This window comes from Phyllostomus hastatus, unplaced genomic scaffold (assembly GCF_019186645.2).
Source record: "Phyllostomus hastatus isolate PE091 unplaced genomic scaffold, TTU_PhHast_1.1 phas_scaffold_78, whole genome shotgun sequence".
Classification (NCBI taxonomy): domain Eukaryota; kingdom Metazoa; phylum Chordata; class Mammalia; order Chiroptera; family Phyllostomidae; genus Phyllostomus; species Phyllostomus hastatus.
This window is the reverse complement of record NW_025334041.1, coordinates 94,168,417-94,240,505: the sequence shown is the minus strand read 5'-3', so window position 1 is coordinate 94,240,505 and position 72,089 is coordinate 94,168,417. Positions and strand designations below refer to the sequence as shown.

The window sequence follows — 72,089 nt, the reverse complement described above, 5'->3', positions numbered from 1 at the left end:
ACCAGGTAAAATGGCATGTGTAGAGCACTCTAGGCAGAAAGAGTCCTTTGGGAACTGAACACTGTAATTTTTTCTTGAAACTCTGTCTGCTCCTTAGTCAGCATTTATTTTCAATTTGACCTATTTTATAGGTGCAGCTGATTACAGCCCAACCTGCTGACTAAATATAGAGGCTTTTTATGTGGTATCCATCAACTCATTACCTAAGTTTAGGATGTGAACGACATGATGCACAGAACTTCTGAGTGGCTGACTGAGTCTTGGCATCACTGAGTAAGTGCACATGCAGAAATAATACAGAAGTACACATACAGAGTAAGTGGCATGCAGACACCTTACACCCCAGGTCAGTTCAGCCATAACATATCCCAGGAATAACTGTGGGCATGAGCTGATGAGTAACAGACTGCACATTGTTAGTAGTCAGTGACAAAATGCAAACTTTATTTTTGGTATTAATCATGTTCTTTATGAAAAACAATAAAATAATCTTGTAGATATTAACAGAGTAGTTATATTTCACCACTCATCACATCTTGATTATATATAAAAATGCATACTTGAGCATTAAAAATCATGTGGCAGTACTCACAAAGATATAATAGAGAGGATTCAGATACTCCAAGCTATGCTTATGCTAATTTTTATTGCAACTTATGATTTAACTTGCAATAAAAATACTTAATCTTGTTAAATTTGAAGATCCTAGTTAACTATTGCTCCCACTCCCTATAGGCAGGGAAAGTATTTTGAAGGGTAGTGGCAGTAGACAACCCTTATGTTCTTTTCCTTGTGCCACACCACCTCTAATGACACAGTCAATCCACTTATGCCCCTTTTCTCCCTCTTTACTCCCTCCTTCTAGCCAAGTGCATTCTTAAAGTTGCCTATTTTGGACCAGGGTATAGTATTGTAGTATTGCAGTATTGTAGTATTATAGTATAGTATTGTATTTTCTGACTGGAAAACTAATGCGCACATATGTTGCATTATCTCATGAAGTGAGGTTTACCATCATCCTGCTAGACTGTTATTACCCTAGTGCTCAGGGTGCTGATGTACAGGTAGGCAAGGTTAGACTCTCCTTGGTCTAACATAGCAAAGCACAGTGGGCTCACTGACTATATACAAGCTGTCTTCCAACCATAGTCACACCGAACATTTTCCTTTTATAAACTTTAAAGCATTGCTTTTGTGTAGCATTCATCTTCCTCATTTCTCACAATGCTTCTTCTAGAGTAAGAAATATTTAGAATAAAATGACTATTCTGCATTGAGCTTTAAATTTGAAACTCGTTTCTGAAACTTTTTGACAAAGTGTAAGTGATGTTAAGTTTTTCACATTTTCACACTGCAGAAAAACAAGTACATTTTAGGGCTTCACCAATTCTGGTTAAGCCTTCTTTTTGGATGAGGCAGGTCAAATATGGAAGTCATATTCCTGAAAAGAGGGAGCTTTCTCTAATTTCTCCCCAGGAGGAAGACAATCCTTGAATGTGAAGTTCACTTCCTTCAAGAGAACAATATCCCATGTAAGTGAAACTGTTTTTCAACAAAGAACCTATTGTTCCAATTCAATATCCTGTTTTAATTCCCTACCAAATGCCCATAGAAAAAGAATGTTTAGTGCCAAGAAAATCTATGCTCTGATAAGCCAACAGATCAAATCAGTTATTATGAAATCAAATTCTCATTTTAAAATATTTCTTCCATTTACTTAGAAGCAAAGTATAGGTATAAATAATTTCACCGAAACTAATTTTTAAAGTAACTGCAAGTTGTTGAGAGAGAATGAAAGTTGTCATTAGTGAACTTCCCATGGCTTTTGAGGTCACCTGCAGCCTGCCAGGGCTAGTGTGACAAGCCCCTGACATTTCCTTCACCACCACTCACACTTTATGCCACTTGCTAATTTTGCTCTAGTTGTGTCAGTCTTCTGTTAGCGACTACAGCAGGCCAAAATCTTTCCCATAACCAGGCTTTCTCACTTGTTGTTTTCCCTGCTCAGAATATTTCTCTGCCTCTTCCTATCTTAACTATCACATCTTCAAATTATCTTCCCTGACCACCCTATCCCTTTGGATAGGGATAGTTCATCCTCCTTAGTCTCTGTCACAACACTCTGTTTATCTCCTGCATAGTTTTAATTAAAGGCCACGACTTCCTTATTTTTTGATTATTCATGGTCTGTTTCCCTACACTAGAATATAAGCCCCATGAGAGCAGGAATCTAATTTGTCTTATGCTCCACCCAAGACCTTATGTGCGTGGCACAGAGGTCTACTACCCAATAGTGTCTTTCTAATGCAGTCACTTCAGACTTAGAAATATAATCAATGTAATTTAAACAATAAATGTCCATATGCCTATATGGATGTCATGTATAATTTACTGTAAAATGGAATTTAGATACTCTGAATGTCACAAACCCTAGCTTTAGGGGTATGAGATTTTTTATTCATTTTTGTTAATTCTGTATAATGACCACTAGAGGGAGACATAGCCAAATACTATACTCCCACATTCTAAGATTTTTCTGTTAGAATTTTAGAAGCCTGGCAGCTCAATCCTCCCCTCAGTTTCCCTGAGAAAATGTCATCCAATTTATTTTTAAACAAATAAAAAATTACAATGGAAAATTCACTACCCAATGGGACAGACTATTCTATGGCTGGGTACCACTCTTCTTGAGAAAGTTCTCTTTCTTATTGATGTATATGTAATTGTCTCTCCTTGTCCTCCCCCTTGCCTAAATTATTAAGAGACTGACTGTCTCAGGCCCCAGTCTGAGCTTCATTATGTAGAATGTTATTTGGATATTTACAGCTAGCCAATCCCAGCATGCCTCACACCCTTCTCATCCTTGGCCATTGCTGCAGATGGAAAGTCCCTGTGTTTTCCTCTCCTTTGACTCACTGGTCCATTGTTCCCTCCCTCCACCTTTACACAAATAATACAGTTTTATTGCACTGCCTGGACTCATACAAGGACACCAGGAGTTTTACCTGTCGTCACTACAAATAGCAACACAGTAAAAAGGCAAATAATGTCCCATTGTCATTATGAAAATAGTTTCAACTTCAGAGATCTCCTAAAAAGCCCTTGAGAATCCCCAGGGACCTGAAGACCACAATTTTTGAGAACTGCAAACTAGGCTATAAAGCAAGTCTCAACAAATTCAAAAGAATAGGTAGCAATAATGCAGACCACACTCTCTGCCCATAGTGTAGTTAAATTAAATCTCAACTACAAAAAAAAAAAACATGTTTCCAAACATTTGAGAATTTTAGAACATTTGTAAACAACCCATTGGTCAAAGGAGAAATTATAACAGAAATGAAAAACATACTTAGAAGTGGAATGCTAATAAAACTACAGCATAACAAAATTGAGATGCAGCAAAAGTGACACTTATAGGAAATTTGTAGTCTTAAATGCTTATATTGGAAAATAAGACTAAAAATGAATTACCTCAATACTCAACAAGTTGAAAAGAGCAACAGACCTAGCCCAAAGAGCATAGACAATATGGGTAAAAAAAAGAAATTGAAGAAATACAGGGGAAGAAATGACATGAAGAATCAATAAACCCAGAAGTTGATTCTTTGAAAAGAAGCTGAGCAACCCCCAAATAGGATAAACCCAAGACAATCCCTGCTTAGACACGTCATAATTAAAGTTCTGAAAATTAATGGCAAAAATATCTTGGAGCAGCCAGAGAAAAAAGACACTTACCAATAGAGGGAAAACAACCAGAATGACAGTGGACTTATCATCAGTACCAACGGAAGACAGAAGACAATGATGTGGTATTTTTCAAGTGCTGAAAAAAGAGTATTGGCAACCCAAAATCCTATACCCAGTGAAAATATCCTTCAGAAATGATGGGGAAATCAAGACATTCTCAGAGAAAGGAAAACTAACAGATTTGTTGGCAGCAGACTAAAAGAATGGGTAAATGAAGTTTCCAAGCAGAAAGGAAATGATAAAAATGAAAGCATGGAATATCCACAAGGAAGAAAGAACACAGTGCACAAATATGTGGATAAATACAATTGGACTTCCTTCTTTTGAGTTTTCTAAATTATGGTTTATGGTTGAAGCAAAAATTAAAACGGTGATGTGATTTTAAAAGTACGTAGAGAAAATATTTAAGACAATTATATTATGCATGGAGGAGGGTAACACAACATAAGGATAGGCACTGTTTCTGTACTTTACCAAAACTGGTAAAATAACATCAGTATACTGTGATATGTGTATATTATATAATGCCTAGGACAACCATTTTAAAAAACTATACAAAGAGATATACTAAAAAATACTATATATAAGTCAGAATGGAATCTTAAAAATATGTTCGAGTAACCCATGGAAGGCAGGGGAAAATAAACAGAGAAACAAACACAAAGAACAAACATAAAATAAAATGGCATATCAACAGTAGATAGAACAACTAGACAGAAAATAAGGATATAGAAAATTCAACATCATCATCAACCAACCAAGGATCTAATCAATATGCATAGAACACTTCACCCAACAACAGAACACACATTCTATTCAAATGCCCACAAACACAAAGATCATCCATATCCTAAGCCATAAAACAAACCTCAACAATCATAAAATAACTGAAATCACACTGAGTGTCTTATCTGACCACAAAGGAATCAAACTAAAAATCAATAACAGAAAGATAACAGAAAAATCTCCAAACACATGGGAAGTAAATAACACAATTCTAAATTAATCCAGGGGTCAAAGAGAAAGTCTCAAGGGAAATAAATGCATTGACCTGGATGGTGTCTGCCTCCTGGCCTGTGATGGGGGTTTGGGGGACCTCAGAAAAGGAACAATGGCCTCTGCCAGCACTTTTGTCTGGCAGAAAGCTATCCCCCCAACCCCGGCTCTCACCCTGACATCAGACAATATAGTTCCTCCCTATATGTCCCTGGTGCCTTTCAAGCTGCTGCCCCAGGCACTGGAACTCAGAGGAAGTGAGTCTGAGGAATACAGAGTAAGCACAATTTATCCTGTCTCTCCCACTGCATATAGTCATAACATCTATGCAGACAGAATGTATGCAATAGCTATTTGAAGATTCTGGAAAATAATTGGCAGCACTAAGATCAGAGAAGACATTGAAATACTACTGAACTGTTGAGACTTTGGCAAAACTACCTCAGAAAGTAGAGATTTACCATGTGGACACAAGACAATAGGATATTTTCTGTTTTCATAGAAGAATGCGTAGGTAGCTAGATAATAAAAAATATGAACAGAAGACTTCCTTGGTTCTCAAGCCTTTAGACTAGGACTGAATTACACCACCATCTTTCCTGGTTCTCCAGATTGCAGAAAGCAGATCATGGGTTTCTCAGCCTTCATAATGAATAAGCTAATTCCAACACACAAACTCTCTATCATCTATCATCTTCTATATCTATGTATCTCCTATTGTTTCTGTTTCTCTAGAGAACCCTGACTAATACACCTACCAACTGAGATCTAGGGATGATAAGGAATTATTTTATTTATCTATAAAAGTTGCCTTCAAGAAATTCTTGCTGTTTTATAAGGCAATCTTATCTTCTGTAGAGGAAAGAACACAGACTTCGGAGTCCAACAGACCTGGATTTAACTTCCAGCTCAGCTATTTTCATAAGTTTATATCCAGGAAAAAAAATTTAAATACACTGAACTGAGTGAAAATGAAAATACAACATATCAAAGTTTGTGGGACACAGTTATAACAGTGCTGAAAGGGAACTTTGTAGCACTAAATACATATATTAGAAAAGAGAAAAATGTCACATCAATGATCTAAGCTCCCATCTCAAGAACCTGGAAAAACAAAAGCAAAATAAACCCAGAAGAAGAAATGAAAGGCAAGCAGAAGAAATGAAACAATATGGATAAGAGCAGAAATCAGTGAATTCGAAAACAGAAAAACAATAGAGAAAACCAATGAAACAAAGAGTTGGTTCTTTGAAAATATCAATAAAAATCATATTCTAGCAAGAATGACAAAAATAAGAAAGAAGACACATATTACAAATATCAAGAATGAAACTGATTAAATGCAAAACTTGAATCTATAAAATTCCTACAAGAACACATAGGGAAAAAGCTTCTTGATGTTGATCTTGAAAATGATTTCTCGGATATGATACCAAAAACTTAGACAACAAAAGTAAAAATAGACAAGTGGAACTACCTCAAAGTTAAGAGCTTCTTCACAGGAAAGGATGCAGTCAAGAGAATGAAAAGGCAAACTATGGAATGATGGAAATTATTTTTAAGCCATGTATCTCTGATAAAAGATTAATATCCAAAATGCATAAGAAATTCCTACAACTTGATACCCAAAGGACTCAATTCAAAAATTAGGCAAAGGACTTGAAGAGATGTTTTCTCCAAAGTTACACAAATGGCCAACAGGCCCATGAAAATGTGCTCAACATCACCAATCATCGGGGAAATGCAAATGAAAGGCTCAATGAAATATCACCTCATATCCATTTGGATGGCCATCATTAAAAATGAAAAATAAAAAGTTTTGGCAAGGATATAAAGAAATTGGAACACTTGTACACTGTTGGTGGGAGTATAAAATGGTACAGCTGCTATGGAAAACAGTATGGAGATTCCTGGAAAAAAGAAAAATAGAACTACCATATGATCTAGCAATAACACTTCTGGGTATATATCCAAAAGAACTGAAATCAGAATCTTGAAGGGCTACCTGCGTTTCCATGTTCCTGCAGCACTTTTTACAATAGCCAAAGAATGGAAACAACCTGTCTATTGAAAGATGAACAGATAAAGAAAATGTTGTGTATACATATAATGGAATATTATTCAGCTTTAAAAAAGGAAACTTTGCCATATGCAACAGCATGGATGAATCTGGAGGACACTGTGCTAAGTAAAATAAACCAGTTACAGAAGGACAGATACGAATACTGCACTAATCCACTAATACAAGGTATTTGAAATAGTCAAACTCATAGAAGCAGAGGGTGTAACATTGGTTGCCAGGGGCTAAGTGGAAAGGAAAATGAGGAATTGTTTAGTGGGTAAAAAGTTTGTTATGCAAGATGAATAAGCTCTAGAGATCTGCTGTATAACATAGCACTCATAGTTAACAATACCATATTGTACACTTTAAAAATTGGTTAAGAGGGTATCTCATATGTAGTGTTCTTATCACCAAAAAAGAGGGGTGAGGGCATGGATAAACTTTTAAAAGTGATAGGTATGTTTATATTTCATGATTGCACAAATCTAAACTCATCAGATTATATATATTAAATATGTGCAGTTTTGTATATAAATTACACCTCAATAAAGCTGTTAATTAAAAAATAAACAATGAAATAAAATATCACTACAGACCCTTACAGACATCTAAAGGATAATTATTTTAAACTCTATACACCTAAATATATATAAAAAGAATGAAGTCTTGAAAAAACACAAGCTACCACAACCCACTCAATATGAAATAGATCATTTGAATAGCCTTATAATGATGGAGAGAATTGAATTCATAATCTTATAACTCACAAAAAAGAAATCTCCAGGCCCAGATGGTTTTACCAAAGAATTCTGCCAAACAAAGAAGAGTTAACATCAACTCTGCACAGTCTCTTCCAGAAAATGGACGAGAACATTTCCTAATTCACTTTATGGGGTTAGTGTGACCCTGATACCAAAACCAAAGCTAGTACAGAAAACAAAACCACAGACCAATATCTCTCATGAACTTAGAAGCAAAAATCCTTAACAAAATATAAACAAATACAAGCCAGCAATGTACAAAAAGAACTGTACACCATGACCAAGCAGAATTTATTCCAGGTATGCAAGGCTTATTCATTTTTTAAACACTCATTGGAATCTATTATTATCAACAAGCTGGAAAATAAAAATTACATGATCATATTAACTGATGCAGAAAACCATTTGACAAAATTCAACACCCATTTATAATAAAAATAGGGATGGAAGGGAGTTTCCTCAACTTTATGAAGAATATCTACAAAAACCGTACAGCTAACATTACTGTTCATGATGGAAAAAATGAATGTTTTCCCACAGGAAAGAAGGCAAGATATCCTTTCTTACCACTCTTATTCAGCATAGTGTTAGAAGTCTTCAAATAATGTTTTGTCTTATGTCAACGTATCTTGAACACGATCAAATATCCATTCTTCAGCTTGAACACTTGTAAATTGTCCAATACAGAGATGCTGGCAGATGGTGTGTTAAGGAAACCAAGGAGGGAAAACTTTCCACAAAACTCATCTGTACCCACTGTTTATTCCAATGGTATATGCCTAGAATGCAGGGTGCGCACTTAGCACCAGGAAACCTACAGGCCCCAAGACACGGAGGCAAGTGTCCAGACAAGTGAGGGGAAGGCTGTCATGATTTCCTGCCCGAGCAGGTTACTGCAGCCATGATTGCGGTCACTCAAAATACCACCCTTGTGAAGGTAAACTTTATTTTTTCCCCAGATTTTCCATTTCCTTAAGGTTATAATTTATATTTCAAAGGTTAAAATGTCCCAGACACCTCAAAAAATCATTTTTTAAACCAAGTTAGACTCAAATTAATTTTCCAAAAAATTAACTAAAGAATCCCCTAGGCTCTCACCAGCAACATAGTCCTGCCTGCAATGCATGGCTAAATAGAAGTAGCAAGTCTCAGCCTGCTTCCTCACCTTCAAAGTAGTGAGCATAACAATGCCTTATCTTGTAGGGACTTGGAAAGGATTAAAGGTAGTAATTCAAGTGGAGCACTTAGAAGAGTGTTTGCACAGAGTAGGCCTCCAGAAGTGCTCCATCCTTCTGCCCATGGTTATTGGGGGGATCAGTCTTTCTGAAAGACATGGAAAAGACTGCTTTCTATAAATGCCACTCTGTATCCAGAAATGAGTAGCCCACACTGTGGTTGCTCATCACTATTAACTAAAGGCTGATGCAAACGAAAGTCATTTGGAGAGTGAGCCAGAGATCACCCACTTACTGCCTGCAACTGCATCCATTGGTGGTTTGTAGAGGGGGGGGGCTTTTTTTGGTTTGATTTTCAGCACCTGCCTGGCCCCCTGAGGCAACTGATATTTTACTAATCTTCTACATTATAGAATCCCCCATCACTTTAACCAAATAGCCATGGTTGATTGGCTGAGAAAGAGTATCAGAGAAAAAGAAATAAAAGAAAGATTTTAGCATTTGCCATCACCTTATGATAAGCCATTTATTTAAAAGTCTCACATGTGCAACCTCAAAACTAAGTGGAGACAGGGTGGAGGCGGGTTTTAGGGAATTTCAAAGATACTTTGGGTTATTCTGCTGTGCTGGATGTCTTCTGTTCTCCCTTCTTATCTTTTCTCCACTCTCCCCACCATGTGCTGTGCCAGAGACTACATTGACACGCTGCTTTGCTTGCTGGCTTCCAGCTGGGTTCAGCCAAGGGGCAGGAGAGAAAAGTCAGGGTGTTTATTTCCCAGTGGAGTCAGCTCAAAGGTCTCTGCTTTGGTCAGTGACCTAGTCTGTACAGCTTTTTCTGTCCCTGGATTCCTGTAACCACTCCCTCCCATGGCTGCTGCAAGCCCAGAAGTAGAAACAGAACCTGCTATTACAAGCCCTGGGTACTGCACAGTCCCTCATGGTTTACCTACACACAGTAGACACCTTTGTAAGTCATCTCTGTAAAATAATAAAAAAATATATGTATTGGTCTCTGTCCTCACTTCCTGACATAGACCTCTTAAATCCCTTATAAATAGGGCTGCTAGGAAAATCTTTTGTTCTAATATTTAGTCTGACCTGCCCCCCACCCACCCACCACCCGTTCCAGAACTCCTAAGACCTTTCTAATTCTCTGCATGGTGAGTGTCTAACACAGAGCTCCTAAACTCCTTGGAATTTCCTAGAGGATCAGAATGTTTTTTGCTCTAAGGAAGCAACTCTGGGTGGACTCCTAGATGGAGGCTGGTCACCAGAAGGACCAAGCCTTGATTAGAAGCTTGGAAATTTCAGCCCCACTCCCATTCTCTGGAGAAACGAAAGGGGTGGAGGTGGAGTTAATAATCCACTGTGGCTATGTGATGAAGCCTCCATAAAAATCCCTGAAGTATGGGGTTCTGGGCTGGTGAACACAGCCACATGGCAGGAGGCGATGCCTCCCAGCTCCTTAGGGGCAGAAGTTCCTGTGCCCAGGACCGTTCCAGACCTCGTGCTGGGTATCACTTCAACTGGCTGTTCACTTGTAGCCTTTAATATATCCTTTGTAATTAATCTTCAAGAGCAAGTAAACTGCTTTCCTGGGTTCTAGGAGCTGCTCTAGCAAACTATTCATCCTGAGTATGGGGATGTGGGAACATCCAATTTGTAACCAAGTCACACAAAAGTTGTGGGTATCCTAGGAACTACCATATTTTTCAGACCATAAGATGCACCTAGGTTTTAGAGGAGGAAAATAGGAAAAAAAATTTTGAAGCAAAAAATGTGGTAAAATATTTAATAACATAAATAACATACTATTTCACCAATGTAAATGTAAACAGAACTCGACTGCAGCATTAACAACCATTATTCCTCCCAAATTTGGGGGGGCTGGGGGGGTGTGCATCTTATAGTCTGAAAAATACGGTAACTCCTTTTGACTGGCATCTGAAGTGGGTGTCTTGTGGATCTGAGTCCTTAACCTGTGGTGCCTGTGCTAACTCCAGTTAGTTTCAAAACTGGACTGGACTGTAGGACATCCAGCTGGTGTCAGAGAATTTGGTCAGAGTGGAGAAGCAGCCCACAAACTGGTTATGTGTGAGAGTGAAGGAAAACACAGTGAGTTTTTCCTAGACATTCCCTTAGTAAAAGCTCTTGAAATATGTTCATTGAACAGTGCCTTCAATTTCTTAGCACTGTATCTATCTGACAAATTTATGTTTTTTACCTTTGAACCTAACCCCTTGGTAAAGTAAAATTCCTTATACCAAGGGCCAGGGTCAGTAAGGGTAGTAAGTTCAAACGTCAGTCTGAAAATTCTCAAGTGTACAGAAAATACAACTTCTTCTACTTTTCTATATCCCAACTTAATTTCTGTTTCAGCCCCAATCCTCCAAGGTGGCAGAAACATAAGCTAAATCAGTTCAAGGTCACCCCTGACAATTAATAAGTATAAGAATAGAACTACACATTAGGAATTTGGCAGCCAGGAAGAGGATACCTAACAGCCTCAAAGGAGGAAAAAAGGACTTTCAGAAACAGCCTGGAGAATGTGATGTGTGAGATGAAACAAAAGGATGAATGCAGGTAGCCAAGCAAAGAAAGAAAAGAGCATGCCAGGCAGCTGGTACAGTCTCAGCAAAGGGAAGAAATAGCAGGACGTGTAGGAGACTACAAGCCATTCAATGCTGCTGGAGCACAAAGTTGAAGACAGGGAGAGCAAACAGGTAAAACAGTGACCAGAGGTACCGTTGTGAGAGTCACCATCTGCCACAACAAAGATGAAAGCTTGACCAAGGAGCCTGAAAGCCAGGATGTCTACCTAAGGCTGTCGGTCATGCTGTACAGGTTTCTGACCAGAAGAACCAACCTTCAAACAAGTGGTGCTGAAGAGGTTTTTCATGAGTTCCAACAACCGGTCGCCTCTGTCCCTGTCCCAGATGACCCAGCAGATGAAGCTTCCTGCCCAAGAGGGTTAAACCACTGTGGCTATAGGGACTACAGCTGATGACATGCGTGTGCAGGAAGTGTCCAAACTGAAGGTGTGTGCACTTCGAGTGAGGCGCCCCACTGGGAGCCACATCCTCAAGGTCCAGGGTAAGATCCCCGCCTTTGACCAGCTGGCCCTGGACCTCCAAAGGCTGTGGCACCATCTTGCTTTCCAATCCTCGAAAGGCTGAGAGGTGAACAGGCATGTGGACAGGCCTCGGGAACCCCTCACAGCCACATCAAACCCCATGTACAATTCAAGGGCAGAAGTTCCAGCACGCAAGAAACCAAGAGGCCACTCATGGCTACAAAAACTATCCTCAGATCCTGCCTTTTGGATGCTGAAAAACAAAACAAAACAAAATCAGGGACCAGCTCTTGAAGAGCTCTATTACATCACATTCTAGGTCAGTGGTCCCCACCAGGGAGGTCCACACATCCCAAGATGTGCAGGAGAACATTCACTAGAATACAGGAAGAAAATGTTAGAACTTTTATCTTATTTAATTATTTTATTTGTGTGTGTGGTTTATAATGTACACACTATATTGGTGTCATAGGACATGTTATATAATAAACAAAAGTATTATGCATACCCTGAAATTTCAGTTCAACCTCAGAATTCAATCAGAATCTGCCAATTAACTTTGGCTGTAACCAAGTGCCCACTTTCATATCATTGATGACGTCCCTGAACCCATGTAATCAGTGATCTCATAAAAGCATAAATCACCATCCTATCTAGTCACTGTAACAGCAACAATTATATAAACAAGTCACAGATTTGGTTTCACTGTTAGTATCCGAATATAATGTCTAAAATGAGTGAGCATTCTCTTCCCATAAGCAGTCAGAGGTTACCTCTGACAATGGTTTGCTAATCACTTGACCCAGAAAACCCCACAAATCAAGAGGTTCAAATCTTTGAGTTTACTTAAGAACACTTGTGAAACTGCCCAGGCCATCAACAGTATGCATATCCAAAAAGCCACCAAGTACATATAGGATGTCACTTTATAGAAACAATGTGTGCCATTCTGTTATCACAAAGGTGGCATTAGCAGGCATACCCAGGCAAGTGGGGCTGGACACAGGGTTGATGGCCCAAAAAGAGTGCTGAATTTTTGCTGCACGTGCTTAAAAATGCAGAGAGTAATGTAGAACTTATGAGTTTAGATGTAGATTGTCTGGTCATTGAGCACACCCAGGTGAACAAAGCTCCTAAGATGTGGCACAGAACTTACGGAGCTCATGGGTGCAGTAACCCATACCATGAGCTCTGCCTGACACATGGAGAGGATCCAACAGGAAAAGAGCAGACTGTTTGTAAAACAGAAGAGGAGGTTGCACAGAAGAAAAAGATATTCCAGGGAAAAAAACTGAACAAAAAGTTATTAGCATAAAATAAATGCTAATAAAAGTAAAAATAATAAAATAAAATGAGTGAACATCCTAGATGTAATTTTAAATTTTCCTTATGTGTCTTATTACTGAAAATTCTACCCATTGGATGAAAGATGTATAAATGTATATTCATTATTGCAAGAGTAGAATGCTATAATAATCAATAACTGTGAAGCTAACAATTTTATATGTAAAATCATTTTAAAACTTTTAAATTGTTAAATAAACAGAAAAATAAATTTGTACTAATATGAAGATTTAGAAAGAGTGCAGATCTGCATAAATTTATGAAGAATTTTATATTCTTTTTGAGCCAACATTTATAACATTTATAAAATTTATTGAATAATATAATGCAAAATAAAAAGCATTCTATTATATAATAATTCTCATATTTGCAGAAGTATTTGGTGTATTGTCCTGTATTTATAACACATGGTAATTGATAAGAACTGTATTTAAGTTTGTTTTATTTTATTGTTTATGCCATTACAGTTGTCCCACTTTTTCCCCCTTTGCCACCCACTTCCCTAATCAGTCCCTTCACCATTGTCCATATCCATGGGCCCTTCACATATGTTCTTTGACTAATTCCTTCACCTTCTTTCAATCAGTCCCCACCTCACCACCCCCTTACAGCTGTCAATCTGTTCCATGTTTCTGTGCCTCTGATTCTATTTTTCTCATTAGTTTATTTTGTTCATTAGATTCCTCTTATAAGTTAGATCATATGATATTTGTCTTTCTCTGACTGGCTTATTTCACTTAGCTTAATAGTCTCCATTTCCATCCATGCTGTCACAAAAGGTAGGAATTCCTTCTTTCTGCCGTGTATTTCATTGTGTAGATGTACCACAGTTTTTTTCTCCACTGATCTACTGATGGATACTTAGGCTGTTTCCAAATCTTGGCTATTGTAAATAGCACTGCTATGAACATGTGGGTGCATATATTCTTTTGAACTTATGTTTCGGGATTCTTAGGGCATATTCCCAGCAGTGGAATTGCTGGGTCAAAAGGCAGATTCATTTTTAGTTTTCTGAGGAAATTCCATACTGTTTTCCACAGTGGTTGCACCAGTCTGCATTCCCACCAACAGTGCACTAGGGTTCGCTTTTCTCCACATTCTTGTCAGCACTTGTTGTTTGCTGACTTATTGATGATAGCTGTTTTGACAGGTATGAGGTGATATCTCATTGTGATTTTAATTTACATCTTTCTGATGACTAGTGACACTGAGCATTTTTTCATAAGTCTATGGGCCATCTATATGTTCTCCTTGAAGAAGTATCTGTTCAGGTCCTTTACCCATTTTTAATTGGGTTATTTGTCTTCCTGATGTTGAGTTATATGAGTTCTTTATATATTTAAAGATTAAACCCTTGTCCAATCTATCATTGGCAAATATGTTCTCCCATGTGCTAAAGTTTTAATTATTTAATTCCATTTTGGCCATGAGACTTTCAAGAAAACATACTTACTTGGTTATTCGTTATATCTTGCAAACAATAAATCACAGCATAATGTCAACTTTGTCACTTCAAATTTTTACTCCTATATCAAGGACCACAATATCCAGGTAAGGTTTCATAGCCTTCTTACAGTATCCTTCTTAAGTATGATGTCATAAACTTAATGTGAAAGAGGACTGTATAGATTAAAGATTTCCTTTTATTATTACACATTAATTTACTAAGGTTATCTTGACAACTCTTTATTCTTGGCTACATTCTAAAAGTTGCATGTGGTCAAATGGTTTGGTACAAAAATAAAAACTGGAAATCCTGAGTCTCATTCCTAGGTCTAATTTTACACAGAGCACTTAATTTCTTCAATGCTTGCTTTTTCATTTTCAAAGTGGGACTAATAATTCTAGTCTGCAAAGTACTTTCCTCAAGAGAGTCATAATTTGAATGCAATTAACTGCTTCTAATTTTTCAAACATAAAATTCTACTGATGTTCACCTAATAGTACAAACACAGTGTCTCAAACTAATTGTTTCCTAAGTGATTATTTTTTAAAGCCATCAATTCATTTTGAGGTAGCTTTATGAAATGGAGATTAAATTAACTAACTTAGCTAAAAACATGATTCTTTAACATTAGCCATAATAACAGCTCGGCATTATCTCAATAGGAACATTGTACAACATGAGGAGGGTGGAGGAGGAGGTAAAACAACAAAAAGTGAATTCCTACATAACACTCCATGGTTTCAATAATTATTGGTATCCACTTCTCCTATAAATTTTCTCAGAAAGCAGCAGGCAGAAATATACATAGCCCCAGAATGAAATTAATGAACTTATAACAGTAATACCCTGGACATAATAAAAGATTCTACAATGGGGTACTAGTGTCAGACTTTAATGTTGAAGACCAGCCTTGGGGCCATACCTTACTTTATTTTTTTTTAAGATTTTATTTATTTATTTTTAGAGAGGGAAGAGAGGGAGAAAGAGAGAGAGAGAGAGAAATATCAATGTGTGGTTGCTGGGAGCCGTGGCCTGCAACCCAGGCATGTGTCCTGACTGGGAATCGAACCTGCGACACTTTGGTTCACAGGCCGCGCTCAATCCACTGAACTATGCCAGCCAGGGGTGATACCTTATTTTAAATGGGGGCTAACAGGGAGGTAGAGCATTCAGGTAGACACTACTTACAAATAACATGCTTTTGTTTCCTCATTGTTAAACCCCCCTTACCCCATCACTTCAGAATGTCTTTTTTTTTTGTTTTAATTTCTTTTTAGATTTTATGATTTATTTTTAAAGAGAGGAGAAGGGAAGGAAAGAAACATCAGTGTGTGGTTGCCTCCCACGCAGCCCCAGTGGGGACCTGGCCTGCAACCCAGGCACATGCCCTGACTGGGAATTGAACCAGCGACCCTTCAGTTCATATGCTGCCACTCAATCCACTGAGCTATACCAGCTAGGGCCAGAGTGTCTTTTACATTGTTCTTTAGGGAAACTGAAGGAGAAAAAAATAGATCATGTATTATTCATCACCTCCCCTCACAGAGAAACAATTACTTTTATAGTACGGTAATTTTTAAATTGTATTCCCCCTTTCTATTTTAATGTGAGTCTTTAGTTTAAACAGACTCATAAAATAATATCTATAAAATCATGAACTATGCCTATAGTATCAGATATGGAAGAAGTTAATGCTTAGAACCTGCCTGAGAAAAATTCTACAGTCCCTGGGTAGGGTTTCAGGAGCCATAGGTCATAGAATCATTTTATTAAAAAAAAAAATATTGAAGTATAACATACAGAAAAGTACACAAGCCCTAAGTGTGCAGATGGATAAAAAGTGACTGCAGCCATGTAGCCAACAATCAGGTCAAGAAATAATAATCCATGAAAAAAAACTAATTCAGGGTAAAAATAGGTGAGAGTAATGGTTAACATTGGGAGTTATCATCTGGGATGGGACACATCTGCTGGGGTATTCAAAATGTTCCACATCTTGATCTCAATGATGGTTTATCATGATAATTTACATATTTAAATATCATCTTGTATTTTTAATATCTGTGCATTTTCTCTACTTGTTATAATTCAGTAAAAAACAAAATTTCTTAAAGGATTGTTTTTACCTGTTTTTGAACTGTATATAAGTGGAATTATATCACATGTTCTTTTGTATGTTGCTCAACGCTGTGTTTGAGAAATTCATTCATGTGGTTGAATATACCGTAGTTGCAGTTCACTCATTTTTATCGCCAATAGTGTTCAGTTGTATGAATATGCCACAGCTGATTTATCCATTCTACTTTTGGGTTATATCTAGTTTGGGGCTAATATAAATAATATTTCTGCACATGTCTTTTGGTATATATGTGTATACATTTCTGCAGGGCATATTTTTTTTCAATGTAGTCATAACAGTTTACATCCCTACCATCAATGTATGAGAATTCACACTAGCTCCATATCCTCCCCAGTAATTGGTATTGTCAGTCTTGGTAATTTTAGTCATTCTGGTAGGAGTACACAGTGAATTTTATTGTTGTTTTCATTTCAATTTCCTTGATTACTAATGAGTTTGAATATTTTTTCATATGTTAGTAGTCATAAAATTTCTTCATATCTTTTGCCCATTTTTAAATAGCTTGCATTTAGTATATAGTCTGTATTCCTTGGTTTAAGTTTGTCTGATATTTCTTCATGATTATATTAGGTTATGCATTTTGAACAGAAAAAACCATGAAAGTGACATTGTCTCTTTCTTGGTGCACTATATCGAGGCATATAATGTCCGTTGTTTCCTTTGCTGTTAATGTTAACTTTGCTCACTTGGTTAAGGCAGTATCTGCCAGGTTTATCAACTATAAAGTTACCTATTTTTCCCATTTGATATGTTTGGGGTTTTTTTGATGCTATTTTAATAGTATTTTTAAAATGTCATTTTCTGACTGTTGATGGTACATAGAAATTCAGTTGATTATAAACAAGTATATTGTTACCTTGTATCCAGAAATCTTGTTAGATTCTAACTTTATAATTTTTAATGCTTTAACACTTTAAAAATTCTTTTCATTCCAATAAATTATCAGCAGATTATTTATGAGTTTTTATATATACAAATATGTCAGTTGCATATAATGACCATTTTTTTCATTTTGTCCTAAGCCTTACACATTTTATTTTGTCTTTTGCCCTTGGTACTGGCTAGAACAATATTAAATAAAAAATGGTGATAGTGGGGCTCTTTGTCTTGTTCCCAACTTCAGGGGAAAGGTTTTTATATTTTATTATTTAACATATTTGCTATAGCTCAGGTTAGGAAAGATCCTTTCTGGCTATTGGAACCAGAATTTTTTTCAATCATAAATATATGTAGTATTTTGCCAAATACCTTTTTCTCTATTAAATTGATAATATTTTCCCTTTATTCTGTAAATATAGCTAATTACATTGATTAATTTTTTAAACCGAAGCTAGTCATACTATGGTCTTTGCTAGGTACTTATTTTTAAAACAAATTATAGTTACCTCAATTTTTTTCTTAAAAACCCAAAGATTCAGGTTCCTTTTTCCAGACACTGGTTATGTAATGAATCACCAAAACTTAATGACTTAGAACAACAATATTTTTATCTGTTATGTTATCTATCCATCAAGAATTCCAAAGAAACTCAGCTGGGCACTTCTGCTCAAGGTCTCTTGTGAGTTTGCAAGTCAGGTTGGTTGTAGTTATAGTTATTTCAAAGGTTTTCTTACTCACACCTCGGGGGCCTAGGCTGAAGAGACTCCACCAGCTGGTTATTGGAACACCTTGTGGATGTTCCACAAACATAGCCCCCTAACTCTGTGTGGTCTCTCCAGCATGGCACCTTCAGGATAGCAGGACTTCTTCTACAGCAGCTCAGAGTTCCAAAGGCATGTGTCCTGAGAGAGAAGCTGGGGTAAGCTGTGTTGACTTTTATGACCTAGCCTTACAAGTTACACAGAATCATTTCACCATATTATTGGTTGAAGCAGTTACAAAAGCCCACTCAGTTTCAAGGGCTGGGAATATAATCCCATCTCTCCTTTTTTAATTGAATTTATTGGGATGAAACTGGTTAACAAAATTATATAGTTTCAGATGCATAGTTCTACAATAAATCATCTGTACACTGTATTGTGAGTTCACTACCCCCAGTCAAGTCTCCACCCATCTCTCAATGGAGGAGTGTGAAGTCACATTGTAAAGAGAACATATGAATCAGATGTATATTGGCGAGGCCATGTTTAGAAAATGCATCCTGCCACAGCAGCATCCCAGAAGTCCCACGGCCAGCTTACACATTCACGTCTGCCATGATACCCAGCTCCAGCCTGTCCACAGTAGGTCCCAGACCTCCTTTCTTATCTTTACCCCCAGTAGCATAGCTCATCTTCACTCATTGTCCTTCATGCACAGACACACACTGGAGTCCCACAAACTCACTCTTAAGGCCAGTCTCTCAGATATCATCCCTGGAGTTTTGGAGCATGAGGAAAAAGTCCAGTGGGCTAGAGAAATAGTATCACACGTCTCCCAGGTTAGAGGTCCTGAGAAATGCTGCTGTGTACTTGGGACAACTGGACAAACCTCTGAATGCATCTTCATGACAATGAGCCAAGAATGAAATTCTTTCCCTAATGCTTGATACAACTCCTTAGTGAGGACCTCCTGCTGTGTTAGGAACTGATAGCACAGTGATAAAGAAGGAAGGAACTCGCAGTGGAAAGGTGCATCTGTAACCTTGTCAGAGCATGATCCGCAGGATATGGGGAACATTTAAAGGTCGTTAAGCCAAGAAGGATCATGATCAGGTTTGCACCTTAAAAAAATCATTGCTATATTAAAGCAAAGCTTTCTCTGTCCCTCACTGCCGGGAACAATGCATCCAGTGGCACTGTGTATACAAAATCTCCACTATAATGTATAAACCTGAAGGGAATTTCTTTGATATGAAGTGTCTTTGAGAGGGAATCAAGGCCTTGCTTTTTTGTGTACATGCCAGGAAACACAAACTAAAGAAAACATGCAATGGAATGGAATTTGCAGAAGACAGAATTAGGAGTTGGAGTAGCAATGACCTCAACTTCTAATGAATTTACTCCAAATTCTGGATTATTCTTCACCACCCTGTCTATGGGCTAATTTGATTCCCAAGCAATGAAAAATGGGCATAGCAACATCCTTTGTAAAATACTTCAGAAATGTCTTTGATTTATTAAAAATGCCATGGATACATGCAGCAATGAACTCCTGTAAAGTCATCACAAAGATGCTAAGTATTTTCACACTAGCTTTTTATGGAATTCAGAGTGGTAGCAACAATTCCCGGCAGGGCTGTCTTTTCTTGCACCATAAGCAATATTGGACAAGGAAACTGTATATCTGATTTAGGAAATCAAAGTAATAAAACTGTCAGCAACAGTGCAGCCAAGTGATTAGAAGAAGGGTGGTTGAAAATTTAAACACCCTTTTTACTCATTAATCTCCAACTGCTAAAGACAAACAAAAAGCAAAATTAACATGATTGTAAACTAAGCACTTGTGTCCTGTGGCTACCAGGTTGGCCTGCTGAGAGGGAATGAGTTGATCAAAGCCAGTGAGTCCGCAGAGAACTGTGGGATTAGTGCTGCTTCAGGGAGCACACAGCCAGGATCCATTACCCAGCCTGTGTCAGGAACAGGTGAACACCATAATTAATCTTGGCTTCAATTTGGAGGGAAGCAGGGAACCTACCTGCCCTGTCTGCCGAGTTTATATGTTAATCCTCTGAGCTCTGAGAAAAAGTTGTTAAATTGGCATAAAGACTTTTTCTGCCCTTCCAAATGTATAGAGAAGAAATAGTTGGGAGGGGTTGCTGGGTTCCCTAACTTTAGGCAGTTAAGACAAGATGCCTCCCAGGAAAACTGCTGATTGCCACCTTGCTTGATTTGATGCATCTCAGCACACAGGGCAAAGGGTCTTCCAATGAAACCAGCAGGTTTTTTAATGCAAGAAAACACGTGGAGATGCAGGGGCCTTACCCACAAACATGAACCATAAAAACCCATGTACTTGGAATTGGAGTTGCTCTCAGGGGCAAACTCATCTAATCAATGGGCTCTTGAATTGCTTAAAACTTGTCCAGGACTTTACATATTATTCTAGATACAGAAAAATGAATAGACATGTGCCTTGTCCCTACTTTGCACCAATTTCATGTATTTTTAAAAAGCAATAAAATGTACAAATGAAATATCTGCATCAGCAATAGAAATTTCACATTAGAAACATTGACAATTTGCCCTAAAATTCCATGCTGAATGAACTGGGGAGCAAAATAAAACCAGACTACAGAGGGCAATCCTTCTTCTAAGGGAAGACAATTTATGAAAATAAGCAGGAGATGCTAGAAGGAGTCTTCTGACACCCTAACATGGAGTGGCAGAGGCCACTCCATTGCAGAGGGCTGAAAGAAATGCAGGTTGAGAGGCCTGTTTGTAATTGTAACACTTGGGTGCCCCTTCCTCTTCCACACCTCAGAGACAAGATGAGACCCCAGTGCAGCACAAGCTAGCCATCTGAGCATAAAGCTGTAGACAGTAAGCTCCTTCTCCCAAAGACCCTCCACATTGTTAGACAAGTGGCTTCACTATGACAACCTCCCCCATTCCAGTCTGCTCCTCCTCCACAATTCTGTAACAAAATATTACTACATTTCCGAATATCATTACTGCCAGCTTTTTATCCCTCTTTATTTCATCTGGATTTGATGTTCTACTATTAAAAATTTGGCTGGGAAACCTGTCTTAGTCAGATTGGGCTTCTATAACAAGATATCAGAGACTAGGTGGCTTAAGCCACAGAAATTTATTTCTCACAGTTATGGAGGCTAGAAAGTCCAAGATCAGAGTGCCAGCTGATTAGTTGTCAGCTGAGAGCTCTTATCTTGGTTTGTAATCGCTGTTTTCTACTTGTCTCCACAGCAAGGCAGAAAACAAAGAGAAAAGAAAGCTCTCTCCTGTCTAATCTTACAAAAGTACTAATCCCATCATGAGGACTCCACCTTCATGAACTAATTACCTCTCCAAAGCCCGGCCTCCAGATTAGAATTCCAATTTATGGTTTGGGGTTGTGGGGTGGGGGTACATACAAACAGGCAGTCCATAATAGAACCCATATTGATTTCTGACAACTGGACAGGAATCATTGATAGCAAATTCAACCATTCTAAATGTTGTTCAAAGCAGGTAGGAAGTCCCTGCACAGTTGCTACCAATCATGCAACAGGGCTTGGGATGAATTCCATGCCATTGTTCTGCTTGAGTTAAGGAACAGGCTTTAATGGGGAAATTTACAAGGGGATGATGGCTTGGCCTCAGATTTTCCCATCATCCCTGAGAGAGTGATGCTATGGCTAGGTGCTATGTTTCCAGTGGAAGGAGATGTCCCCTGAAAAGACACCTTTTTAAAGTAAAATTTTGAGAAAGCACCCTTATCAGAATGTGAACAAAGAGACTATTTAGAGCCAGGGTGACTGAGTTTAGGTACCAGCTGCCAAACACGTAGGGTCCCAGGGGCCCTTAGGAAGTTGCAGCCCATTTTGCTAGGGGCCATTCTGGGAAGCTGAGTTTGAGCACAACCTCTCCTGCTGGCAGAAGCAGGGACGCTAGCCTCTCCTGGCACTATGAGTTGGCAACCCCAGGGTTAGCTCCCAAGGTCATTTTTGGACAATCCTACCCAAAGCATCATACTCTTCTAATCATTCTGTAATAAGTGTTAGTCATAATTAGCTAATGACCAATGAGAATAATACCATGCTACAACAACCTGCCTGGCAAAGGAAAAGTTTTGAGTAGATGAAAGGTTGTTCAGAGATGAAAGAATTTCAGCCCTAGCTGGTATGGCTTAGTGGATTGAGCACTGGCCTGCAAACCAAAGGGTGATGGGTTCAATGCCCAGTCAGGGCACATGACTGGGTTATGGCCAGGTGCCCAGTAGTGGGCACGCATGAGAGGCAGCAACATATTGTTGTTGCCCTCTTGTCCTCCAACACATTGTTGTTGCTTTCTTTTCCTACTTTTCCCTCTGTCTAAAAATAAAATAAAATCTTTAAAAAAAAAGAGTTTCAGTGGAGTAGTTGTACAACATTCACACACATCCAAATAGTAAGTCAGAGGGAAAAGGCAAAATGGAGATAGCCAACCAATTAAGGAAAAGGAGGAAGAGATAATGAGATGAAGAAATATATGAGGGAATAATATATGAAGTAAATTCATTCAACCAACATTTATCGAACACCTGAGCTAAGTTCTGAGCATGAACTGGTGAGCAAGACAGAAATGGTCCCTCCTTGTCCCACAGACAAGTAAACAGCCCAGGAAATCTTATAAAGCTAAAATAATAATTTTAAAGATGATTTTTTTCCTGAATTACTTGCTCTAACATTTTAACTCTCCCAAGTTGCAATTCTGAAAAGGAAACAAGTACTTTTCCTTTATAGTAAGAAATGCATCACAGAGTAACCTAAAAGTAGGAAATCACAATTTGCCATCCTTAAGGAAATAATTAAGTAAGCCAAGAATTATCAATGAATGCTGAAACCCTTAGGTGAAAGGCTGATGAAGGGCTGGATATTCACCTGGTGCCAAAGTTATCAGACTGCAGGTTACTAGCTAGTTCCAAGATGACTGTCACCACATAACCCAGTGGTCAATCTTAATATCAGCAATAATGGGATTACCAGAGCTTCATTATGTAACTTCTGGTGTGATGCACTGTTTTGCTGAATCTAAATGAGCCTTTAGATTCAATGTCCAATAACAAAAAATATGGGGTTTATTGTTAGATGACACCAAAAGTAAGCAATCACAAAAATCCAGAAATTGGAGCATTCTAGGGAACAACTGTCCTGATCTTTGAAAGTCAATGTCATAGGAAAAATAAAAAGCTGGGGTGGGTGTGAGAGGGAGATTAGGGGGAACATGAAAGCAAATGTCTGTTCTAAAGTAAAATACACTTCAGAGACCCAACAACCAAACACAGTCATGCTTCTTGATTGTATCCTAATACTGAACAAACTTGCTTCAAAAGACATTTTGGGGACAAGCAAGGGTAACTTGGGTGTGTTGATATTATTGGGGTTATGTAAGAAAGTGTTCTTATTTAGATATGCATATAAAAATATTTAGAAGTAAAATGTCATGATATCTGTACTTACTTTAAAAGACTTTAACAAAATATAGGTGAAACATGAAAAAATGCCAATCATTAAATCTAAGTGATAAGTATAGGGTATTTATTATACTATTCTCTCTACTTTTCTGTACATTTATAATTTTCACAGTAATTATAAAAAGTATCTTTAACACCTAGCATTTGTGAGGGTTTGAGGAAACAGGCCATTCCATTCATATTGTTGGTTGAACTGTACATTGGTATAGTCTTCACAGAGGACAATTTGGAATATATAAACTTTGTTTAGGTTTTTATCTTTTTAATATTTTATTTATTTATTTTTAGAGAGAAGAGAAGGGAGGGAAAAAGAGAGGGAGAGAACATCTATCATTGCCTCTCTTACACACCCCAACCAGGGGCTGAAATCACAACCCGGGCATGTGCCCTGAACGGGAATCAAACCGGTGAACTTTGGCTTTGCAGGACATCACCCAACACAGAGCCACACTAGTCAGGGCTAAATTGTGTTTTAAAACACATATACCCTTTGACATAAAAGTCCCATCATTAAGAATGTATTCAATGACTAGTGATACCAAGTAGAGAGGATGTATCCATAAAGATGTTTATTGTAGCATTATTTATAATATAAACAAATCTGAGATAACAGGGAAATGGTTTAATATATTTTGACAGTACCAGGTCTGTTGGAAAGTATCCAGCATTGTAATATGAAACACACGTTTATTGAAAATATAAGATATAGAAACATTGTACATAGGACAATGACTCACTCCCCTTCAAAGAAGGCACCTTGGGACTTCACACAGTTCCAATCACGATCAGCTGCTCAGTTTTATTTTCCTGAATCCCATTGACAGTCTGAAATCTCTTCCCTTTCAAAGGTGATTTTAGTTTTGGGAATAGCCAGAAGTCACAGGGCAACAGATCTGGGCTATCGAGGGGCTGAGTCACCTGAGTGATTTGATGTTTCACCAAAAAACTGCATGAGATGTGATGCATGAGTGGGCATGTTGTCATGATGAATCTGCCAATCACCAGTTGCCCGTAGCTATGGCTGTTTTTGTCATTTGAATCTCTCAACTGACAAATATTGAGGTAGTACTCCTTATTAATTGTTTGGCCTGGTGGGGAGGTGGTGTACTCATGATGGACAATACCATCCCAATCAAAAAACACAGTTACCATGGCCTTAATCTTTCTGTGACTTTGCCCTGCCTTGTTTGGGTATGGCAAACCAGGCAACTTCCATTGGGATGACTGGGCCTTCCTTTCAGGATCATACCCATAAGCCCATGATTAATCTCCAGTTATGATCTTCTGGAGGAAATCTGGTTCATTAGAAGCAGTTTGAATCAAGTCATTAGCAACTGCAGCACGATATTCCTTCTGCTTGTGTAGCAGAAGTGCAGAACAAATTTTGCCACTACATGTTTCATGCCCAGATCCTTTGTCAGAATCTTGGACACAGTTTTTGGAATCCACAGATCGGCTTCTAGTTCTCACCCTGTTAGTTACCAATCTTTGATGATTGCAGCCTGTACAAGTTCAACATTCTCTCAGGTGTTCTGCTTGTTGCAGGCCTTCCAGAATGTGGGTCACTTTCAACAGATTCTCGATCATCTTTGATGTGTTCGTGCTACACTTTTACTTGCACTGTACTCATTGCATCATCCCAAAAAGGCTTCTGAATCATCCAAACAGTTTTTGAGGAAAAATGTTCAAGCTTAATACAAAATTTGATGCAGATTTGTTGCTCTACTTGCTCAGTCACTTTGAATGTGATGGCCACACAGTACACATGCTCACTCAATGGTGTCTACCACCCCCACTATCTAGTACAGTGAAGTTGTTATTGTTTGCATATGTGCATTCCAGTCCACTCTTCTTGGCTGCCAGGTCACATTGATGGGGCACAAACTGTATATTAACAATGGCTGGACTTTTTCCAGACAGAGCTTGTATGTTATATATTATATGACAAAGAACAACATGTCACTGTTAAAAATAAGAAAATAGTCTGCCACAGAGTAGGCGGGTAGCTTAAACAACAGAAATTTATTTTCTCACAGTTCTGGAGGCTAGAATTAAAACAAGGTGTCAGCAGGGCTGGTTTCTTCTGAGGCCTCTCTCCTTGGCTTATAGATAGCCATCTTCTCCCTGTGCCTTCATATGATCGTCCCTCTCTACCCATTTGTGTCCACATTTCCTTATAAAGACACCAGTCTTACTGGAATAGGAGACACACTAATGACTTCATTTAAACTAAATTATCTCTTTAAAGACCCTGTTTCCAAATACAGTCACATTTTCAGGTACTGAAAGTTAGGATTTCAATATGTCTAAGTTAGGAGGACACAAGTCAGTCCATAACATTTACTGCCATGGAAAGACATTTATGATTTTTAGGTTAAAAAAAAAAACAGGGAGCAGACCAATATGTACAGTATGATCCTCTTTTTAAAAATTTTTTTTTTTAAAAACAATAAAAACAAACCCTCTGGTATGGGCTTACATACAGTTTGGGGTATATTGAAAACATTCTAGAAGAATAGATACCCAACTCTCAATAATGGTTTCCTGAGGAATAATAAAATGATGAAAGGTCCATACAGATTTCCACTTTTTTTTACAAGCATGGGTTAATTTAGTAATTGGAAAATTTTAGCTAAAAAAAAGTACAGCTACAATGTTAACACCCCCAACAGAAAAAGGAAAACATGTTTTTCCTTGAAACAAAGTGTTCTTACTGAAATGGGGGTTGGGGACTGGCGGTCCACCCCAGGTAGATAAATAAAAAGAAGAAAATTGGGAAGAAAACAACTAAAAACAATACTTTGACACCATCTTAAACATTGGGGAGGAAGAGACACAGGACATCCAAATTGTCTTTATCTGCCAGCTCAGAAGAATGAGTGACTCATTGTAAAAAACTAAGTGTTAGAAAATAAAATGCTATTTCTTCAGATTCATATGTTTATACATACTCTTCTCATTTTATTCTCATGCAACCCTACTATCTTCATTTTACAGACGAGGAAAGAGCTTATTAAGGTTAATTTTCCCGAGGTTACAAAACTAGTAAGGTAGCAAAACTAGAACTCAAATTTGGGTCTCCCTCACCCTGAAGCCAGTGCTAGCTACTCCTCTGTGCTGCCTGGAATAGGTTTTGCCTTCTCCCTATCACCTGCACCCAATCACTACTCCCAAATCTTGCTAGTTTGGAAAGCATCTCTTCCCCCAAGTTTAGGCAGCTCTCTTTAGGTCTCCCTAAATCCCCTGACTCCATATGTATCACAGACCATAATGCAGTCTGATGATCTCTGTATATGGTTTTTCTCCTTCACTGGACTGTGAACTCTTGAGAGCAGCAATTCAGTACCACCTGTGCCTGGCACATAGTAGGTGCTTTAGTTCTGCAACAGAAGGGTATCACTTATATTTGTTTCCTTACAAAACTCTGAACTTCATAAGATTAAAGACTACATCTGGTTTTATGCACCATTAAATCACTGGAGCCTAACACAGGCTTGGCACAGTTAGGCTTTCAAAAAAATAAAGATTTTTGAATAAATAAATAATTCTATAAGTAATCTTCTCTATTTACTGTGACTCTAAGTCACATTCCAAGAAAAAGCAACTTCTTGACATACTTTTTCTTGTAATGATTTAGTATTTCACATTATTTCTACACTTCAACACTTTAAAATGCATCATTATTTTCCCGTGTTTGTTCTTACACTCACATGGAACATGATCTCCAGTATTTGGGAGTGAAATTCTGATTCTGCCTTACATTTATCCTCCTATTGCAAACTGCTAGCGATTCCTGTCAACCTCCCTCACTTAACTGCCAAAGTCCTGAAAGTCCTGAATGGAGGGGGGAGGGAGGTACTTAGAGGTAAACAATTAGCCTCCATTTACAAACTTGCTTTTCCCTGGGGTAATTGCAAAGTTACAAGTTCCTGGACGTGAACCTTTCCTGGCAAAATCTCCTCGAGTGGATTGACGGATGACTACGATTAAATATATGAAATAACAAAACACTTAAAACAGTATTTGCTGGGCAAAGTTCTGCTTTTTTAAAAAATATATGATGCAGAGACTCTCATTAAAGGAACAAGAAAAACATATTCCAAATTACCTTCCAAGCAGTTTGCCCGGATTGAGTCCCACAAACAGACCAGACACTCTATCCGATTAGCGTTTGCAGCCTGAGTTCTAGCCCCTGTGGGCGGGGCCATGAGTCTCCCGCGACCTAAGGGAGGGGGAGGGATCAGGGGCGGGCCCAGGCCGCCAGGGGCGGGGCCGCGAGGGCGAGGGGCAGGCTGGGAAGAGGCGCCATATTGGCGTCGGCCGCGCTGTATTGTCATAAATAGAGCCGGTTATGTGGTGTTTTCACCACTCGGTTGGCTGCCTCGGCCGTAGTGAGTGAGAAAGTGAGCGAGCAAGCGAGTTACAAGCGACCGGAGGAAAGTGGAGAGGGAGAGAAGGGAAGAGCAATAACGGGACTCCACAGCGAGAGACGCTCGCCGGTGAGGGAGACGCAGGGAGCGATGAAAGAAACGTCTGCGTAAGTGGTGGGGGGCGGCGGTTGAGGGTGAGGTGGTGAGGGGTGGGCTGAGGTGGTCGGCCCGGGACTTCGTTTCCGTGCTCTGTCCCAGGCTCGCCCGAGTGGTCTTTTCCCCTGCTCCGGTCCGGTCGGCAAGGATACCTCCCCTACACCCAGCGGCTCACCTGGCTACCCCCTCCACAGTCGGGGACTCCAGGAGTCGCCATCTGCTTTCAGCTGTCCCGCATCCGAGGACGCCCCTAGACAAGGGTGCGGCGGGAGGGAGGCGAGTGTGTCGGTGGGGAGAAACTGTCGGTCACTCTCCTGCCCCCCAAGTACTGTCTGAACTGGTCTCTTCTGCCTGCATTGGCGCAAATGCCATCCCCCTACTTCCCCCTCCTCCCTTCCGGACCGCTGTCTCCAGGTCTTCAAGAGTGAATGACCTATCCCAGCCCGTTTCTCTGTTATAAAAGCTGTGGTCTTTTCGCCCTCCCCAGCCCTCCCCACCTGCCCATAACATACCTATGGGTCTATACCGCCTGCTCACACTTCGATAAGTCACAAACGGTTTCAGTGCTTGGCGGAAGATTTTGTTGTACCTCATTACATTTTGGCTTATTAGGAAATAATAGGGAAAATGCAAAGAAAAACATAAGCATCACTCGTGTAAACAACATTCATCTCCCTAAAGCATAACATTGTGTGTGCAGACACGTATCTTTATTTAAAAGAAATCAGTCCAAATACATCTGAAGAATTCTCCTACTTTCTAATCTTGTCACATTCGCCTCTCTCCCCAGAGTTCCCCACGGTCCTGAATCTGATGGTTATTGCTGCATGTTGTTTTAGTGCTGTTACTACGTACTGTGTATATGCCCATAATAACTGGCATTGTTTTTGAGCTTGATATAATCAGTATCACACTTGTCATTCTGCAGCTTCTTTAGTGCAGTATAGTATCTCTGAGCTTTGTCCATGTTAGTATTTTTAACTCGAGTTATTAAATCATGTTAACTACTGTATTGTATTCCATTGTAGGGATACACCCTAATATAGTTATTTTCCTGTTAGTGACTATTTTGTTTCTGGTTTTTAATGTTACAGTGTGGCAGTGAACATTCTACATGTCTTCTTGTACACTTGTACTGCAATTGCTCTAGCATGTTATCCTGTAAGTGAAATTTATGGATTGAAGGGCATGTGGAATTCTGTTGCTCGCTATTTCCCCTCCTGTCCAGAGGATGGAGGTTCAGAAATACAGACTGGGACTTTTAGTGCTAGTAGGAACTTCAATAGCCAACTTTTTCAGCATACATATAAAAAACTGGGACCCGCGATTGTGATTAGTGTCAGAACTGAAGTAGTTCTAGAAGGAAGAATGGAATGGTGGAAAGATCTTGGGTTTTGGAGTTCAGATTTTGACTCCTGTCTTTCTCGATCTCGGGTGCATACCTGTAAAGTGGCACTCAGGGTTATTAAGGGTAATTGAGTGATCATATATAATTAGTCTCTTTCATCCATTTACCATACGCATATAAACACACACAAACTATACCAAAACACCTCTCTAGCTGACTTAGAGGTAAAAGAGCTAAATCTTTTAAAAAGAAATTACAGCATGAAATAAGTAATTGAAATTTTGTTTATTCTACAGCAAAATAAATACCAGAAAGAAATTAAAGTCACTAGTATTATTGTTTCCCTTTTGTTTCTTTGAGTCATTTCTGAAGGTATATAGACTGTTTTATCTTTCACTTGATTCTCCCTATCTAAAGAAAATTTTAAGTAAAAAGCATGTAATAAGCCAATGTTTTGACCAATCACTGTTGTTGTGTTTTTGTGTGTTATTGTTTGCAGGGCTAATTTTTTCATTTAAAAGACTGTTCTTTGAGGTTACATTCTTACTGTAGGTGTTAATGGTCCTTCATGAAAGGATGGCTAAGATAGGTGATAGGGTTAGTTGATGATTGTGGTGTTTGTTTTTATTCTCCTTTTTTAGCATAATTAAAAGTTTTACCAACCCATGTTGGTCCCAAATTTTATTTTGAAATTATTAGTCTGTGTAAATCCAAAATCTCAGATACTCGATTGTGCTGTATTCAAGACTATGATTCCCTGATGGCTTGGATCTTTTCAAGGGTAGCTTATATCTTGTAAGGGTTGTCATTTAGTGTAAAGAATTTGATAGTTATTCAGTGTGAAAATGGTTTAGGTACCAGTCTAAATGAAGGAACAATTACAATCAACAAAATGTTAGGACTATAAACTCTGAGTCAAGCAAAGGATGTTAATTTAGGTATCTCAAAGAAAAATCTAGTTGTGATTTCTTTTTTAAAGAATATTTCACAAGGACCTTCATGTGGGATGTTTTTATTTCTTTCCTGAAGGGGGGGGAAACATTGTTTTTACTTAGAGTTTTCTTCCAAGTGGCTGACTGTTTTTCAGAGATTGAATCTAGATGGTACTTAAGTCTGTAGGGTATAGTGGAGGTGGCCCTGGCCCAGTTCCCATTCAGGCTCCTTGCATTTGGCTGAGTTGGTGTTGGCACAGTTGCCCCAATGCCAACACATGCTGCTTTTGGCTTGAAAAGACACCCTAACCATTAAAGATGAAGACAGTATGAATAGCCTTTCATCAATATAAACACAAAATAACCCCTTTTTCTTAAAAAAAAAAAATGCCTGCTCTGTTAGGACTAATAAGTAAACTTTTAAGGTAGCTAAATTGAGTGGATTGAGATTCAGTGTATCAGTATGATATGATGGTTTAAATTTTTCCTGCCATTTCATTGTCTTGAACAGAAACACTGTGCTGGACAGCCAGCGTCAACAAAAACATTATGGAATCACCTCTCCAATTAGTTTGGCATGTCCTAAAGAAATTGATCACATTTACACACAGAAATTAATTGATGCCATGAAACCATTTGGAGTGTTTGAAGATGAGGAAGAATTGAACCACAGGTATGTCACTTAAAAATGTAAAATGTTTTATAGTATGTTACTTAATCATTAATTCTACAAACATGTATCAGGTACCTACTGTGTCCCTGCCTAGAAATTTAAAAGAAGGAAGAAATGAAAAGAAATATTGGCCCTCCTGGAGCTTACATTTTAGGTGGTTAGGGAAGGAGACAGACAATTAGACAAATAAGTAAAATAAATACATGTGATGAATGCTGCTGAGAAAAAAGTAGTGCTGAGTAAAATAAAGCTGGAAATAGAGGTTGTCAGTGAAGGCTTCATTGACAACTCAGGGAAAATCTGAAGGTAAGGGATGGAACTATCTGGATAGTTGAGGGAAGAGCATTCTAGGCAGAAGGCTTGAGGAGAGTATACCTGTTTTGTTTAAGGAATATGTAGCAAGGCAGCTTGGGTGTCTGAAGCAGAGTAAGTAAGTAAGCAGGGGAATATGGGCTTAAAGAAAGTGAGGTGGAAAGGTGTTTGGAGGGGAAGGTAACTTAGGACATTGTAAGCCATTGAAGAAGTTTTGGCTTTTACTCTGCATGAAATGGAAAGCTGTTAGGGTTTTGACGAGAAAATTGACATGATTTACTCATGCTTTAACAGTCTCTCTGGCTCCTATATTGAGAATAGTCTGAAGAGGGATCAAGTCTAAACTGAGGAAACTAGGTAGAAGGATATTCTAATAATCCAGGGAGGAAATGATGGTGGTCGGATCTAGGGGGATGGCACTGGCCGTGATGAGAAGTAGTAGAATTTTGGATATGTTTTAAAGATAGGGTTGTGTGATGATTGTGAAATGTGCACACGTGAGCGAGAGGGAAGGGTCGGGGCGGGCATGATGATCAAGGATGGTGCCAAGGTTTTTGGTCTCAGCACTTCAAAGGATGGAATTTCATTACCTGGGGAAAGCTGAGGAAAAAGCAAGTTTAGACAGAGCCAGGAATTCAGATTTTTGTGTTATCTTTGAGATACCTAATTCTACTTCTTTTTTTAATGTGATTTGGATATGCCATTGAGTGCAAATTTGTTTTAATATCAAATTGCTTTTATTAAGAACATTATTTCATAAAAATCAGGCAGTAATTAATTTACTTATTTTAATTATCCAAAGATGTATGGCTTTCAGTGAGAGAATGCAAATCTTTTATTACCACATTGAATTGATTTTATTCCATAGTAAGGCCCAAAAAGTTGGCTTTTGCCACCTTATTAAAGGTAGCTTTGATTTTACTAGGCTTTTTGAATTTTGAAAATAGCTCAAAGACCAAAATACTATTATCACATTTATCGTCTCTTTGGAACTCTTAGGGACCTAAGAATGCCAAAGAGATGTGCCATGTATCAACAGATGTGATCGCATTAACATGTGTATAATATGCTTTTACCCTAACAACAACACAAAGGTACTGCCTATATGTTTAATTACTTTTTAAAGTATTGTCTCTGTCTGTCTGTCTGTCTGTTTGTTTTAATCTAAAGCATGGTATTTTTTATTATAGGCTGGTTGTTCTTGGTAAATTGAACAATTTAGTAAAAGAATGGATTTCCGATGTTAGTGAGAGTAAGGTAAGACTTCAAACTACAATGAATTCCTAGTTTCGTTACATCCTGGTCTTTAGTCTCTGTAATAAGATGCAGGAGTTGAGAATAATAAACTGGCTCTTTGTTATACTTGTTAATAAATTGGTCTAGAGTCTAGACAGTTAAGTCTTTTAAAAAAATGAGAATTTACCCCAGAGGTAGCCATTGTATAGCTAAAATTTCACACAAATGTTTTGCAAGACTCATAGTAGTGAGACTTAAATATCAAGAGATTTTACTTAAAAAGCCAGATTTCAGACTTCTTGTGAAATTCCAGGTCTGGCAATACTAGGCCTGCCTTTGTAGAAGGCAGGAAGAGGCTTGAATGGAATTGGGCTCCTGCCCTCCAGGAATGCCTGGCAATTTCCAGCATTCCCTGCCTTCTCTGAAGCAGCAACTGTCATTTATCTATCAGATTCTGTGTTTGTTATGGCTACCCCTAATTTGCATACCTGCCTGGCCCCGAGACAGGAGTTTACAAACCCTTATTTATAATTGTACATGTTTTTCTCCTATGGTAGCTTAGCTATTTTTCTTCTGAAATTGATTACATTTTTCTTGCTTTCTTAGAGTATTTTTAATGTAATTGAATTTTTATTTGAGAATCATCACTATGATTATTTTACTTGCTGTACTAAAATGAGGTAGGACATGTTCAACTGGGTGATACTATTTACCCCCTAAGAGGCCCAAACGGTTGTATTTTAATTTTTTGTTTGTTTTTTATAGTTTTCCCATCTTGCCCTTAACAGACATCAGCTGTGAGTTAATGTCTCAAAGCAGTCAGTGCATCTCTCTGCAAACTCCCTTTCTAGTCCTTAATCTGCACAGGTTTAGAAATTACATAAACACCTGTTAGTCTTCTTTTCTTTACAACTTTTATTCTTTCTAAACCTATGATACATATTTAAAATTGGTTCTTTTAAACAACACCATGAATAAGGTTGTGAAGACTGCTTAAGTCTCTAGTCACTGAGTTTAAATAAATGGTCTTTATACTGTTTACTTTTGCTGCCATATAAATACTGGCTTATTTCTGAGCTCTCAGCAGAGTTAGCAATAGTTGAAGTTTTCAGATAAGTTAATTCTGATCAGTTTAAGTGCTAGTTATGAGTAATTAAATTGATGTTAGTTTCTCTGCTACTAGGTGATCACCTCCTTAAAAAAGAGACATGTCTCATTCACCTGCAGAATCCCAGGACAGGGCTTAGGTATTGAATAAATAAAATATTAGGGAAACCTGTTGTCCCCCTCTAATCAGTCATAATTACAATGGATGTGCAAACCAGATACCCAACTTGATAGAATAATTTTGTTAAGTCAGAGTAACAAGGTTTCTAACTTCTTGCATATGGTCTTTATGTCAACTATTGTGACTATGCAGCAGTCTTTGCTCCCATCCCCATTCAAGGATATGTTCAAGATAAGTAATGTGATTGTTTGCAAAGAATTAGATTAATATGTTGAGAGGTGCACCTGATTTTCTTAATGTAGGGTTTCTTTGCACTTTAAGGAAATATCCAATAGAATTCTGTTCCAAAGCCAAAGGTTGTTTTTTTTTTAATTAATAAAATTTAAAAATTGCTTTTTATTACGTTTTAATTACTCTAGTGCTTTAATCTGCAAGAACCAGTAGCTGGTTTTTATTTCATTTCTAGACATAAAACCATTGTTAAAAACTTGAAACTTTGCCACAATGTGGCTTTTTTCTTTTTTTTTTAGCTTTTTTCTAAAGCAAAGTAAATAAAATATCTAATTTTAAAAAGTTCAAATTTTTTAAAAGATTTATTTATTTACTTTTAGAGAGGGAAGGGAAGGAGAAAGAGAGAGAAACATGAATGTACGGTTGCTGCAGGCTGTGGCTTGCAACCCTGGCATGTGCCCTGGCTGGGAATCAAACCTGCGATGCTTTGGTTCGCAGCCCGTGCTCAATCCACTGAGCTACACCAGCCAGGGCTTAAATTGGTATTAACATCTTCCATTGCATGGATAAGGTGATTGGTCATTTTCTGTATCAGTTATAATTCCCTTTCAGTTAGGCATGTTTTAGTTTGTAATCTGAAGGACTTGAGTTAGATAAAAGATAATTTGAATATTCTACACACAATTGAGATATTTAAACTTTAAACAGTCTAGGACTACAAATCAAATCATTTTCTTTTTAATCTATTTTTTAAATGTTTTTATTTTGTGTGTGTGTAAAGTATATTTATTTACATTGTCTCATTTGAAACAACAGCCCTTTGAGAAGACTAAAGTTGTAAAAACCTACTTCCTATTTTTCCTGTCTCACAATATTTTTAAGGTTGATCCTACATAATATAGTATAATTAAGAGCTAAATTTGGTGCTAATACTCATCCCAGTTTAATAAAGAAACCGAAGCTCAAAGAGGTTAAATTACTTTAAAAAGAAAGGAAACATGTAGGGAAATGAGGAGTAAACCTGTATTTTGAACAATAGACTTAACCATTACATTTATTATTTCATTTAATTATTGTAACAAGTCCACAGAAGAGATTTCCAATGACCTGTAGTCTTTTGTTTGTGTAATGTCACTTGTTCATCTTTTTCTGACTAGCTCCATATTTGATTCTAACGATGCTGCCTTCTCTCCCATTGGCTTCTATTGCATATTGCATTCTCCTGGTTTTCCGTCTTATTCCTTGATGTTTCTACTCAATCTCCTTCATGAACTGTTCTCCCTTTTCCCATATTTTAAGCGACCCTACTCCCCTAGCTTTTATCCTTGGCTGTCTTCTTTCTCGTGTATATCACCTCTTACTATTTCAGTGTTGATGGTTTCAAAAACAGGATCTTTTTTTTTTTTTTTAATTTTATTTATTTCCAAAGAGAGGGAAGGGAGGGAAAGAAACATCAGTGTGTGGTTGCTTCTTGTGTGCCCCCAACTGAGGACCTGGCCTGCAACCTAAGCATGTGCCTTTACTGGGAATCAACCAATGACCCTTTGGTTCACAGGCCAGCACTCAGTCTCACTGAACCACAGCAGCCAGGGCCCAAAACAGTATCTTTAAACCTGATCGCTTCCCAGAATTCATGCATGTGTATTCAACCATCTACAAGCTTGCTTGCTTGCTTTTTTAACCTTTTTTTTGTATTTTTTTCTATTACCATTTATCCCCTTTATATCCCTCTTCTCCCACCCCCTGCAGTCACCAGACTGTTGTCCATGTCTATGAGTTCTTTTTGTTTTTAGCTCAATCCCTCCACCCCTTACTCCTCTCCCCACCCAGAGCTTGTCATCCTGCTCTATATCTGTGGGTCTGTCTCTGTTTTGCTTTTTTAGTTTGTTCATTAGATAACATACATGAGTAGAATCATATGGTATTTGTCTTTGACTGGCTTAGTTCACTTAGCATAATGTTCTTCAGGTCCATCCATGCTGCCACAAAGAGTAAAATTTTCTTTTTTATGGCTAAGTAGTATTTTTTGTTGTTGTTGACATTATTACAGATGTCCTCATTTCCCCTGCTCCTTTGCCCACCTTCACCCACCTGCTACCCTCCCTTTTCCTCTGGCTATCACCACACTTGTCTATGTCTGTGAGTTATGCATCTGTGTTTTTTGGCTAATGCCTTCATCTTTCATTATCTGCTCCTCCCCTCTTCTTCCCTGACAGCTGGCAGTCTGTTCCATGTTTCACAAATCATTTTAGTTAATATGTTTATGGCAAAAATATTTTATTCTCTAATTTGGTGTATGACTTTCTCATAAATCACATAAGAATCATATTCAAAGTAGGAAGATATGAAGGAGGTAGGTAAACTAAAAGGTCCTGGCTTCTCTATCCTTTTGATTCACCTTAATCATCAATGAACTTACCAGCTCTTTTCTGGCTAGAAAATTATTTGTGATACTTTTGAAACATTAATATACATTAAGAAGAGGAATTAACAAACACTATCCTATTATATATATTTTTATTCAAGTTAATTGACAAATATTATTCTTCACAACTTGCATAGGCCATTGTGAGGAATAAAAGAAGTTGGAATCACAGTCTTCATCTTCCAAGGAATTTAAATATAGTTGAGGAGATAGTACTTACACACAGGAAAAGAAAGGTCACTAAGTATGGTATAAAATAGGTTAAAGATAACAGTAGAGGAGCACTGAGAGGAAATAAAGAGCTCATTATGGAGAGGGAGATAGAGAACGCTTCATGAAAGAGGTGGAACTTAAAGAGAACTTTGAAAAATAGATGGAATTGAGAGACCCAGAAAGGATGGGCAAGCATTCAAGACAGGGAAAATAGCAAATGCAATGGGAAGATGACCAGATTATGTGATGTGTTAACGGTTGGAGCTTCAGAAGGGAAGAATTGGAGACAAGGCAAGAAAGATTCTTAGGAGTACAGTGTGGAAATCCTTAGGATACAAGGATGCTTACCTCAGTAGTCAGGGAAGACTGCATTGGCATTGGCAAGTTTTGAGTAGAAGTGTTATTACAGAGTAATTTAAGAACATCAGTCAGTGAATTTTATACAAAATAGAGTAAGGGAAAGTAAAGACTAAGTGCCCTTAGGAGGATAGTTTTATGATACTATTAGATAGCCTAGAATTGGTTCAGTAGTTGAATAGAAAGGAGATGACAAAAATACAAACTAAGAATTGTAAGCCAAGAAGAAGAATGACTATAGGTATGGGCAGAAAGGGAAATGAGGAACAGAAATAAAGAAATCAGGAGGGATACCTGGTTTATCATAGAATTTTTTGCTTGTTTTAGGCATGGATATTGAATTGGATCAAGAATATTCAAGTGAAAATACCTGATGGACAGTTAGAATTGGCTCTAGAGAGAGGTGAAAAGTAGCATTATAATTCCAGTACAATCAAAAGTATGTTAAAGTTGTTATATTAGCTCTCATAAGGAAATATGTCAAGATGACCTTTTTTTTTTTTTACAGAAAGTTTGCTGAGCTAGAATTGAGAAATTAAGTATATCTGTCACAAAAACCAAAAGGGCAGGTGGGATTAGTCAAGAGTATGATGATGTAGAGAGCCAAAAGTGCTTGTGTTTGGTAAAGGTCTTGTGACTCTTGAGAGTGCTGGAGCCGAAGACAGGCTACTAGAGGGGACAACTAGGGTCTAGTGATAAAAAGCATTTTCTTAAGATAGAGATGAGTGAATGTGTAATGGACATGAATTTGTTTTGTCTTCCCTCTATGGATATCTTTAGTACTTTAGGCTGTAACCAAAAGAGCTCTGAATTTTTACAAATCTCAACAAAGTTGACAAATATAACATATATCTGTAGCACTTAGCCAGTTTTTTGCTAAGTAATTTGAACAATTGAATGGCTTTTGTTTAATTTTATTTTAGAATCTCCCGCCTTCTGTTGTGGCTACTGTTGGTGGTAAAATTTTCACATTTGGTTCCTACAGGCTTGGAGTACACACCAAAGGTAATTGCTTTTCTGTGTTCTACTGATTAGAACTTTCAATAACAAACTTTTATTTGTTCATAATTTAAAATTACAGAAGAAAAATTCCCCTTATCCCACTACTGAGAGCTAATTATTGTTAACATTTTTCTATATTCATTATAACTTTATTGTACATATGTTTGTATGTACTTAACAAAAATATAATACACTCGTCTTGATAAGAAATACTTTCATTTGCAGGAGCTGACATTGATGCACTTTGTGTAGCTCCAAGACATGTGGAGAGATCTGATTTTTTTCAGTCTTTTTTTGAAAAATTGAAGCATCAAGATGGCATTAGAAATTTAAGAGTAAGTATCCTCTGGTAGTTAATATTTTGAGCTTGTTAACAAATAGCTCTAAAAGCTAAGGCTTATGATTGTTGAGGTATTTCTTAAGAAGTTGCTATATCTTTTTAAAATAATGTAGAATGATTGAGAACAGGGGCTTTATAGTATTACATATCTGGATTTGAATCTAGAAATCTACCGCATATTAGCCTTTAGATTTTTGGTCAAGTTACCTATTATATCTGAGCCTATTTGCTTATTTGCAAAATGGAGATGGGATAATAACATTTTTATAAGGTTTTTTGATGATTGATGAGATAATTTACACATAAATAAAGTTCATTTAGTATTGAATAGTAACTCTTTTTATGTGTTTATCTAGCCATTCATTCAGCAAATAAAATTTCAGTACCAGTGATTCATCATATATTGGCCTTAGTCCCACAGATACAATGGTGAACAGGACAGTTTATGGGAGGGAGAGACTGGAGAACTAACTGAATGAATACTTTTGATACAATCTGAGGTGCTAGGATCAGATGAAGTTCAAAGGATCTTCCTTATTTGGGTGTCTGGGAATGGAGAAAGAGATTAAAAATTTGCTAGGTTGAGGGATTAAGGAAAACACAGAAAGACATTTCTACTAAATCCAAACTATATTGACTTATTTTTTTATAGGTCATTATGAGTTCTTACTGTATTTTAATTTCTGACAGTAGCACTCTTTGTAAATTGTCAGTTTTCAATTTAATTTCAACAAATAGTAAGTATTCAGGTGATAGCAGTTCTGCCTGCCAGTTTACAATGTATATTTTTAGGAGGAGAATAAGTTAGATAACAACTGTCATAGACATTTTGTGTATCTTAAACAACAGTCACAAACGTAGAAGTCCTTACGTAGAATGTGAGACTAAGAACATTTTCACTTTTTCTGTTGAGTTAAAATACAGTTTGGGTGCAAAGGTATTCATATTATTGGCAATTAGGAAGGATGTAGAAGGGATTATACCTTATGTATAGATAATTGTTTTCTTTTTTAGGCTGTAGAAGATGCCTTTGTACCTGTTATAAAATTTGAATTTGATGGAATTGAAGTAAGTGTTCTTAATATTTTTTCTGGCTTTATAGTTGAACTACTTAACCCATAAGTGATTTTTTTTTAGTTTTTTTTTTATCAGAGTTAATTATTTTAAAGAATCAAAAAGCTTTTAAATAATCCCTTACCTTCCTCTCCCCTGTATTTGCTGACTTCTCATGGAAAATGAACCGACTTCCATTCCTACCCCATTCTTCTCATTCCCATAATTTCCTAACGTAGTTAAAATTTTGCTTGGAACAGTATTTAGTGTTTACATTATTATGATCTTATAAATAATGTTTGAAACTGAGCACCAAGTGTCTAGTTTACCATTTTTTTCTGTGGCATTTTTTTGGGGTGGAGAGGTAATTGCTCTGTGATTTGTTTGCTTGGGCTTTAAACTTAAGACTAATTCAAAACCACCCTGTCCTTAGTTATCTAAATCTCCTGTAGAGAGATTTAGATTTTTCATGTATTCTGTAATCATCCTGAAAAAATACTTGTCTTCTTACCTACTTCAATCCACACTTAATATTCTCCATGACTAACATGCTATTATACAGCTGTCATCCTGACGTCTTTTTATTTTTATTTACTTTTTTTACTATCATCCTGGGATTTCTTTTAGCCTCTTTCTAGGGTTTACTTTATTGACTCTCATTTTAGTGGCACTCATCCACTAGCTTCCTGAGAAAGAGCACATGTTTTTGAGATCTTGCATGTTTGTTTAAAAATGTCTTCATCCTTTCCTCAAGCCAAACTGGTAGTTTGGCTGAGTATGGTGTCCCACATGGAAAATGATAGTTCTTGGAATTTTGAAGGTCTTGCTTCGTTGTCTTCTAGCTCCCATACTGTGTTGAGAAGTGTGATGCCATTCTGATTCCTCATCCTTTGTACCTGATCTGTTTTGTCTTTTTGGACGCTAATACGATTTTTTTTCTAGTCTTCACAGTTGTAAAGTTCATGGTAGTATACATTAGTCTGTGTCTTTTCAGTCAAATATGCTAGTTATTCAGTAGTCCTCTTTCAACCTAGGAACTCCTTCCGTTCTTGGAAATTTTATTGACTTCTTTTGGATTTCCTGCCTTTGTTCCTCTTTCCTTTCTGGGGCTAATATTTGTATGTTGGACCTCCAGAATGGCCACCCCCCCCCCCCCCTTTTTTATTCATCTTTTCTCTTCCATTTACTGGCCACATCTGCTTTTTGTGATTTTCTCATCTTCTAAACTTTCTATTTTGTTTTCCATTTCTATGGAAATTATATTTTTAATTTCTAAGAATATTTTTTTATTCTCTAAATATTTTTATTTATATATGTATTTATTTACAGCTTTCTCTCCTTATTTCCTGGTTACAATATTTTTTTACCTTTGCTTTTTTAGATCTGCTGAGTCTGTTACCGCTTGCCCACCTACTTTCCAGCTTTCATAATATTTGCTTTTGTCTTGTATTTTTCTTTGTCCTAGTGGATTATGTCTTTAGAAACAAAATAAAACTACAAAAACAAAAAAATTTTGCTGGTATTTTAGAGGGGCCAAGAGGGGGTGAATGTAAATGTGTGTTGGATCTGCCATCTTTATCTATAACAGGGATATCAAACTCATGTTCACTGGGGGCCACATTAGCCTCGAGGTTGCCTTCAAAGGGCCGAATGTAATTTCAGCTCCTCAGCAGTTAAAGAGTAGTTACATTTATACAGTCCTAAAATTATTTTGGCCCTTTGAAGGCAACCATGAGGCTAATGTGGCCCCCGGTCAAAATGAGTTTGACACCCCTGATGAAATTCACTCATTAGGTTTTTAATTTTTTTTTGTTAATGCTTAGCATATATGTTCAAATTAAAATGCTTTCTCTTAATTTGGAGATTTAATTGCCTTCACAAAACTTTTTGATTTCCCGTGTGAGATTCCTACATAGCCTTTTGGAGTTTTGGTAGAAACTCTGAAACTAGTAATTACAGCTTTTTACATTTTTGAAGTGGGGAGGGAGAATGGACTAGAAGGAGAAAAAATTAATATTTTTCTCTTCTTTTTGCATCTTTCCAAAGATCGATCTAGTCTTTGCAAGACTGGCAATACAAACCATATCAGATAATTTAGATCTAAGAGACGACTCTCGACTGAGAAGCCTTGATATAAGGTGTATTCGCAGCCTAAATGGTAAGCTTCTAAAAAGACATCTGAGCTACCTGCCTGAAGAAGTTTAACAAATAGAGATCTTTTAGCAGAATTTTAATGAACTTTTTAAGAGATTGAACTAATTCAGTTTAAAAATTGTCATTTTCTTTATACAAGTAATCTGATCACATTTAAGCATCTTTAAAAGAAATTTGTTTGAATATTGTTTGTGTTTGTAGTAGTGGTTCTCAAACGTGTTGGTCTCAGGACCTTTTTATACTCTAAAATTTTATTGAGGATCCCCAAAGATCTTTTTACATGGGTTATATCTAATGTTGACCATTTAACGTGCTCAGTATTTACTGTATCAGAAGTAACTGAGAAAATTTAAAAATGTTTATTAGTATTAGTTCATTTTAAAATAACAGTAGTAAATCCATTATAAGTGAATATAAATATGTTTTTTAGGAGCAATGGGGTTTTTTTTGCATTTTTGCAAATTTTTTGATATTTGACTTAATAGAAGACAGCTAGATTTTTCATATCTGCCTTTACAGTCAGTCTCTTAAGGTATTTTGTTTTGATTGAAGCACAGGAAGAGAATATGGCCTCTTAAAGATATATAATTGGAATAGGGAGGAGTATTTTAATAGACTTTTCAGATAACTGTGAATATTATTTGATATTACACTAAAACTTGACCAGTGACAGTTTTTTTTTCTTTCCTATAGCTTTATTGTGGTCTAATTATATACTGTAAAATTTATCATTATTAGATGTACAATTTAACAGGGGTGTTAAACTCATTTTCACCAGGGGCCACATCAGCCTCGTAGTTGCCTTCAAAGGGCTGAATGTAATTTTAGGACTGTGTAACTGTAACTACTCCTTAACTAGGGGCAAGGAGCTTGGCTTTGCCACTGGGTAGAAACAAGGTGCCAGGCTGGATAAAACAAGGTGGAGGGCCAGATTTGGCCCACAGGCCTTGCATTTTCCACCTGTGATTTAGTAGTCTTTAGTATATTCAGAATTTTGCAGGACAGTTCAATTTTAGAACATTTTCATCATCCTCAAAAGATCCTTCATACCTATTTGCAGTCACTCCCCTTTTCAAACCCCAGTCCCAGACAACCACTAAAATACTTTCTATTTCTATAGATTTGCCTTTTCTGGACATTTCATATAAATTATATCATACAATATGTGGTCTTTTGTGTCTGGCTTTTTTCACTTAGCATAATGTTTGTGAAATTCATCTATGTTTGTAGCATATATCAGTAGCTTGTTCCTTTTTATTGCTGAGTAAAAGTGATCTTTTTTTAATGGTTAGTTAGAATATTGAACCTAAATTCATATCCTATCATATGAGTTAACTTTTTATACTCTATTACACTAAAAATCCATTGGTCTGTCTGATTCTTTGACTGAATCTATTACAGCCATGCATGATTTTGTACTGTCATGCCTTGATCATTTAGAAAATACTGGTTTGCAAAGTTATTTGGCTCTTCTAAATATTAATTCACATTTCATTATAAAATATTTAAAAAATCACATTCATTAATATCATCACCGATTTTCATTAGAAAAGTTTTTTTATTCCTGTGTTGATGAATTTAGAAAAGTCTTTATGTATTAGAATGACAAGATTACAGGAGCAGATACTAGTTGTCCAAAATTTACTTGGAAGCTCAAATTTATTATAGTCAGCAAAGCTTTGTCATTTGTTTTCCTCGGTGCAAGACTGACTTTGTTTTGTTTTTAGAAAATATCTGCTAAATATGTAAGTATGAATAACCATAGTTTGTCTGTCAGTCATTTCAAGTAAAACTGGTATTTCTTGAAGAAAGCGGGTAGTTGAAGTTACCTCAGACATGTTCATGTATCTGCACAAGTTTCTTTTCCTATCTTCTAACTGCAAATATTATTGTCTGCTTAGTACAATGGTGCCACAGCTTTGGTACCACTGCTCTGGTACCAGCAGTTTTACTCACCACTGCGTTTGCACTATACTATCAGTGCAAATGTTAACACAGTGAAACAAGCAAAGAAAGCCTTAGTGTAATTATAATAATATTGTGCTGGCCAGAAAGTTCATTTGTTGTTTTTTTTTCTGTAAGATTGCTCTTGTAGCATTTAGTTGTCTTTAACTTTATTTGAAACAATTTTGTTAAATTATACTGTAACAACTGTCATATCAGTGTGCATTTAAGGAAAAAAATTATCAAAATTGGTGGATTTTTGTGTATTCATTTTAGTATTGAAGATGGAAGAAAATATATGCAACATTTTTGGCATTATGCTTTATTTCAAGAAAGGTTAAAACACAGCTAGAATGCAAATAAAGATTTGTGCGCTGTATGGAGAAGGTGCTGTGACTAATTGAACATGTCAGAAGTGGTTTACAAAGTTTTGTGCTGGACATTTCTTGCTGGATGATGCTCCATGGTTGGGTAGATAAGTTGAAGTTGATGGCGATCAAATCTCAACATTAATTGAGAACAGTCAACATTCTACCATGAGAGAGATAGCTGACATACTCAAGATGTCCAAAGCAAAAAAGTTATTGGTGAAAATGAAAAATGTGTCTTTTATTTTATGGAAAAAAAACTGAATGAACTGTTTGGCCAACCCAGTAGGTTTGACATAACAGATTCCCAGAGGTCCACTGACTGTACTTTGAGAATTACTGGTTTATAATACCTATTGTTTAAGTGAATCATTGTGTTTTGCTGTACTTTCAGAGTGCAACAGTAAGCCACAGTGTTTGTGGATAAGATTTTCATTAAAGCAATAACACTTTTATAACTTGGAGTCATTTGATTAACAGTGAAGACGTGTGGAAGAAAGCTGATAGACCCATCTCTTATTTTAGTGTTGGATGTGCTTTTGAATTCTTTAAAAGCAGAGCGATTTTTCATATGTAATTGCTAAATTTTGAAGACAGAAAACAAATCCTGACATTTTATTATGTTTGATATTTTTAGCACTTGAGGGTCTGGAGGTTAGAAAGACATTTAACTAACTGTTTTTGTTGCATAATAAAAAATAAATGCTTTATCTTTTTCAGGCTGTAGAGTTACTGATGAAATTTTGCATTTAGTGCCAAATAAAGAAACTTTTAGACTCACCCTACGAGCAGTCAAATTATGGGCAAAACGTAAGTATCCCAACTCTTTTATGTTTGATAAAATCATAATTTTCAGTTGCTAATGATAGAAGCATACATAAAAACCCCAGAGTATATTGATACTGAGGGATTGAGATCCAATAAGATTTGGAGAAGCTGTTTCTTTTTCAGGTGCAGTGGTTATGGTGCCATAATGTGTGGCTTTACCTCCTTGTCCCTTGGGTAAAAACTGAAAAGCCCCTGACTTTCATCTTAGATTTCAGCGAGGCAGTCAGAATGAGGTAGGACTTGAACAGTGCAACCCTCTCTGGTCTGAGCTGTCTATGGGCAGGACCATCTTACTTATCTTTGTCTCCCCATCACCAGCAAAGTTTATAGTAGGTATTTAGTAAATTTATTAAATGAAGAGTGCACAGTGATAGTTTTAACTTGTTTTTACATTATAATACTCTTCTAATAAAATCTGGAAGGAACTACACTAGTTTGTATGTATAGGACATAGTTGATAGTCCAGTTCTGAGCTGGCACAGCACATTTGTATTATTTGTAACTACTTATTTGTATTATTTCAGTAGTACTGTACTTCTGGCACCAGGTTTTATATACTCTTAAATGGTGCTCTCCAATAAAACTTCCTGTGATGATGGAAATGTTTCCTATCTGTGCTGTCCAGTGCAGTAACCATGTGGCTACCCTTGAAACATACAAGTGAGGAATGAAATTTTTAAATTTTATTTAATATTAATTAATTTAAATTCAGAATTAAGTAACACCTAAGAGAAATGAAAAGATATGTTCACACAAAAACTTAAACACAAATGTTCATAGCAACATTATTCGTAATAGTCAAAGAGGAATAACCCTATGTTCATAAATGGATAAACAGATGAACCAAAAGTGGTATATTCATAATATGAAGTATTATTAGGCAATAAAAAAGGAATGAAGTATTGATATATGTTACGCCATACACGAACATAGAAACCATTATGTTGAGTGAAAGAAGCCATTCATAAAAAACACAATTTGTACAATTTCACTTATATGAAATGTCCAAAATAGGCAAATCTGTAGAGACAGAAAGTAGATTACAGGTTGCCTAGGTTTGGGAGGATTTAGGGGGTTGGGGGGAGTTATAAGAGGGCTCTGACTGTTAAAGGTTTCTTTTGGGGATGATGAAAATGTTCCAGAATTGATTGTAGTAATGGTTGCACAATTAAAAGCCATTGAATTTTATACTTCAAATTGATGAATCTTATGGTGTGTAAATGATTTCTCAGTAAAAGCTGTTACAAAAAAAGAAAAAAAAAATAGCCATATGTAACTCGTGCCTACCATTGCACTAGATAGTGCACATCTAAGAAGACCTTAAGTAAGCAGAATTTGTCCTTTGGCTCAGTTGTATAGTCGGGGTAAAGTTATTTGCATTGAAAAGATATCACAATTTGTCTTTTGCTACAGATTAAATTAAATACCACGTTTTGTTAATTCTTAGCTGCGTATTTTTCACATTTAACATCTGAAATTGATAGTTTGTATTTTTCTTTTGGTTAATGAGATATAAAATCATGCTATATTTTGTAATTGAAAGGATCTTAGATTTTATAAAACATGGTAATGCATTTTTATAGACTGGTGTAAGAAACAATTATACAAGAAATAAGTAGTATCAATGGTGTGCTGTACTTTATGGTGAAGATCCAAATTATACAAAATACTATAGTCCCCAACTTTATATTTGATTTTAAAATGCCCATGAATATGACTACTAATGAAATGTTTATTCTTCCCTGCTTATACCCTCCAGTTATCTTGCCTCCTTCTTTTCATTTCTTTCTCAACCATAAATACTGAAGTGTGGGAGATCCCAATGTTATGTTGGAGGAGCCCAGTTGGGCAGTCAGAACTGAGGCAGGGAACCGGGAGTTGTATTGGAGAAAAGAGTGGTGGTGGGGGAGGGGGTGGTAAGGTGAGCAGCTTCTGGTTTTCTAAAAAGACTGTGGGCCTAGCCTGAAGGTCTGCTTGTTGACTGTATTATTTGTATAGGAGAAAGGATATCTAATCACAGGCTTAAGAAGGAAGTAATCTTGTTCTTTATGATTGAATGGCATGGAGAGTGGATCTTAACAATAGTTAACACGTATATTAATTTTTTAGGACGTGGTATTTATTCCAACATGCTTGGATTCCTTGGTGGTGTCTCTTGGGCAATGCTGGTTGCAAGAACTTGCCAATTATATCCAAATGCAGCAGCTTCTACTTTAGTTCATAAGTTCTTTTTAGTTTTTTCTAAGTGGTAAGTATTCATATGCATACTTTCACTATTTACTAACCTCTGCCTACATGTAAATTTGTTTGGAAATTTAAAAACTATGCATAGACTTTTTCTGTTGTCTTACTCTTTTTTTTAATTAGAAGTTTAAGCCCTGGTTGGTGTAGCTCAGTGGATTGAGTGTTGGCCTGCAAACCAAAAGGTCACAAATTCAATTCCCAGTCAGAGCACATGCTTGGGTTGAGGGCCAGGTCCCCATTTGGAGGCATGCAAGAGGCAACTGCCTGCCCTCTCTCCCTCCCTTCCCTTCTCTCTAAAAATAAATAAATAAATAAATAATCAATCTTTTAAAAAATTTTAAGTATCCAATTTGAGGCAATGATGACACCAGATGGCACTTTCTGGCAGTCTGTAAATGTGCACCTTTAGCTTGAGAGTGGTCACAATACTAGTCAATTAGTAGCTATGCTGAGGTGGTTGAAGATCTCATACATAAAATGGAGATGATAATCATATCTACTGCATGGATTTTTTAGGAGTATTTTCAGTAAATCTTAGTTGTTGCTGTTATTATCAGAGTAAATCCATGAAAGTAAATGAAAAGGAAGGGAAAAATTCAGACTTGAATTAGATGCAGCTAATTGGCAAAGCAATATTTGCCCTTTGAGAATAAGAATACTGCTTTAAAATAAGCAGCCTTTATCTTTGTTACTTTCTTCCCTTTCCCATTTTTTTAAATAGCAAATACCCTAGACATTTGCTGTTTGAAATTTGGAACAAAGTCTAATGATTTTAACATTTTGTGTAGTTGCTGAAGTGAGGTCCTATGTGAGTTAATTTTCTTATTCATGTTAGGGAATGGCCAAATCCTGTGCTGCTAAAGCAACCAGAAGAAAGCAATTTGAATTTGCCTGTTTGGGATCCTCGGGTATGTGACGTATTATAAAGTTTCATTAAATCTTTTATGGAAAGGATGATTCTCTAAATTATAGTCTAATGATAATTGCTCTTGTGTGCTCATCTTCTATTTAACTGTAGTCCTTTCCTGCCTCTGCTGTGTTTTTTTGGTGCAGATGATGTGTTTCTCCAATGATAATCCAAATGTTATGTCATTAAAAATCACCCATATAAAACTAGATGAGTGGGTGTCGCAACCAAAATGTCATAATCCATTGTTAAAAACTGTCTTACAAATAGTTTCTAATAATAAAGTACTAAACTGTATAAAAGATTTACTTTGCATTGCAATTTAAAGCAGATTTCATTATTTCTAGATAGCATAACTCTCACTCGCCTTGCATTTTAATTTGCTTTTAGAGTAAGTGCTCATTTCTCTGAGTAACATAGGGGAAGTCGTCCATTGAGTAGATGCAGAAAGAGTATTGAGAACCATTGGACCTTTTTGCAGCTATGATACTATATCCTTGTTCTAAAAGATCATTGTTTATAAGATGTACCATCAGTTTAACAGCTTTTCAGGGGAAAAATTAACTTCTGCAGAATTTTCTTTGACTGTCAGTCACATTTGACTTCAGAAATAAATGTAGTTGGGGAATGGAAATATACTTCTTAGAAATGGGGAAAGGTAGTATCAAATTTATATGTCATATTCTTCGGACTTTTGGGGAAATGAAGCAGGAGAATAGATCAGTTATTTTGTTTCTAATTTCACAGGTAAATCCATCAGATAGGTATCATCTCATGCCCATAATCACCCCTGCCTACCCACAACAGAATTCTACATATAATGTGTCCACATCAACTCGAACAGTAATGGTAGAAGAATTTAAACAAGGTAAACCTGTTGGTTCTATTGCCCTTTATATATTCCCCTCTTTTTGGTTGACAGCAGTGTAATTCTATATTGCAGTTCTTAAAATTCTTTCAAATGTGTATTTTTTCAGTAGTTGGTTTTCCAGAATATATGATAATATTAAGGCCAAAAATGGAGCCAGCCCAAGCTGGTTGAAATTGATATTTGTGTTCTTAAAAAGAACATAATAAATGTATATTTCTTTTACCCAAGAATTTGGTGGGGTAAAAGGTTTGGGGGTAGGATAATACAGTAATACAGGAGCTAATAATATGGTCAGTGTTCAAAATCAGTCTCTCTGTCTGTCTGTCTCTCCCATTTTAAACTTAGGTCTTGCAGTCACAGGTGAAATTCTTCAAGGGAAATCAGATTGGTCCAAACTACTTGAGCCACCAAATTTTTTTCAAAAGTACAGGTATTTCAATTTTTTCATTTTGTGTGTGTGTGTATGTGTAAAGAAGAATATTAAACTTAGAAAGTTACTATATGATAGGTGAAAGTTGTCACTTATATTTCAAATAAGGTAGAGAATAGGTTAACAGAAATCCTATGTGATGAGATAGTGTCTATATTATAATAGTAAATGCCCCACTGTTAGTAATGGTTTTTTGGGTTTTTTTAGTGAATAATTTTTTAATTGTGGGATCTGGAATTAATTTTGTAAAAATCAGAGAATGTTTTGATTTTTATAAACTATGTGCCTTCATTAGTGCTTTTGTTCATTGAGAGAGAAAAGGAAAAATTAATGATAGAAAAGCAGATGCAAACAATATTGATGGCTTTTTTTTCCCTGATTGTTTCCGAAAATTCTTCATAGACATTATATAGTATTGACTGCCAGTGCATCAACAGAAGAAAACCATCTGGAGTGGTAAGACTTATATTTCAAGTTCTCTACCTACTATATGGTAATAACATTTATATGGTGCTTTACCTTTCATTTATAAAACATTTTCTCTATTTTCAAAGTTAATATATCTTAATGATGACTGTTGTACATGACCATGGAGCATCAGTGTCTAAGAAATGCCATCAAATTAATGTTTCAGAATCAAAAGTGACATAAGATAATATGTGAACAGATCTTAGCCTTTTGTCACTTCTCAAAGTCAGTTTTTTTTTCCAGCAATCAATTTTCTTAATGATGCCTTTTTGTCATCTTATTTATTCATTTTTAGAGGGGAGAGAAGATACATCACTGTGATAGAGAATCATCAGTTGATTGGTTGCCTTTTGCACACTCCCCCAATTGGGGACCTGACCCACAACTCAGGCATGTGCCCTGGCAGATAATTGAATAGGCAACCTTTTGGTTCTCAGGCTGATGCTTAATCATGGAGCCATACCAACCAGGGCTTATGTATTCTTTTAATTTAGGACATAATGGCATGAAAGTTTTCAGAATTTTAAGTTTCTGTCAACAGAGGAGATATTTTGGTCAAGGAGCAGTACATTCTTTCTAGTGCATGTAAATATATTTCTGTTCCCTCTAGTGTATTGACATCCATAGCTCCATCAGGCAGAGGCTGTTAGGCCACCAGAAAAGATTGTGCTTTCCTCAAGTCTGACTGCTGGAAAAGGAGAACAGAACAATATTGTCTTTTGTTTCAAGGGTTTAATGCTATTTCATTGATAATTAAAGGGACCCTGAAAAGAAACCTTTCATTAAAACAGAGTTTTTTATTTGTCTGGACCAGGGGTCAGGAAACTATGGTCTGGGCCAAATCCAGCCTGCTATCTCTTTTTATAAATACAGTTTTATTGGAACATAGTCACACCCACTGATTTATATATTGTCTATGGCTGCTTTCCTGCTCCAAGGCAGAATCATACAGTTGCAACAGAAACAATGGCCCACAGAGCCTAAAACATTTATTATCTGGCCCTTAACCAGCAAGTTTGCCAGTCTCTCATTTAGATTACTCTAAGGAATAATTCAGTGTGTTGTATATCTGCTGTTGAAGCACACAAAGTTAAAATGTGTAAGCTTTTACTAGTGTTTAAAAAATGTAAAAATGTTCTTATAGTTATTCTAATTCATAAAATCATTAGTATGATAACTGACAGCAGTCACATTTCTTAAGTGAGATGGAAAAGTTGCAGAAGTCTGATGAAATTTTTGATATTTTAGTAGTATATGATCTGATTTTAGTGACTTCTTAAATGCAGTATCTTTTATCATTTTGTGAAAATAAGAGCATGTGTATTTCATAAATTGAGTGCCAGTTATTAGGTTTTGGAGTCACATTATTTAATCATATCTTAGCCTTAAGGTTTAAACATAAAATTTGAAGGTGGAAGATTTAGAGACAGATGAACCATGTTCAAATTATGACTATTTTATGGTCTTTACATGCAGCTATTTTAGATCAGGGATGCGTTAAATAGGTCAGTTCTTTTTCAAAAAGGGGAGATTCACTAACTAGTTATTTACTGGAATGGTATTTTAAAGAGTTACTAAATATATTGGACTGAATTTTTTTAATGAATATGTAAAGCATCATACCTGATACGCTGTTTGGTTTACTTGGATATAGCTTCCAAATTTAATATGGAAAAGTCTTGTCTATTTTATTTTAGGGTTGGATTGGTAGAATCTAAAATCCGTGTACTTGTTGGAAACTTGGAACGAAATGAATTTATTACTCTTGCCCATGTAAATCCCCAGTCATTCCCAGGAAATAAGGAACATTATAAAGAGTGAGTTAATTATTTTTTAATATTATATTTTTTAAATGTTATTTGACATATGCATTGTTCAAGATCAGTTGTGAGATTGTTGTTTAACAGGCATTGTTGGGGGGTGATACATTATGTATTTGAGTAGTCACGCATTAAAACAAAGTACATGCTATGTTGGTAGCCCACAGACCCCAGCAAAAACTCCATTAGGGTATTTGGAGCATCTTTAAGTATATATTCAGTAAGTCATTTTCAAAACCATTTAATTCTCTTTATAACAACACAGTATAACTTACCAGTGTTCTTGGTGTCAGTTTTAAAAATTTGGCCAAACCATTGAAATTTGTATTTATGCTTCCATAAAGACCAAGATTTAATTACCAAATAACATCTGTAAAATTGTAAAAAATTAATGGAAATTCTTAAATTTTATTTTATAGCAATAATTATGTATCGATGTGGTTCCTCGGAATAATTTTTCGAAGAGTAGAAAATGCAGAAAGTGTTAACATAGACTTGACATACGATATACAGTCATTTACTGATACAGGTAAGACTTTGTCATCATAGAGCTATGGTCCTCAACCTTGGCTGTAATGCAGTATTATCTGCCTACGATCTGTCTGGCTATATTTTTAAAGTTCTACAATTGGTTAAGTGAATATGGTACATCCATATTATGAAAATCTATGCTGCTATTAAAAGCATGATGAAACAATTTCTATAACATATTTAGGGGAAAAATTGCAGAGCAGTGGATATAGTGCTCTCCTATTTACATAAATAAAAAATATATGCATGTTTGCTTATAAATAGAATACGAGGTCTGTACAGAAGGTATCCAGCCATGTAAGATGAAAAATAGAGACATTATTAAAGAAGACACAAGATACAGGAAACATTGTACATAGGACAGTGATACCTCAATCCCCTTCAAAGTATGAACCATAGGATATCACACAGTTCTCCTGGTCGCCATTAGCTGCCCCATAATATTTTCCCAAATCTTATTGATGGTCTGAAATCCCATCCCTTTCAAAGATGATTTTAGTTTTGGAAAAAACAAGTTATAGGGTACCAAATCTGGGCTGTAGGGGAACTGAATCAGTTGAGTGATTTTATGTTTCACCAAAAACTCTGCACAAGACATGATGCATGAGTTGTGATGAAGCTGCCAATTATCAGTTGCCCATAGCTGCAGCCTTCTGAATCATTTGAATAGTTTCCACTGAGGAATGTTTAAGCTTAATGAAAAATGTGATGCAGATTCATTGGGCTATTTTTCATTTTGAATGCAACAGCCACACGGTACACATCTTTACTCAATGGTGTCTACCACCCCCACTGACTGGTACAGTGAAGTCGTCATTCATTGTTCATGCATGCACATTCCAGTCCACTCTCGTTGACTGCCAGGTTATATCCTTGTCACACAAACTGTTCTTGTTATATTAACAATGGCTGGACTTTTTCCAGACATACCTCATGTGTTTCTGAAAGGATGAATAGTTTTAAAAAAAAAGAAACTGGCAGAATTGGTTGCTTCTGGGTCAAGAAACCAGGTGTATTCAAGGAGACTACCAAATACTTTTGAACCCTTTGAGTTTTGTACTGTGTGAGTGTATTGTCTGTGCTAAAACAGAAAGACTAGAGAAACCCTACAGGTGATTCTTAGTGTGTACAGCCAGGTGTAATCACAGTCATAAAAATGACTTGATTTTTACTTTTTTTGTTGTTTTTAAGATTTTATTTATTTATTTTTAGAGAGAAAGGGAAGGGAGGGAGAAAGAGAAGGTGAGAAACATCAGTGTGTGGTTGCCTCTCATGTGTCCCTGGCTGGGGACCTGGCCTGCAACCCAGGCATGTGCCTTGACTGGGAACCAGTGACTCCCTGGTTCACAGGCCTGCACTTAGTCCACTGAGCTACACCAGCCAGGGCTGATTTTTACTTTTCTTTTTAACATGAAATAAATATCAGTCAATACAGGCTTGCTGAATGTTTAAAATCACTGAAAAGAATGTCTTTCACATTTAGCTCCCTAAAAACACCTTTTTGGGGTATCTTAATATATTTATCTTAATCTGGAGTTGTCTTAATCTAGAATAGTGTGCATTCATACTCTTAATATTTTTGGTTTGACTCATCTGAGATTTCTAGATTCTTTTGAACTAGCCCTCACGTTTCTCATGAAAGTGCAGATTCCTGTGTATCACCTTAGTACTACTGAATCACACTCTAGGAGTGGAGCCAGAGAATCTTAAATTGAATAAGCACTCCTACTGATTTTTTTATCAGCAATCTGGAATGAAAACATGGAAGTTTTTCCGTTATAATTTGACCTCAATTTTCAAAAAAGAGGAGGTTGGGAAATTATAAATTTATTAAATGTTCTCCAGGTAGAGATACTGAGACCCCAAGAGATTAAGTAATTCACATTTCACAGTAGTTACTAAACCTTCCACCCTAGTCTTCAGTAAGCTTATAATTTAATTGGATATTCACAATTAACATACAATAAATAATATGTATGGTAGTTAATATAACTGATTTTTTTACAAGGTATGGGAAGGACTAGGGTGGAAATCCAGAGCTGTATATGTATATTCCAGTCCTGGTAAAGGTGTCCAGGGCTGTTGAGCCTCCTTTCCCCTCTTGTACAATAAGGTTGCCCTTCATCTGACATTCTGTGACTGGTGTAGTAAAAGAAGCTTCATGGAGGGAGAGAATTTGAATTGCATCTGGGGATATTTGGTATAAAGATAAGCTTAGACGTGGGCAAATCATGAGAAGAGATTTTCTTTTGGGAAAATAGCAGAAAACAAGATTTGGATAAAACTTTTTTTTACACATTTATATCATTCATAATATTATAGGAAAGTGTTAGAAATTGGACATGAGAAAACATAGTACTGTGACCTGGTGAAAATGTTTTAGAAATAATTTGTTCTGTAAGAGGGATGTATGTGTTTGTGTAGTGATGGGGAGTATGCATTTCAGAAAAAGAAAATGGAGCCCTTGATTCAGAAAGAAGTTTCCATTTAACATATTGACATTGTTACAGTGTACAGACAGGCAAACAATATAAACATGCTAAAGGAGGGAATGAAAATTGAAGCAACTCATGTTAAAAAAAAACAACTTCATCACTATCTTCCAGCAGAGATTCTTCAAAAAAAGAAAAAGGTGAGTATATAATCTTAACTTTCCAATATGGGTCCTGTGACCAAATTTACATTCTTCCAGCTCCCAAACCTATTGAGAAGAAAGAGGGGCAGTGCAGACAATTTAAGACCATAAGCTCACCTTCATTAATCACAAAAGATAATTTATTTTATATGTACTTCAGAATTGAAAAGTCATTGTTCTCATTTGCTTTTTGAAATCCTAAAAGCTTTCTCCTTTTCAGCAGAGTCTTTCTGATGTCAGTCGAAGTTCAAGTGGACCTCAATCCAAAAGATCATCTCTGGATGGCAACTGTTTGGATAGCTCCAGAGACACTGATAATGGAACACCTTTCAATTCCCCAGTATCTACAAACAAACCTTCTAAGCCTGATATTTCTCCTTCAGGAGAAACAGAAAGGTCTGTGATTCAAAATTCTCCTTTCAGTCTTCTTTATTTAAGGATACTATACACTTTTCTGTACCTTGCTAAAAACCTTTTGTAATTGCTAAATTATTTTTTTACCAGTTGCTAGTCAGTTTAGAAATACTGAACTATTTTTGTTAATCCTTCAGGACATGGTATAGGTTTATGAATATGTAGAATTAGATTAGTGCACAGAAATGCACGTTTTCTATTTAATTTTTTCTCTTAAATCTCACTGGGTCCTCTGCCCTTTTCTCCTCTTTTCTCTTTTTTCAATGAAATAGTAAAGTAGGAATGCTTGAAAGAAGCAATCCTAACTGTTAAAAGTGTTTTAAATAAGTAAAATTACAGTCATGTAATAATTGTAATTTAACACTTTTAGTAGGAATAACGCTGAGCCTGCTGCTGTAATTGTGGAAAAGCCACTGAGTGTTCCGCCAGCTCAAGGACTATCTATTCCAGTCATTGGTGCAAGTAGGTATCCCCTCTTTTGTTAGTACTGATTCTACTACATATACATTTAATTACTAAAGTCTTTCCTTTTTCCTTTTCAGAAGTTGACTCTGTAGTAAAAGCTGTATCACCACCCGCTGTGTGCACCATTCCTACTGTAGTAGGACGAAATGTTATTCCTAGGATCACAACACCCCACAACCCTGTCCAGGGACAACCACATCTAAATGGAATGTCAAATATAGCTAAGAGTGTTGCACCCAAGAGATCCCATTCCCCACCTATAGATGGGTCTTCAAAGAGGTTGAAAGATATAGAAAAGGTAAAGTTACAACTTTAGTTGTGATTCAGTAGTTGAGTTTTTAAAAGTTAACTTTTAAAAAGTACTAACGAAACTCAATTCTCCATAGCTATCTTAGTGTTCGATTAGGATTTGATTGTTTAAAAAGAATATTTACCCTCACCCTAAAGGAACAATTCTAATTGTTCATCCCAAATTCAAATTATTAATGTATCTGAAAACGTGAATGAAATACAAGTTTCTCCTTGACTTACACAGAAGTCGTTATTGGTAACCAAACAATCATATTTATTGTGTTATGTTTATCTCCTCTGCCTCCAGTAGAGGGTGGTAAAACTATTTTGTTATAAACTGAGTTGTCTTAACCAAAAGACACTCAAACTGTAGAAATTAAGGGTAGTCATTTGACTAATATAAATCTAATATCTAATCAATCTAATATAAATTCTCTTCTGTAATCAACCCATGTTTGTAAATAGTTTTTTCTTTTTCTATTTTTTTTATACCATTACAGGTGTCCCTCATTCCCCCCACCTCCCCACCCCTGCCTTTACTACATTGTTGTCTGTGTCCATAGGCTATGTATATATGCCTGTATATTCTTTGGCTAATCTCTTCTAGTACCCCCCACCCCCTTCGCTCTGTAAGTAGATTTGGTGATAGCCTAATCACTAACTAGTTTTCTCAGTTTATATAGATTTCGTGGTTTTTTTGTAGGTAATAATAGCAATCATTTTAATGTTTATATTTTAGTTTATTCGACTTGAATCAAAGTTTAAGGAATCGCGTGCTGCTGAAAACAGAAAAAGAAAATCAGTGGTAAATATATTAATAGTGTGCTTCAAAATACTAATTTTAATGAATAATGTATCAGGAAAAGTAATATGTTTGAAAGTGGATCAGATCAGATCTGTCAAGTTTTGTTATTTCCTTTAGAAATAAGCATTTGCATGTAGGAGAGAAACTTTTTACCCTTATATATAACTCTTCTGTTTTCAGGATGCCATTGGGGGAGAATGTATGCCTATTCCAACTATTGATACATCACGCAAAAAGGTAACGGTCTTATCCATAGGTAATACACATAGGTTAAAATGCATAACTAATGTACAGAGACAAAAAGCTTATTAAGAGCCTATCATTGGGTGAAGGAACAGGGTAGTAAGATTTTGTATCTGTCCCCAAAGAGCAGCAGTATAGTTGAGAATTAGGAATGGAAATAGCAAACAAGGTACAAAGAGTATGATACTGTGTGCCTCAAAAGTCTAGAAAAGACGGAATAGTTTAAGACTTCATGTTTTATTCAGATTGTGTTCAACTTTTGTTTTACATTCATCTTTAAAGAAGCAGTTTGGTGCCCATTAGTGTAATTTCTTGCCAACACTCAATAGTATATCTTTTGTTGTGTACTCCTGCTTACTATCAAAATTTAGGTTCGATAGTTAGGAACCATATTCATTAATATTTTTGAAGGAACCAAATGTACCAGTGTACATACTAAGTACCTTAAAACATAAGCTAAAGAGCCTCTAATAAAAGAGCCTCTTTTATTATTTTAGCTTATGTTTTAGCTTAAAACATAAGCTAAAATAATAAAAATTTATTTTTCAAAGAATTACCATTGAATCTAATAATGTATTATTAAGCACAGTAAACTGATAAGCAGGTCCTCAAAAGTCAGTTTTGTATAAATCAGAGAAAGCCCTTCTCTGAGAGTTTATAGTGAACAAAGAACAAAATGGCTTATTTTAGGCCCTCCCCCTTAAAGAATAAAGTGCTTCTCATCACCATCAACTGTCACCCTGGCAGATTCCCCAGGATTTATTGTTCATTCTAAAGCAAAATAGAAAGTGTCCTCATATTTTCTATTAGTTGTTGAATATGTAAAATTTCTTTTAACATAAGACATAAAAATAGGGTTATATAATTAAAATATGGGCATGATAATGGACAAAAAAGCTTTAAAATGGATATTAAAGGATGAAAGCATGAAATGGTATGTCTGGGTTTTGCTTAAAATATTTCATGTATAAAGAATAAGGGTATAAACCACACAAATGTGGCAAAGTCTAAATGTCTGAGTCTTGGTTGTGATGTCTAAGTCTTCATTTTACTATTTTCTATTTTTATATGTTTGAAATTTTTATGTTATTTTTTAAAAGATTTCATTTATTTATTTTTAGAGAGCGGGGAAGAGAGGGAGGGAAACATCAATGTGTGGTTGCCTCTAGCATACCCTCAACTGGGGTCCTGGCCCACAACCCAGGCATGTCCCCTGACTGGGAATCAAACCAGGCGACCCTTTGGTTCATAGGCTGGCACTCAGTGCACTGAGCCACACCAGCCAGGGCTGACATTTTTTTATGTAATTTTGAGTGGATGTGGATATCATATAGATATTTGTTTAGCCAAGATAACATACAAGAAGAATTAACTCCTGCATTCATCTCTTGACAAGAAGCTAACCCACTCTTTCCATCACACAAGTGTCTGTGTTTTAGGTGTCTTTGTTTCTCAGTTTTTTAGACTTTGCCTTCATGATACAATAATCTTGAGTATTCTCAAAAGCTCTCATATAGATGCCCCTGAATTTCACCATCACTGAAATTACCTTTCCTGACCACAAAGTCAGTTTTCCTGAAAACTTAAGCATCTCACAGTGTCCTTCATGAACATATTACAGAAAACTAATTGAGAGATGTAGTCACATATCAAAGTTTCCTCTGTAACACGCTCATTTTACACCTCACACTCCAGTAGTTTCCTGTTTAGTGACCAAGCTCTTCCTATTTATGTTCACCATTGCCTTACTTTGAGGAGGACTGTGGTCTGTGTGTATTTCTCAGTCCAGAAGTAGTGATTGATTTAACAAAGTCCTCTTTCCTATACATCACACTCCTCACATTTCCACCCTTTTCCTATCCCACTGCTTTTCCCCTCTGATTGTAAAGTCCTCCAAATGAAAAAATACCTATGAACATTGGGAGAAAATATTCACACAACTTGAGTATTAGGAGCTTAAGAGATTTGGAAAAACAAAAAACTCAGTTTTATGACCTACTGACTATTTGGGCCTTATTTTTGCTTTTCCTTTGTTTTTATTTCTTTCTAATAGAGACTGCCCAGTAAAGAACTACCAGATTCATCATCTCCGGTTCCAGCAAATAACATTCGTGTCATCAAAAATTCCATTCGACTGACCCTTAATCGGTAAAAGCAGTGCCTCCTTACTTAGGTGAATATGCAATCATTAGTGACAAGATGCAGCCACTGTTTTAAAAATAGAAGTGGCTGTCATACATAAAATAAGGTGAAAGTTACAGTCATCGGCCTAGCAACCTTGAAGTGGTTTTTGAACTCTCACACTTTGACCTGCAGATGCTGTAGCATCCTCTCATTGATTGCTACATACAGTTCTCTGAGGATCACCTGCTGTCAAATTGTCATCTACAATATTATGGCTTTGTGTTGGAGGTTTCACTGCCTTAACTTTTGATGCTTGTTTCTCAATAATGGGAACCAGTTCTTGGCTGTTTGGACATTGATAAAACAAGTCCTGAACTCCCTTTTTGGGTCTTATGTTGTAATCATTGTATAGAATTGAAAAGGTTGAAAACAAAAAAAAAATTGTCTTGTAATTTTCCAAATGTTAACACATTACTTTAGCATTGAAGCCACTTTGTGAAACCTGAGATAAATGAATGTGAGGTATCTTTTCTGCTTTCCTCATTTGTGTAGATGTACTTATTGTCTGTTCTGTTGATTTAAATTATTTTTTCTAGATTGGCACATGGAATATTTAAATCTTTTTTGTGCCTTTCTGTCCAAATGTTCCATAGTTACCAGGGAGGATTAGTCTAGTGATTACATCAGAGTTGGGCACCATAAATTCTCTTTATCTTTTGCCTCCCATGGAGGCCTTCAAAATACATCTTGATTAAGAATCAAAATAGAATCAGGATACTACAAGTCAGTATATGAGTGGTGAAATTGTTACATATCCTATCTCATGCCATTCTTGTTAGCTGACAGGTATTTTTTACCAAGAAGCAACTCATTCCAGCCTCAACAATAAGATACCTTTAACAATGGCAAACTTGTATTTTTGAGGTGTAAAATTAAATTGGCATGGTAATTCCTGACCATTACTTTACCCCACAACTTCAGACATTTTCTTCACGGACTAGGCATGCAGAAATAAGCAGTGGAATTTGTTGAAACCTAAAGGCATTTTTGAATGACATTGTTACCAACCAGTAATTGGCTCAGGACCTTTGTAATTTTTATTTAACTATATGAGTTGTCTTTTTTTACACTGCTTTTTTCAATGCATTTCGTAATATTTTTTAAGTTTCATGAATGCATGCTCAGTTTATTAAGATCATAACCATGTAATTCTTGTAATATGTTGATTCAGTGTTTTGTAAATGAAGTCTTATGTATTTTCAGAGTATTTTTGTATGTACTGTAAGATACCATCTTTTCAAAGAGAAAACTTTAAAACCTTTATGTCTCTCTTTAGTCTAATTTTTTAAATATGGATTATGCTTGAATTATTCTTAAAATGAAAATGTATAGATTACACAGTCAGGAATGCTGGTGTATATTATCTTCTTCAACTTTCACTCAGCATTTAGTAGATCTGGTAGGAAAAACACAAAATGGTACATTTGAATAGTGCAGGGAAAATACTTGGTTGTGTATTTTATAGGACTTACAGGATACCTTTTAGCCAGTGAAGTAATAGCAGTCCATTTTCTCTTGTGAGCCCTTTACCATTGATTGAAATACTTGAATTCTGACTGTGAGAAAACAGTATCCTTCTCCTCCTACTCCTGTTCCCATGATCTGTAGGTCTCAAATGAAAATTAGAGTATTTAACTTGTACAAAGAAAAACTTCTTAGAAGTACAGAAGAGCAAGGAAAAAGTAATGATGGTTCCATTATTCACCTTTTATATAGCAAAAGACAAGAATGAAATCCCACAACCAAGTTATAGCTTCCTTGGCAAAGCTGTTCTCATAGCTGAACCTTTTCCTTTATTCAAATATTTTGAGATTTGTTCCACAAATACTCTATTTGAGCAAAAGTGAATCATTCTGAAAGGACAAAATAATTGTCAATTGACTTCAAACTTTGAAAATTCTGTACTAAGGGATTTGATTAATTTTTATGCAATGTGTTTGCATTTCTGTATTTAACGTCTACCCATTACCCCCTCTATTATCAGTCTCCAGAGTCTCTTTAAGACTCCCCTATATATCCATGCTTACCTGTATTATATAAACAGATTCTTTGGAGTGAATAGTGGAGCTTTTCTTCAGTAAGAAAGCAACAGGCCTAACCTTTGTGCCGTAATATAGTCATTTCTCTTGTTTTTTAAGGGTCCATTCAACATGGGGTTAAGACATAGTCAGTGGTTCAAGTTGCACCTCCCAAAGATAGCATTCTTCAGCCTGTTTGGTAACTGGGGAGTTGATGAGATGTTTTTAAGATGCTGCATTTGGTCAGAAATGAAGTTTTTTTAAATTCTAAACAGCAGGTAGAATGTTCACTAGATTTGCTACTATTGTAGGAGACCTCCATTGTACTAATTCCAAGTAAGTAAAGGAGAGTATGATAGGAGGTGGGTAGGGGGTGTTACGTTATGAGGGACTAAGTAGATGTGTTTGATTTCAAGTGTGAAACTCTACCTAGAAATACATTTTTAAAGTCAAATCTGTTCTTTATTTATGTAGACACATGTTCATTTTCACAAGGGTATTAAATTTTAATCTGCTTATTTTTCAGAGACTGGCTTTGAAAAATAGTTTATGTCAAAGGAAAACAATTATCTGCTAGTACCTTTAGGGACAATTTGAGAGAGAGTTTATGGCTTAAAACCTTATAAAATCAGGGCAAGAGAATGAATTTTAAAAGCCTAGTTGGTGCTTAGAATAAGAATAACTGTCTTAAGGCAGCAATTTTAGTAACATTAAAATCCTTACTATGGAAGTAATTAGGTGAAGATGGGCAATGTTGAAATGGGCTAATCTTGTTTTCCATTGTCTCACAGCTTTGAACTCAGAATTCCTAACTTTGGTGTCATGGACCCTGGGGAATCCTTTGCAAATGAAGAGTTTTTATTTATGTGCATTTTTCTAGGTGGGGGGAGAAATTCATCACTTTCATCACCTTCTCAAAGTGGTTCCTGACCTAAAAAGGGGGGCTGGGGCTGATGGTTAGGAACCACAGCTGTACAGAATTGAATAATCCCAGGCCCTTGGGAATTGTTTTCCATAACATTTTTCTGTGGTATAGTTCTGAAAATGTCCTGTTGCTCTTAACTAGTAAAGTGGGCTGACGGAGGATGCTAGAACACCAGATTTCTCTCCCAAGTTTCTTTATATATTTCAGGTGAAATGTCTTCAGTATTTAGAAGAATGGTTCCTATTGGATTTATAAATGTCCTCATGTTAATTTAGATTCATCTACAAGGTCAGACTTCAGTGCAGCAAATTTCAACCTAAGATTGATCAGAGTGGAATAGCTTTAGAATAACCATTAGAAATGGTAAAAAGTACAATTAATCATTAAAAATCCTAAATGTTCTATTTCCATATCATTCAAGTTCTCTTGTTCCTCCACATCTGTGGTTCAGACTAGAACATATTGAACAGACCAGTAAATAGAACTTTAGTTTAAAAAATATTTTTTATAAATAAAAGTGCACGCATTTAAATAAATAACTACCTATTAAATCTTCCAAAGCTTAGAATTTAGGTCATAATGATAGTGATAAATAGTGCAAATGATGGAAGAAAACCAGCTTCAATACTGATAACTACGTATTTCCTTAGGATTTTTTCAAAAGAATTGTACAAGATCAGATCCTTCCCAAATTCCCTATTTTTTCTGAAATAATTTTTCTGATACAATTTTATATTTAAATTAGTATAATTTTTAAGCTATTGCTACATTTTAGCAAAGACCCACATAATTACCTTATAAAGTACTTAGGATATCTTTGAGGTAAATGGTGCTACATCACTCACTCCAGTGTTATGTCAAATGAATGCAGCTGCTTTTCCTTTCTAGGTAGCTATTTGTGTAGTTCATACCAATTTTCCCTGCCCTTTATTTGGATTGTCTTATTTCTTAGTTGTACACATGAGCCTCATTATTTGTCTGGAATAAGTAATCAAATAAACTTGCTTTGATAACTAGGTGTTGATGATTGATATTATTTGGAAGTAACTTAAGTGTACATCTTAATTTTCAAGTAAGACATCTTATATTTCAAACTTACAGCTAGTCTGGTTTTTACCACTCAGTCTGTTTTGGACAGGTGAAACTCATGCTCAGTTTGTCTCACAAGAGTCGCTTATTAAACATTTGTTAGCAAGCAATTACACAGTAACATCTGCCTCATGTATTAAGGGCAGAATTCTGTCAGTCTTGTGAATATCGGGTGACCAGAGTCCTCTACTAATAATGGCTGGGCAGAGGTACATTTAGCAGTCATGCTTTTGGTACTGTCTACAGAAGTACACCTTACCAGTTTGCTATATTCTTGTAATGAAGAGTGACTTATTTTTAGCCACTCCACATGTCTTGAATACTACTACTGAATTCACAAATGAGAACCTGTGTCTTCCTCATTTAAGATTAGTTGTAAGCCACTCATAGCACCAGTAAAAACACATTTGATATTTACTAAGCTCATTAGCAGGGCCTCCTGTACTAATTAAGTAATGGATAACAGAAGGGCCCCTGGTCCTCACTTGTGAGGCACAGTCTTCCTGGTTGGATTACCAGCTCACCATCCGTGGAGTGTGACTTTCTGATTAGGGCAGCTTACTGCTCCAAGGATATAACATAGTTGTCCCACTGTGCTAAAATGTTTTATAGTGAGTGAACATCATAACAGGTTCTTTGTGGATCTAAGTACATTAAAGGATTAAGGGCAAAATAGAATTTATTTTAAAGTACACGTTCTAAAACTCTTTCAAACCATATGATCCAGCCAAACTTAACCTATTAGTCCTTAAAAAGACATACTTCTGAATCCTTCCTTAACAATCTGATTATTGGCATTTGGGTCCTAATGGTTGCATAAAGCCTTCCCTGATAACTTGGCCATAGAGAATCATCATACATTCCCTAACATGGTACTTGTACCTTTCAACATTTTAATTATTCTTAACTTGTGTAATGTTCAGTTTACCTACTTGTAATGTTCAGTTTGCCCTGATGAGGCTGTAGGTTTGAGAGTAGTAGCCTTTATCCTAGAATCTACGTAGTAGATGCCAGAAGATGCGGAAGAAGAAAATACATGGTCCTGTTTGGTTGGTGGTTTTAATTTTTTTTTTAATAATTTGAATAGGATTATCCAGCAGAGAGGCCTGATGAGGGACCTACAGTGCAGAGACAAACAGAACTTAGTGGAAATCATTTAAGACATGTTTTTCAAACTTCTTCAACTCTAAAGCTCAGTAAGAAATATATTTACATTGCAAGTCAGCACATGTGTATACACATACAAATGAATGTGTGTATGTATTTTATATTTGTAATATGTGTAATACAGATACTTTATTTCTCTAAGTGCTAGTTGTTATTTAACTAAGGTGATTTCACAACCTGTCCTGAGTCATGAACCTACGGTTGAAATACATTGAATTTGAACTTTCCCTAAGGTTCATCTCAAACTTGGACCATCTTATTGAGTCTGTCTTAGAATGCGAACTGGTACAGGAAATAGTACCAGAAAGTACAGTGAAGCATGTGAAAGAAGTCGATGGAGTATATAGAGATACTCCTTTCTCCCAAGGAAAAATGTTACCCAGGAAACTTGACATCTATGCATCAATTGATAATTTTTTTAAATATAAAAGCCAAAATTCAGAGCAAGAAATGAGACATTTGGATGGTATTTACTTTGGTATTGGTCAGTTGACCTTGGCTGGCCGAGAGATGTCATCAATCCCTGGAGGGTGGACTGGAGGCAAACTGAAGAAGGGCAGACTTACCTTACTAACCAAGAGTCACTCACATGAGATGCACAGATTATTAGAAAAGGTCTCATAAAATATATCAGCCTGGTCTGAGAATTCAAGGACACAAGAAAACTGAGGTCCAAGAGTAAAAGTATAACTATCTCCTGAGAAATTCAAGACCATAATTATAAAAGTGTTTAACATTTACTAAGCATTTAGATGTGCCTTTTAGAACATTATGGTACTTAATCCCTAAAATGGTCCTATGAAGTAGCAGTTACTATACAAATGAAAAAATTGAGGCTTAGAGATTATGTGACCAGCTCAAAATTGCACAACTATTAATTGGCAGACTCAGGAAGTATGATTCAAAGCCTAGTGCTCAGCCATATCTCCCATTTATGAAAGAAGTCAGATGTGTGGATCACAACCCTGCCACCCTGTATTTTTCCATGGAATTTGGAGCTTGACTCGTAAACCTGCTCAGCAGCATCAGTGGTCATTTGTGCTGGGCTGCAGGGGGCACTGTGGCTTCCTGCAGAGAGCCCCAGGCCTATTCAGGAAAGCCCAGTTCTAGCCAAGCACTGCCACCAAAATCTGGGTGACTGACACTCAGCCCTCACTGGGCTTTGTTTTCTCCCGTCTGAAACACTTGCCCTTCACATCTCACAGAGAAGCCGTGACATGAAAATATTCCAAAAGATTAGCAGAGTTCTACAAACAAGATGGACAGTTAATCTCCCAGAATAACAGCTATGTAACATTCCTTGGCCATCAGTCTAAGTTGGAGTAGCAAGAAAAGGGATTCAAGAGAAATGATGCCAAGAGAAAAGTGAAAATGAAAGTTTATCTGATAAGCTCAATCAGTGAAAGGAAATTAACATTTCTGTCAGGATTTGAGAATAACCAAGTAAATGTTTTAAAGCAACACATTAATTTTAGGGAAATCAAAAAGCTAAATAAAAAGGAACTATACAGAGTGTCACATGCCTCAGCTGTCAATATTCATATAGTTCTAATAATGTAAGTAGAGAATATTGAACCAGCCCCAAATTCTAACTGTATTGCGATGGTGGGAGTGGAGACAGGGAGATGGTAAAAGTGAATCCTCATCTTCAGTGGTAGTAGGTAGAAAATACCTGAAACTGTAAAGTCTAGAAGAGTGTATGAATGATATTTAGAAATAATAGGAGGAAAGTTAATAGAAAACTAGGAGTAACTAATAGGAAGAAAGTCTTAAAACAAAAATAATTGCGTTTAGGGAGCAGAAATTGGGAATGGGGAAGGAAAGGAGGCAATGACTTCTTTTTTAAAAGACTTGTAAGATATTTTGACTTTCAAACTAGTGTATCCAGGAACCAGTATACAGTTAGAGAACATGGTAGACTGTGGAGCAGATAGCCCTCCGGTACATCTCATACCACTTGTAGGCTCGGACTCCAGCTCTTACTGACAGACTGTGAGAAACTGGGAAGTGCTTAATTTCTCTGTGCCTCAGTTTTTCTCTGCCAAAAAGTAGTGCTTATAATAACAGAACCTCCCTCAAAGAGTTGCTAACTGGATTAAAGGAATCCAGAAGCTCCTGATGTTTAGTGGAGTTCAATAAGTAACTTGGAGGCATTATAGAGTTTCCACAAAAGCACGTCATGCACTATGCATGGCACTTGACCCATGATGGGCACCCCCTTCTCCTAAAAACACGGGGCAGGGACAGGAAAAGTCAAGGAAGAATACCAGTGTCTGCCTCCCCAGCGAGACTGAAGTAATAGATCTCTACCTTCAATACAATGATGTGGAGACAATTTCTTGCCCTTCCATCAAACCCTCTCCAAACATACTTCTCAGAACAGTTGTTCTAGTTGAAGAAAGTGTGTGAGACTTGTTTAATTCTTACAGGGTTTCACTGGCTTGTTCTTCAATCTACTTAAAGGTGCCCTGGCCAAGAAGCTCAGTTCACTGGAGTGTTGTCCTGTAACACCAAAAGTTTGTGGGTCCGAATCCTAGTCAGGGCACATGCTAGTTTACAGGTTTGATCCCCAATCGGGGCACGTATGAAACCATTCAATGTTTCTTTTTCTCTCTTTCTCTCTTTCTCTCTCTCTCGTGAATAAACATATCCTCAGGTGAGGATTTTTTTAAAAAAAAAGGTTAAAACAGGTTAGACTGACATGAGAAGCCTATCAAGGCTGCCCCTACCAGCCTGGGATGCCTGGAGCATCTAGTAGAGCAGGTACACCACCAACGTGCAATAGATACATCCTCTGATTTCAAATCAGACTACATCTGTAAAACTCCACACGTGGAGAAATGGCCACAGGAATGACCTAAAGCCACACCCATTCCCAGATGTACCTGTACCTCATTACTCCCACCTTTCCTGCGAGTGAGACAAGACTGTCTAACCCAGATCCCAAGTCACTTCCTGTCAGGGTTTCACAGCAATTCAAAGAACTTCTAAGTACAGGTTCTTTCCAAATAGATTGGTTTCTTGAAACTCACAAGACGCCAAACACCAGAAAAGAGGGGATTTCTGAAAGCCACCCACTAGGATGGCAACTGGTACTTGATAGTTTCAAATATTAAGAAAAGAAAAAGAAATCCGCGTTGATTAGGCAGTATCTAATCTCCCCAAGCACAGGAAATGGCGACTGAGCCTGATTTGCACAGGAGGCCCTGAGGTTGCACAAAGCAGCCACTCCTCCAGCAAGGCCCACTCACTGCCTCGCAGAGACGCCTGTTTTGCCTGCCTCCAGCTGAGCACACCAGAGGGAAAGCACCATTAAATTCCCTGTGAGCTCTGAGGCAGTTAGCTGCACCAAGGTCACCAGGTGAAGGGGATGGGGAAGAAGGGAAGGATGGAAGAAAGGATGAGATCTATTTGACAAGGCTAAGTTAATAGGGCTAGTGTGAAACAGTAGCCATCAAACTATCCATCTCATAAATGGTGGTCAAGCCCCTAACAGTCACCAGGCATTAAGGTAGGCACCCAGGACACAAACACAAATCAAACTTGTCTCTGTACTGATGGACCCCTCAGACTAGTGGGAAGTGGGCTGACAGCTTGGCTATGTCTGCACTGGTCAGGGATGGGGTTAGGGAAGAATAACTTCAGGGTTGAATGTTGTAGGGCAATAAGGAGTTTTCCAGGCAAACAGTTGGGCTAAGTGGGAGGGTGGAAAGCAATGCAGGGGAAAACGCATGTGCAAAGGATGAAGGGTCTGGAAATTACATGGTGTAAGGGCATGTGCAAGGAGTATGGATGCATTTGGGGAAAACACAGGAAGAGGCTAGAAAGGTAGGCAGAGTCATACTACCTGTAGATGGGAGAGGAAGAGGCAGGAAGAGTGAGGCTCCTGCTATGGTCCAGCTAAGAAATGGGGAGAGAGGAACCAAGGAAGAAGGGAGGAGTCATGTGCTGAGAGTTTTCTGAGGTAGAACGGGTGGGATCTGCTGACAAACTGGGCTAGGGAAAGAGTAGAGGCTAGTTCCCTAGGGCTGCAAAACATTGTATTGTCATTAATTCTGAAAATACAGGGGAGGGTTGGGGTGAGAGAACAAGGATTCAGATTTGGTGGTGTTCTATTTGGGCTGCCTTAAATTCATCTGTGCAGAGATGTGCTGCAGACAGTGGGAAATATTGGGTCTTCAGCAGAAGAGAGGCTTTGGCTGGGTTGTTTTTTTAGATCTATGGTAGGGGGGACTAGCCTCATGAGAGGGGTTCTGCTAGAGGAAGAGGGAGGGAGCAGATTATCTGATTGGTCAGCTTGAGGAACGAACTGAGCATGCACAGCCCAGGAGGCGGGGAATTACCCCCTCTTGATCTGTCCTTCCAGAGGCAGAGTGGCTCCCAGGACTGCAGTGGGTTGATCTGTACAGTGAACCCTTGGAGCAGATCCAAAGCTATGTTCTCCAATCAGCTTTGTCAGTAATAAAGCAAGGGCTTTGACCTCTGTCTGTGCCCTCCAAACTCAGAAGGGAGAAAGTGTTAATTATTGAAACCACTGTCAAAATTCCAAAAATATTAATGTATATTTTGTTTGTTGTAATTTTCCATCCTCCACATTCCAAGCAGGTGGTCAGGCCTCTAGTAATGCCTTTCCTGAGATGATTTTGCAAAGTGAAAACAGCAGTCACCTGTTTTCTGTGCATGGTGTCCGTGGGGCAGGAGCTTTGAGAGCTACAAGTGGAGAGGAAAGAGATACGGCCCCGGGAATGAGAAGAAGGAAAAGATCAGCAGGTCCCCAAGGACTGCGGTCTGGACACTGCTTTGTGTCAACTTGTTGGGGAGGTGACATGTTCTCAAAGAGGGCAATTGATCAGGATAGTTAGGAAGGCTGGACTCCAGCACAGGAGCACTAACTTTGCCAGAGTCCTTTGCTCCATGCAGCAAGGCTATTGGACCTGAAGGGATTGTGTGGCCAGACCAGGGAACATCTCAGCAATTATGAGCCAGAATCAAAGACCAATGGCTTTGCCTGGGGCAGGGGGGGAGGCGGGGCCTCCCAGGAGGAGCCAACATTAGCACATTCCTGGGTGGAAGAGGGGACATTCAACAATTCCTGAGATTAATTTCATGCCAACTCTGTAGAATAGGGCCTCTTTGTTAGATTAAAGTTGATATAAACAACAAAATCAAGAAATGTGTTAGGAGTACTGACTATAGAAATTCAGAGGGAGTGAAACTGAGGAGTGTGAGCAAAGCCTAGACAATCGAAGATTTAGGGGAACATGAAGAAAGGGCAGGCTGAAAAAGTGAAGTCAGCAAGGCAAGAGACGCTAGAGGAGAGTTAACAGTATTACATACTGCAGAGGTCAACTAAGAAGGATTAAAAGGTAGCCATATGAGCTGACATTTAGGATGACCTTAGCAGAGCAGTGGAGGTGGAAGTGAATGCAAGGAATAAAGGTCACATTCTCAAGAAGAGTAGCAGGGGAAGGAGGGAAAGATCAGAGGTCATAGATCAAAGTGGAGGGAAGGTTTATTTTATTTTATTTTATTTTATTTTATTTTATTTTATTTTATTTTATTTTATTTTGGGAAGGTTTATTTTTAACTTAGGTGATTTCTGAACATGCCTGAAGGTTGAGGGGAAGAAGCTAATGGAACAATGATAGATACTTCACAGCGCTAGATCCAGAGGACAGGAACATTTGTACATGTTGAGGAACTAGCCCAGGCTGAGTAGGAATGTGGGAAGGAGGGGAGAAGTGGAAAACAGCTTTGAAGATGTCCCCAACGATCTCTGCCTCCTGCTATTCACACCCTTGTGCAGTGCCCTCCCCTTCAACAGGGGCTGGACTTAATGACTGACTTCTGACAGAGTGTGCTAGAAGTGATGGTATGCTTCTGATACTTGGTTATAAAAAGACTGGCTTCCATCTTGGGCACTCTCATCTTTGCTCTCCCTTGGCTCACTCCCCCAGGGGGAAATCAGCTGCCATGTTGTAAGACAGCCCTCTGTAAAGGCCATGTGAATGACCTTAGAAGAATATCCGTCAGCCTCAGTCAAGCCTTGAGACCACTGCTGCCCCAGCTGATAGCTTGACTGCAATTTCATGAGAGATCTTGAAGGAAAGGCACTCAACTAAACCACAGCCAGAGTCCATAAACTATAACATAATAAATGTTTATTAATTAAAACAGCCATTAAAACTTGAATGCAGCAATAGATAAGTAATAAGAAGTAAATAAGTTTGCATGCATGGAAAACAAACATTTGAGGAAGCATGTGCCTGTAAGCCTTTCATTTTCTGTGTTGAAAACAAGTTGAAAAGAGGAACAAAGGTTTGACATGGCCAAAGTGGAAGATGGGAAATTTAGCTGGCTAAGGGATGCATGAAAGAATGGACCAGACATGGCCAATGTGGCTCACTTGGTTAGAGTGTCAACCACTAGATGAAAAGGTCACAGGTTCGATTCCTGCTCAGGGCACATGCCTGGGTTGCGGGTTCATTCCCTGTTGGGGCACATATGACAGATCTCTGGTTGGTGTGTGTAAGGGAGGCAGCCAATAGAAGTTTCTCTCCCCATCTCTCTCCCTCCCTTCACCTCTCTTAAGGTCAATTATCATACCTTCAGGTGAGTATTAAAAAAAATGGACCAGTACTCTTAAGGGCCCAGCTGTAACTGGTGACAATGAAGTCAAAGCTACTGAGACACACATTTCAGGAACTGTTGTCCACCACCTCGACATCCTCAAATAGAAGAGAAAGAGGTTATTGAAATGACCAGGATTGGGATATTATAAAATGAAGTAGAAAGCCAGAGTCCAATCAGTTGAAGATGCTAGTAAGAGAGAGGCTACAGGAAGGGAAGAAGAGGTGATTAAAAAGTCGTGTTTGGATGGGCAGAACATGGCACTCTCCATGAAACTAATGAGCTGATGTGTTGGGTTTAAGAGTGAGAAGAACCAAGAGGCCCCAGGCCTGTGTTCAGAAGGGAGCAGTTCTGGGTAACCAGACAACTCAGGGTATACCCAAGGGTGCGGTTTTCTAAAATGGAGTGCCCACTGCCAGCTCCTGCAGTCTGACTCAAGCCAGTCTGAGCTCCCTCTGTCCCATCTCCATAACACCATGCTTCAGCCACAAAAGACTCCAATGGTTCTGTACTTGTCACATCTTGCTGTGTTGCCCTCCCTTCTACTCCCATCTTTCTCCAACACATTCCTTTCAACTCTCAAGCTCCAGCAGATGTTCTACTTCCTCAGTGAGGTCCTCACAAATGTCTCCATTCTGAATTAATGTCTCCCCACCCCCAGCCCAGGAGTGTACCTGTCACAGCACTGTCATTTGCTGTATGTTATCATTAGGTTTTCTCCATTGGAAGATACATCCTCAGAGAATAGAAAGTATGAGCCAGGATCTTTAGGTTCCTGGTGTTCCCAGCAGAACAGCTGATTTGCAGCTAGTCAGTGCTTTACACAGAACTGGATAAAGTAGGTAACTAAGAAGACTGAAGATGCTGAGCTGAAAGTGTGTTTCCTGAGGAACTTGTAGATGAAAGGCAATGGGAAAGAGCTATCATGAGCACTTCATCCATTAT

At 37.2% G+C, this 72,089-nt stretch overlaps 1 protein-coding gene and 1 pseudogene across 6 annotated transcripts; both read left to right on the top strand.

Moving 5' to 3' along the window:
- Positions 1 to 11,496: 11,496 nt before the first annotated feature.
- Positions 11,497 to 12,071, top strand: LOC123811333 (annotated as a pseudogene).
- Positions 12,072 to 28,129: 16,058 nt separating this feature from the next.
- Positions 28,130 to 59,634, top strand: PAPOLG (poly(A) polymerase gamma). 6 transcript variants are annotated; one of them, XM_045827995.1, is made up of 22 exons: positions 28,130 to 28,374; positions 31,155 to 31,316; positions 32,819 to 32,885; positions 38,242 to 38,323; positions 38,546 to 38,655; positions 39,675 to 39,728; positions 41,760 to 41,871; positions 44,900 to 44,989; positions 47,117 to 47,255; positions 48,087 to 48,159; positions 48,906 to 49,026; positions 49,375 to 49,459; positions 49,862 to 49,915; positions 51,625 to 51,744; positions 52,167 to 52,276; positions 54,789 to 54,910; positions 55,137 to 55,309; positions 55,701 to 55,789; positions 55,870 to 56,090; positions 56,823 to 56,888; positions 57,069 to 57,125; positions 59,185 to 59,634. In XM_045827995.1, exons 1-22 carry the CDS (start codon positions 28,358 to 28,360, stop codon positions 59,281 to 59,283), a joined length of 2,223 nt encoding a protein of 740 aa, XP_045683951.1. In that variant the 5' UTR covers positions 28,130 to 28,357; the 3' UTR covers positions 59,284 to 59,634. The 6 variants fall into 6 exon arrangements, with proteins under 6 accessions (XP_045683951.1, XP_045683950.1, XP_045683949.1 ...); XM_045827994.1 differs by having other exon boundaries at positions 55,698 to 55,789; XM_045827993.1 differs by having other exon boundaries at positions 55,134 to 55,309.
- The last annotated feature ends 12,455 nt before the right edge of the window (positions 59,635 to 72,089 follow it).

What these genes read in the sequence shown, in the direction of transcription:
- PAPOLG (XM_045827992.1), top strand. An exon ending in TTGAATTTGATGGAATTGAA is followed by an intron (nt 39,729 to 41,759) that starts GTAAGTGTTCTT and finishes ATCTTTCCAAAG; the next exon opens with ATCGATCTAGTCTTTGCAAG. An exon ending in TTTTTAGTTTTTTCTAAGTG is followed by an intron (nt 47,256 to 48,086) that starts GTAAGTATTCAT and finishes TATTCATGTTAG; the next exon opens with GGAATGGCCAAATCCTGTGC.